We start from the raw sequence: 72089 nt of genomic DNA, 5'->3' as shown, positions 1-72089 counted from the left end.
CTTATTTGCTAATTCTTCACATAAATCATTAGATTTTAAATCGTATTTTAAATCGTATTGTTGGCGATTTCCATAATTTGGAAGGATAAAACATGTATTAGTAGCGCACGCCTATCAATTTATACATGTAACCCTCGAGCAGTCGCGTCTTCGACTACCTGCAGCGAAGTCACGCTCACGTTGTATACCACAAGCGTGTATTTTTCATGGCGCGTGTACTCAGTACACGACACGACCGCTCCCGGGTTAATAATGAGTTTCTGTCTGTCTATATTATCCTTATAGACTCGGAAATATCTGAAACGATTGACGTAAACATTTGCATGCTAGTTTTTTTTCGAGCCGGGGAAGATTCTAAACAACTTGACAAATTAACTGGCAAAAGAGGCCCCAATACACATAACGTGGGACTTCTCTATGGAGCTGTGTATCAAAAAGCCGCACAGCCGGTTTACTATAATTTTTAGCTTTTCAATATATCAGGTTTAAATGTATTTTTATTTACATTTAAAAATAAAATAAACTTACATTTTTGAAAATACTATGATGATTAAATTGTAGGTCCTTACTGACGTAACAATGATCCGACAAAATGGTCACTAAGGTTTTATGTTACGCTAGACGCATCACGATAGCGCAGTGTTCGTTCAGAAAGCCTGGGTCCCAACATCCCACTAGGGTTAAATTTTGGGCTTTTTCTTAATTTCTCAATACTTCATCTGATTTTTTAATTCAGAAAAGTAATAATTCTTCCACATCATCATGGTTGTTTGCATTATTCATTTAAAACGAAATTAGACGCTGTCTATAAACTACGTAGACTTGATTTTGGCAACCTTAGACCCTCCCCCCCCCCCCTCGTAGACTTTTGTTCATACAAAATTTTCGAAATTTGTAAGGACCGTACACTTCCACCAGACTTCCCCGTCCCCCTCAAAGTCTACGTAGTTTATGAACAGGCCCTTAAATATTTTAGGGACAATTTTATTCATAGTAATACTTGAGTCTACATGTAGAGTATATGGCCTATTGAGAACTTGTTTGGTGCCAAAGGGGTGTAAGTCAACAGTTTAGTGGTAAAGGGGTGTAAGTGACACTAACCCAAAAAATCAAATTTTCCTATCTGCAAAAAAACAGCGTATATAATGTCTGTTTCCATCTCACATGGTGGAGTTACTTGATAGTAGAGTGTTCGGAGCGAATCCAAATTTTTTCGAATATTGTTGATTTTTTATAAGATGTCAAAGTTTTCGTTCAATATCTCAAAATCGAGTTTTGGTCACTTACACCCCTCTGCTTCTGACCCCCTCAAGTGTCAGTAATTGACCACAATTGCTCCATTGGGAGAAAGTCAATTTGAACAACACAGCCCCTGACATGTTATCATCAATACGCATTTCTAATGAGCCCGATAATTGAATGCCCCGTGCATGCAAGAACCCACCCGATGCAGGATTGTACCGGATTTTCAAGTTCTAGCCACGTCCCTTATCAGTAGTAACCCGTCTCTCTAATGTCGGATTCTGATTGTGTCGAATGCGTGTGGTCAGGATCAGGAGCTGTCGAGTGCAGCAGCTCTTATAAATCATAGCAGAGCTTCAATCTCAATCTCTAATTGAATTCATACAAGGGGCAATCACGGCCCGATGAACCAAATCGTCATAAATCAGCACTTTTTGTGTGCAGCTCCGGTAACAAGACGACGGCTTTGAAAGACGAGAGTTTTGAGATTACAAATGCATGCAAAAAGCTGATAAAGTGTGGCGGTGTAGCTATAGCTATAGTGAGAACGCTCAACACTCCGAACAGCTGCTACTGGGAATGAAGGAGGCTATAATGTGTATGGGTATTACTGTAATACGTGCTTGCTGATTATTGACGAACGATGCGGAATCGTCTGTCTAGAAACAGAGTAGTGTCGGCTGCACTATGGGCAAGAGGCTGAAATATGGCGACATAATATTCATATAGCATATTTCGTACCGAGCTAAACACACTTTTCTCGATCAGTCTAGAAAGCCTAGAGCTAGGCCTCGATGGCCGTCTTGATGGGTACTGTCAGAATACCGTCCGCACCCGGAGCCTTGTTCAACTTGAACGACTTCGCTATGGCGGTGAGCTCGTCGTTCATCACTGGGGCGACCTCGCTATGACCGGTTTGGTCATAGGGGACGGGGAACCATAATCTTGTACCGTGGCCCCGGAACAGCGTTTCCACGATCTTCTGCAGCATCTTAGGGAAGCGTTCTGGGAGTGCTTTGTTTTGGCCATGACTACTCTGTAGGTATCACCCCAAGGGGTCGTGTTGGCTGCTTGGCAGAGATTTTCGAAGCACGCCTGATTACGTACCTTAATCTCTTTATTCAATGCCAGTTCAGTCGCCTGGTAGGCCTCACATCATTCCATTCTACCCTCATCGGTGCGAGCTTTTTGCATCCTCCTTCTGGCTCTTAGGCAGGATGCGCGGAGTTCTGCGATTTCTGGACACCACCTGTATACCGGTTTGCGTACATTTCTGGGTAGAGATCACTTTGGCATTGCGGCGTCACACGCACGGCTTAGGGTTCTGACTAGATCATCGCTGGATAGATCGTTGGTGTTATCCTCCATTAACAATCGCTTAACAAATGCCGGCTTATCCGAGCGCGAGGTCAGCCATCCCCGATCTATGATCTTTGGCTGTGGCCGTCTTCCTCCGTGCCCACCCTGTATCGAATCGCCAGATGGTCACTGTGCGTATATCCATCGTCGACCCTCCAGTTCGAGTTAGGGTTTAGACCCGGACTTCAGAAGATCATATCAATGATGGACTCTGCACTGTTCCTACTGTAGGTTTTTTGTCGCCTATATCGACGTTCAGTCTAACCATAGCTTCGAGTACTACTCGACGAGTAGAGCCCAGCCTCTCGCGTTATTAAACGGCTACCCCACTAAATCGCCCGGGCGTTGAAGTCTCCACCGATGACCATGGGACGATGGGACTCAATCCCACTAGTGCGCTTGATAGCGAATAGAGCATAGACGAGAACTGGTCTATCGGCCACATGGGGGGGTGCATAACAACTGCAGTAGTACACTCCGTTGATCTTCGTTATTGCGAAATTATTTCCTGGAGCGAAAAACGACCGGTTGCACAGATCGCCGCTAGCATGGCTTTATCCGCTACCTAGTTCCCGTTATCGGGAGGGATGCGGTACGGGTCCGATAGTAGGGCGATGTCTGTTTGACTCCGAGACTGACTACCACAGCAACTGCTGTGCGGCTTCAAAGTGGTTCAGTTTTAGTTGCGTAACCTGCATTATCGTCGGTTGGTTTGACCTCCTCGTGTGCACCTTTTCGCAGGCGGACCGATGCACTTGATGCATCCGTGCATCTACCTCGCACTGCTGCTTAAGTACGGCTGTGAGCTCCTCTGCGTCGGTGATCTCGTCCAGGTATTACACTGGAGAGTCCCCTCCGTCGTTAGGGTTCTAACCTGCACTTTTTCGCCCAGTACCTTCTGAGTTTGTGCCTAGTAAGACGTGCCTTCCTTGACCGCCTCCTTTTGCAGCACTGCTTTGTACATGCGCGCCCACAGCACCTCGGCGTATGTATCCGCCTCAGTTTTGAACATCAGCACGTCGCTCCGTTCGCGCTTGCGGGCTGCTTTCACTTTTCTCATCTTCTTTCAAATCGTAATCCGAGGGTTCTCCTTCCCTTGGTCCGGTTGGCCACCGTTCCTCTTAGGATTGGCCTTTTGGGGCTTGGTTTCCCTGCCCTTAGCGTGTTTCGTAACCGATTTGATAGCTTGGTTACTCATGCTGGCCGTCCCTTTTTTCTTCTTTGGTTTTTCGCCCACTTCAGCCGGACGCTTCTTGGGCCGCGTCTCCTCAGAAGGTTTCGACCATGCAGCTCGAGCCGTAGCCCGGTTTGACCTTTCTGCTGCGGCTTCGACGAGCTGCATGGTTTCGTGCTGCATCGTCGCGTTGCCAGCAAAGAGGAAGCTGTTCGTTTGGGTGGACCGCTCCATCTTGCTTGCATCAACCGCACTTCGTTCTTCGACCAGTAACATCATACTCCTTCTTGGCCAGAGTCAGCGATTTGCGGAGCTTCAGCAGGTTCTGTTTCAGGTCCTTGCTTATGGTAGTTCGCCCGCTCGTGTAACCGCTCAGCTCGTCCAGCTGGCAACTACCAAACATCTTTGGTAGACCGCTCCTGTTACGGTTCAGCGCCTGTGTGAGGTTCGCGCCTGTCATCTGCGCTTCCTCGGCCGATGCTGCTCCCGTTGAACCTCTTGTCGCCTGCTCTTTGGTGGGTACAACAGCTCTTCGTAATGGCGATCTCGCCAGTCCTCCTCTCGCGAACGGGTTCAACGCCGTTTCCTCTGCCTCTCTACTTTCGAACACATTGTTGTTGTTCATGGATTTTGTAGTCGTCATTTCTGCTGGGTCCCCTTAGAGCCGCTCACTGCAAATGAAGTAGTCGCCAATGATCCTGGGGGTTATCTATGCAAGCAGGAGGCCACCCGAGGGTTGGCCCAGTCCGTCATGGGGACTGATCTCAGATCTGGATCAGCATTAATCAGGAGTGTTCATATGAACCTACTTCCACCCTAAACCTAAGCTGGGCACAGGTCAGGAACGTACTTTAGGGAAACACCACGGTTTTGTGGAACGGAAGACAGCGCCGACATTAGCCCACCCGCCGTTTCAAGTCAGTGTCACCCGACCTTACTAAGAGGATAGAATGCAACTTCTAAAACCTTTTCCTCCAAGCTTCTTAGCAGATCGTTCATAACTAAGGACCACATTAGCGGTGAGAGAACTCCTTCTTGAGGGCAACCCTTCGTTATCCTTACTGTTACTTCCCAGCTCAGAAGTGATTTCTCTTTTTGCAAGCACAGTATAAATCCAATGTATGATCAATGGTCAAAATTGTTATTCTCCATGGCATGCTTCATAGAGCATAGAGCTTTTTCTTTTACTGAAAGCGTTTTTTCCACCATTGTTACTAGCGAATGAAGTGCCGTTACCGTTGACTTATTTACCATATTGATAAGCAAACTAGAAGTCAGATAGGGGATGCGCTTTTATGCAAGAAGAATTGATAATTGTCTTCAACAAAACTGAAGAAAGGCTAATTGGCCTAGGTTGCTTTCGGGTGTGTCTTTTTCTAGTATCTATCCCCTTTTTGGTATAAACTTTATGAGATTTTTATAAGTCTCCATTTTGATGAAGCCTAATTCAATCTCAAACTAGCCTTGAATATCTCAATTAGTGATGGGAACAACACGCTTCTCCGTTTTGAATCAGTGCTGGAAATATCCCATCAACTCCTGCAGATTTAAAAGGCTGAAAAGATCTATGTAGGATTGCATTTTCCACTCTGGCCTTCGAGAAGATTTCATCAGCTAAATCTGGGCGGTATTTACTGTATTATCGGACTCCGTATAGTTTATACTAGGACATCCTTCACCTTCCAGAGAAATAGTATTATTGGAATCCACACTTAAAACTGAACCTGGGAAATGAGTTTCCATCATTAAATTCAAAGTTTCACAAGGAGTTTTAGTAAAAACTCCATCGTCACGTTTCAGATTTCCTAATTCATTTGCATGATCTTTCGCAAGCGTTTTTTTTTTTGTAGTCTTACGACTACAGGAGTACTGTTTATGTTTTCACATGTCAGCACCTAAATTTTTCTTTAAAATTTTCGTATTTCGTTGCTGTATTCAGTCAGAGTTTTCTTTGAGTCCAATCTCCCATTTGTTTCGGCCTAATGAACATTTTACGAGAAAATTTTCAAAGGCGATCCAGTTTAGAGTTCAACCGTGGCACGTCTCTAGTCGATTGTACAGTGGAATATTTGCTGTTAAAGGAATTGATGATAGTTTCATTTAAACTTAGAGAAAACGATTCCAACTGCTGTGTTGAATCGATATTTTTCCCATCGTAAATGAATGTAAATTCAACAATTCTACATATTGATACCAGTTTGTCTTCCTGGGATTTCTAAATGGGGTGCTAGAATAATCTCCCCCGATCCAGTTGGCAGATTATGTGTTTATGATCAGATCAGGGATTGGCGGCATGCACCGTGCGGTGCTAAAAAAGCGTGTGTTTCACACAATCGCAAGTGCTCGTCTCCCGTTTTGCCGAGAGACAAGAGACGTATGAGTGAGAGCTTTCGTAATTGTGCGAGAGACAATCGCAGCACTAGCTCTACGGCGCAGGGAGTAATGCGCGGTGCTTGGGACTGTGCTTGTCTCCAAACAGAAAAAATCAATTAATAAATTAATTGAAGAGTTTGTGTTTTCGGCAAAGTTGTTAAGCTTGTCAAGGGCTGACAAGTGATGGGTCATTTGATTCGAAATTTTTCCAATCATGCGTAGTATCAAGCCAAGTGCAAAGCACGGAGACAAGCACCGAGAGAGTGCATACGACAGAGCGTGAGAGACAGGAGAGCTCCAGCGCGCGGCAAAGTAAGCGAGCAACACACAACCGATTGCGCGTACTCGTCTCCTTCTAGTTTGTTGTGCTGTCTCGTAGCAGAGTGTGCGGCACGCAAAGAGTTTTGAGTCGCACCCTATCCCTGGATCAGATAGAGAAGTCTCATCTGACGCGTGCCAGTCTGTGATCTTTTCAAAGATTTCAGCATTGCACAGCGTTAGATTCAAGACCTCTTGTCTGATTGCATTTGAAAAAGAAGGCTTCTCGCCATTATTGTAAATGTTATTGTTATTATTATTATATTATTGTTGGAAGACATACACTAATAGTGACTCACCTCGCCTCGACTGTTAATATTCGTACTACCCCAAACCGTGTGATGCGCATTGGCGTCACAGCCAATGATGAACGATTTGTTGTTTTCTTTACAGAATTGAACAAATGATGCGATCTCAGGAGGAGGTACCTCAGGAACATCACCAGGAAAGCAGTGGCGTCTCGTAACCCCACTTTTTACCTGTTCAACGACCCTAAAACTTGTAATTGCGGAGAGTTCAAGTTCTGAATCCAATTGAAAATGGATGGAAACGGCTATTCTCGTCGCTCTCTACAAATTGCATACCAATTTGTTGAGAAAATTCAAGAATTTACATTTGTTGAACAGGTAGATTTGAGGTTAGGGAATCGCCACTGCAGGAAAGTAAGCTGAAGCCACAGCGATCTCAGTTTTACCCCTAGTGGTTGGTACCTCTACGATGACTGCAACTCTGTCCCGTCTGATAAACTCTGTAACAGGGTAGTATTTTAACATTTTACGTACTAAGACAGCAGTTCTAGGAGAATTTGTTGCTGATCATTAAATAGTTTACTATTTTGTGTCAGAACCCCAAGAATCATTCGTTTATTGGACCATGAATCGTGCATAAGCGCCACTGCCAGTCCTTTTTAAACTTTGGACTGATCACTGCAGAAGCACCTTGAGAAGGACCTTTTGCGTGATGAAGGTTCACCTGTACAAATATAATTCCTTTCATGAAACTTTGCAAAATTTCACTTTTATCATGCCTCAAAATTGAGGCCCAATCTCAAAAGATATTTTAACTTGATTCCAAATAAAATTCATAAAGCTATGAAAGAATTTCTGCTGGAGGAATCTTGGAAGAAACTCATAGAGGAATTGCCTTTCGGAACTCTCAATTGAAATCTCCAAGGAACTCCTGCAGAATCTCCGGAATCATATCAGAAAGAACCCCCCGAAGGAACGTCTGGAGGTATTAGTAGAGCTTGCATAGAAGAACCTTCAGAAAGCTTTTTTTGTCTTATTTTTCTGTGAATCTAATACTATGCAATGTAAGAGAGAGTAACGAAAGTAGATAATTTCGATTTCTACAAAAATGCCAAAAGACGTTCCACTTTCAAAGGATTACTAAAAATCAGCAAACATTAGAAGTTTTTTTACTCAAGAGGACAGATCGGTGAAGTACTAGATTTGTAGTAATGAGCTGAATTTTTGTATGGTGAGAAGGTCAATTCTCCGTTTCTGCAATGAAATGGTGCAAAAATCGTGGGTATTATGATTCCTTGTCTAATTTTATGCTGTTTGAGCAAAACTTTGGGCAACAGTGTTGTTGTTTTCTCCATTTCTTGCAACATAAACAACATAGTTATCCAAAGTTTTGCTCAAACAGCATCAAATTAGGCAACGAATCATAATACCCACGCTTTTTGCACCATTTCATTGCAGAAACGGAGAATTGACCTTCTCACCATACAAAAATTCAGCTCATTACTACAAATCTAGTACTACACCGAACGTGCCCCAGTGCTGCGATATTCGCCCATAGTGCACTGTTGCATACAGCCGCATCGAATACCCGCACCCATATAAAGCCGAATAGACACGGCGACGGACGACCGATCGAATGAATCATGCATTATTTTCCCTACTCCTCGTACAAAGGCATGTTGCTGCCTGCCTGCGATTGCAAATGACAGACAAAAAAGTCCCCTTGACACAATGCCTCACATTCCGAGAACTACGAAATTTGCGAACCGGATCACGTTATCTTACCAGTGGAACTGCTCGCTGGCTGCTGCTGTCCGGCAGCCCAGGAAATCGCCACCACGGCAAACGCTAGCAACACGTAGCGTATCTGCGCCATTCTACCTTATTCCTTCGAGAATCGGCTTTCCGATTGCGTTGTTTCCGCTCGTTTCCTTCTTCTTTCTCCGATGGGTAGGAAATCGATCGATCGATTGACTGACTGCCTTCCTGTAGATAATCCTTCGCCGGGGGAAACACGCAAAAACTACCGTCCGATCGACACAGCACTCCGCTGCTTTTTCCGAATCGCGAAACCCACGCGGAAAACCCAAAAAATCACACCGGACTGGAATAGCGTAATTAACACCGCAAGAGATTCTTCGTTACTGTGCACTGTTGTTTTTTTTTTCGCCGTTCGACTCTCCTCGATGTATCGACGGAGGCAGCTTTTTCTTCGACTCGAGTTTTGGATTTACGACAACGACGATGATTCTTTTCTTCTGACACTGCTGCTGAGTTGACTGCAATCACACAACAGAACACAACTACTCACCCATCAGTTGGATTTACGAGAAGTACGGTTTCTCACGATTCACTCTGACTAAGCGGTGGAGTGTATGCTCTCTTTTACGCGCTGCTGTGCTGTAACTGCGGTGTGTTGTCGCTTCTCCCTCACTCTGATTGCTTTGTTGTTTTCATGCTGGTTCGGCTGACGGCTGAAGATAGCGGTACTTTTTCGGTGGTGAGATGTAAGGTTGAGCAGATGAGAAGATGAGAAGGAGAATCACTGGAAATTTTTGTGAACTAATCGATAAAGAAGATCAAACGTGGTTGATGACAGGGTTGAACCCAGTGCGATATTCTCCAACATGGGTCCATTTGATTTCCAGGAAGTTTTCCCGAAAATTTCTCCTGCATGTTCAGGACTGTGGGATGTAGAAATTCAGAAATTTTGTCAAGAAATAGGAAGCAATCAGTGAAGTACTAGATTGAAAGTAGTGAGCTGGATTTTTGTATGGTGAGATGATCAATGGGGCACGTTCGGTGTAGTACTAGATTTGTAGTAATGAGCTGAATTTTAGTATGGTGAGAAGGTCAGTTCTCTGTTTCTGCAATGAAATGGTACAAAAAGCGTGAGTATTATGATTCGTTGCCTAATTTGATGCTGTTTGAGCAAAACTTTGGATAACTATGTTGTTTATGTTGCAAGAAATGGAGGAAACAACAACACTGTTGCCCAAAGTTTTGCTCAAACAGCATCAAATTAGACAAGGAATCATAATACCCACGCTTTTTGCACCATTTCAGTGCATAAACGAAGAATTGACCTTCTCACCATAATAAAATTCAGCTCATTACTACAAATCTAGTACTTCACCGATCCGTCCTATTCTCCGTTTCTGCAAAGAAATGCTGCAAACAGCGTGGGTTATATGATTTCTTGCCTAATTTGATGCTGTTTGAGCAAAAGTTTGGGTAACTGTGTCGTTGTATTATTTATTTCTTGCAACTTTAACAACACAGTTACCCAAAGTTTTGCTCAAACAGCATCAAATTAGGCAAGAAATCATATAACCCACGCTGTTTGCAGCATTTCTTTGCAAAAACGGAGAATAGGAAGCAATCAGTGAAGTACTAGATTGAAAGTAGTGAGCTGGATTTTTGTATGGTGAGATGATCAATTCTCCGTTTCTGCAATGAAATGGTGCAAACAGCGTGGGTTATATGATTTCTTGCCTAATTTGATGCTGTTTGAGCAAAAGTTTGGTTAACTGTGTTGTTGTATTATTTATTTCTTACAACTTCAACAACACAGTTACCCAAACTTTTGCTCAAACAACATCAAATTAGGCAAGAAATCATATAACCCACGCTGTTTGCACCATTTCATTGCAGAAACGGAGAATTGATCATCTCACCATACAAAAATCCAGCTCACTACTTTCAATCTAGTACTTCACTGATTGCTTCCTATTGATCATCTCACCATACAAAAATCCAGCTCACTACTTTCAATCTAGTACTTCACTGATTGCTTCCTATGGGGCACGTTCGATGTAGTACTAGATTTGTAGTAATGAGCTGAATTTTAGTATGGTGAGAAGGTCAATGGGGCACGTTCGGTGTAGTACTAGATTTGTAGTAATGAGCTGAATTTTAGTATGGTGAGAAGGTCAATTCTCCGTTTCTGCAATAAAATGGTGCAAAAAGCGTAGGTATTATGATTCCTTGCTTAATTTGATGCTGTTTGAGCAAAACTTTGGATATCTATGTTGCTTATGTTACAAGAAATCGAGAAAACAACACAACACTTGCCAAAAGTTTTGCTCAAACAGCATCAAATTAGGCAAGGAATCAAAATACCCACGCTTTTTGCACCATTTCATTGCAGAAACGGAAAATTGACCTTCTCACCATACTATAATTCAGCTCATTACTACAAATCTAGTACTTCGCCGATCTGTCCTATTCTGCGTTTCTGCAATGAAATGGTCAAAAAAGAGTGGGTATAGGACAAATCGGTGAAGTACTAGATTTGTAGTAATGAGCTGAATTTTAGTATGGTGAGAAGGTCAATTCTCCGTTTCTGCAATGAAATGGTGCAAAAAGCGTGGGTATTATGATTCCTTGCCTAATTTGATGCTGTTTGAGCAAAACTTTGGGCAACAGTGTAGTTGTTTTCTTCATTTCTGGCAACATAAACAACATAGTTATCCAAAGTTTTGCTCAACCAGCATAAAATTAGGCAAGGAATCATAATACCCACGCTTTTTGCACCATTTCATTGCAGAAACGGAGAATGGGGCACGTTCGGTGTAGTACTAGATTTGTAGTAATGAGCTGAATTTTAGTATGGTGAGAAGGTCAATTCTCCGTTTCTGCAATTAAATGGTGCAAAAAGCGTGGGTATTATGATTCCTTACCTAATTTGAAGCTGTTTGAGCAAAACTTTGGGCAAGAGTGTTGTTGTTTTCTCCATTTCTTTCTACATAAACAAAATAGTTATCCAAAGTTTTGCTCAAACAGCATCAAATTAGGCAAGAAATCATTATACCCACGCTTTTTGCACCATTTCATTGCAGGAACGGAGAATTGACCTTCTCACCATACTAAAATTTAGCTCATTACTACAAATCTAATACTACACCGAACGTGCCCCATTCGGGTGCAAGTTTGTGCACGTTTGGTTGGTGGGTGAGAATAGATGAGAAAAGGAAAGTAAATTGGGATCTGATGATTTTAGGGTTGCGCTGCCAAAAGACAGCGACTTTGATTGCGTTAAAACGGTTACGGAACCGATGTCCACAACACATGAATTTGACATACAGTGACCCCACACCGATGAATCACCTTAATTTTATACACTATTTATGAATCACCATGTTGATCAAATGAGTGATCCATAAACTGTGGTCATTTTTGCCGATTCATAAATTGTGGGGTCACTGTATTGGACTAGTTTCGTTGTCATCACACAAGGTTAATAAAAGGAGGAATTCAGTCAAATGTCAAACTTGGGTACCGGGGACCAAATGTAGTACTAGAGTTGGTACCCAGTCTGAGCCCGAGTGCTACGACTTAATTTGGACTTTGTCCCGGGACTCGATCAGGAATGGACAGATCGGCGAAGTACTAGATTTGTAGTAATGAGCTGAGGACAGATTGGTGAAGTACTAGAATTGTAGTAGTGAGCTGGATTTTTGTATGGTGAGATGATCAATGGGGCACGTTCGGTGTAGTACTAGATTTGTAGTAATGAGCTGAATTTTTGTATGGTGAGAAGGACAGTTCTCTGTTTCTGCAATGAAATAGTACAAAAAGCGTGGGTATTATGATTCCTTGCCTAATTTGATGATGTTTGAGCAAAACTTTGAATAACTATGTTGTTTATGTTGCAAGAAATGAAGAAAACAACAACACTGTTGCACGAAGTTTTGCTCAAACAGCATCAAATTAGGCAAATAATCATAATACCCACGCTTTTTGCACCATTTCACTGCAGAATCGGAGAATTGACCTCAGCTCATTACTACAAATCAAGTACTTCACCGATCTGTCCTATAGGAGGCAATCAGTGAAGTACTAGATTGAAAGTAGTGAGCTGGATTTTTGTATGGTGAGATGATCAATTCTCCATTTCTGCAATGAAATGGTGCAAACAGCGTGGGTTATATGATTTCATGTCCAATTTTATGCTGTTTGAGCAAAAGTTTGGGTAACTGTGTTGTTGAAGTTGCAAGAAATAAGTAATACAACATCACAGTTACCCAAACTTTTGCTCAAATAGCATCAAATTAGTCAAGAAATCATATAACCCACGTTGTTTGCTCCATTTCATTGAAGAAATAGAGAATTGATCATCTCACCATACAAAAATCCAGCTCACTACTTTCAATCTAGTACTTCACTGATTGCCTCCTATTCTCCGTTTTGGCAATGAAATGCTGCAAACAGCGTGGGTTATATGATTTCTTGCCTAATTTGATGCTGTTTGAGCAAAACTTTGGGTAACTGTGTTGTTGAAGTTGCAAGAAATAAATAATACAACAACACAGTTACCCAAGCTTTTGTTCAAACAGTATAAAATTAGGCAAGAAATCATATAACCCAAGCTGTTTGCACGATTTCATTGCAGAAACGGAGAATGGGGCACGTTCGGTGAAGTACTAGATTTGTAGTAATGAGCTGAATTTTTGTATGGTGAGAAGGTCAATTCTCCGTTTCTGCAATGAAATGGTCCAAAAAGCGTGGGTATTATGATTCCTTGCCTAATTTGATGTTGTTTGAGCAAAACTTTGGATAACTATGTTGTTTATGTTGCAAGAAATGGAGAAAACAACAACACTGTTGCCCAAAGTTTTGCTCAAACGGCATCAAATTAGGCAAGGAATCATAATACCCACGCTTTTTGTACCATTTCATTGCAGAAACGGAGAAATACCTTCTCACCATACTAAAATTTAGCTCATTACTACAAATCTAGTACTTCACCGATCTGTCCTATTGATCATCTCACCATACAAAAATCCAGCTCACTACTTTCAATCTAGTACTTCACTAATTGCTTCCTATAGGACAGATCGGTGAAGTACTAGATTTGTAGTAATGAGCTGAATTTTAGTATGGTGAGAAGGTAAATTCTCCGTTTCTGCAACAAAATGGTGCAAAAAGCGTGGGTATTATGATTCCTTGCCTAATTTGATGCTGTTTGAGCAAAACTTTGGGCAACAGTTTTGTTGTTTTCTCCATTTCTTGCAACATAAACATCATTGTTATCCAAAGTTTTGCTCAAACAGCATCAAATTAGGCAAGGAATCATAATACCCACGCTTTTTACACCATTTCATTGCAGAAACGGGGAATAGGAGGCAATCAGTGAAGTACTAGATTGAAAGTAGTGAGCTGGATTTTTGTATGGTGAGATGATCGATTCTCCATTTCTGCAATGAAAAGGTGCAAACAGCGTGGGTATTATGATTTCTTGACTAATTTGATGCTGGTTGAGCAAAAGTTTGGGTAACTGTGTTGTTGTATTATTTATTTCTTGCAACTTCAACAACACAGTTACCCAAACTTTTGCTCAAACAGCATCAAATTAGGCAAGAAATCATATAACCCACGCTGTTTGCACCATTTCATTGCAGAAATGGAGAATCGATCATCTCACCATACAAAAATCCAGCTCACTACTTTCAATCTAGTACTTCACTGATTGCCTCCTATTGACCTTCTCACCATACAAAAATTCAGCTCATTACTACAAATCTAGTACTACACCGAACGTGCCTCATTCTCCGTTTCTGCAATGAAATAGTGCAAAAAGCGTGGGTATTATGATTCCTTGCCCAATTTGATGCTGTTTGAGCAAAACTATGGATAACTATGTTGTTTATATGGCAAGAGATGGAGAAAACAACAACACTATTGCCCAAAGTATTGCTCAAACAGCATCAAATTAGGCAAGGAATCATAATACCTACACTTTTTGCACCATTTCATTGCAGAAACGAAGGATTGACCTTCTCACCATACTAAAACTTAGCTCATTATTACAAATCTAGTACTTCACTGATCTGTCCTATGGGGCACGTTCGGTGTAGTACTAGATTTGTAGTAATGAGCTGAATTTTTGTATGGTGAGAAGGTCAGTTCTCTGTTTCTGCAATGAAATGGTACAAAAAGCGTGGGTATTATGATTCCTTGCCTAATTTGATGCTGTTTGAGCAAAACTTTGGATAACTATGTTGTTTATGTTGCAATAAATGAAGAAAACAACAACACAGTTACCCAAACTTTTGCTCAAACAGCATCAAATTAGGCAAGAAATCATATAACCCAAGCTGTTTGCACCATTTCATTGCAGAAACGGAGAACTGATCATCTCACCATACAAAAATCCAGCTCACTACTTTCAATCTAGTACTTCACTGATTGCTTCCTATTCTCCGTTTCTGCAGCAGTTCAGATGTAATATTACACAACAGTTATTTCTGTGTATTATTAATATTTCCGGGTTTCCCTTCAGAGATTCCTACAGTTTCCTTCAAATTTGTTTCAGAAATTTGGAGGTTTTCCTCTGGAATAAGACAGATCGGTGAAGTACTAGATTTGTAGTAATGAGCTGAATTTTAGTATGGTGAGAAGGTCAATAGGGCACCATCGGTGAAGTACTAGAATTGTAGTAATGAGCTGAATTTTTGTATGGTGAGAAGGTCAATTCTCCGTTTCTGCAATGAAATGGTGGAAAAAGTGTGGGTATTATGATTCCATGCCTAAATTGATGCTGTTTGAGCAAAACTTTGGATAACTATGTTGTTTAAGTTGCAAGAAATGGAGAAAACAACAACACATTTACCCAAAGTTTTGCTCAAACAGCATCAAATTAGGCAAGGAATCATAATACCCACGCTTTTTGCACCATTTCATTGCAGAAACGGAGAATTGACCTTCTCACCACACTAAAATTCAGCTCATTACTACAAATCTAGTACTTCACCGATCTGTTCTATTAACCTTCTCATCATACCAAAATTCAACTCATTACTACACCGAACGTGCCTCATTGCCGTAAAATACCACCTTGTGCATTTCACCCCTACTTCCCCTGTCTTTAGTCCATTCCGTTTTGAGTCCTTGCCACGCTAATCCAGCTCTCGAAGAACGATCTTCGGTGCGCCCATCACAGCAATTTCCAATTTGCACTTATCTCTGCGCACCAATGGTCCTAAATTTACAACTCTCGTATGCTGCTGATAACGAAAGGCTCTCCACATGCACGCGTGCAGGCCACTTCCCGCCGAACAAGAAGCCAAACATAAAAAGGGTCTCATCTCCTATGCTGATTCATGCCTTTCCATATCTATCTAGGCGTTCGTCACCCGCTTGGCTTGTCCGATCTCAGCGAGGTGTTCGCAAGGTTCGCATTCTGTCTGAGCGAATCGTCGGTCGAGTCACCTCCATCGTCCGTCCATCGGACGGAGATTGTCTCGGTTTTGGTCTCGTCTCGTCCGTCGCTTGATATATTGAGGGCGACCAATCCAAGTCCAAGTGAAGGAGTTTCGTCCGACCACAACAATCCAATATCGCAGCCAGCCAGCGCAGGTCGATCGCAGTTGGGTTTAAAAGTTCGAACCGATCGGAGTTCTTCTCTGCTTCCTCTCTGATCGGTGGGAGACGGAGCGGCTGTTGGACTAGTTTCTCAAGCTTAGTAGTTAGGCGCAGCAGGCTTATGGGAAACGCACGTGTGCCACTTGGGTTTAGTCTGCGGGAAGAAATATGGCAATTTTTGTTTGATTAAGTGCGGAACGTAAACACAGGAAAAGGGCGCAAGTGTGGTGAATTGTCGGGGTGTAGTGTGAAATTTTTGGTTAATTCCTTTGGACGCGGTTTATTGGTGTTGTGCAAAGCGTGGGTTGTGGCAGTTTTCCACGTGAGTGATCAACAGGTGGCGGCTGCGGCAACGGCAGTATAGGTGACTGAACGGTTTGTGCGAGTGCTACAAGAAGTGTTGACCTGCTGTACCCACTACTGGTTGGCCTGCGGCGATTTAGTACGGTGTCGTGACCGGAACGTTTTTAACGGTTTTTGCCTTCGATTGACGATTGAAGGGCATCTTTCAGCTTGCGGTAGGTTATTGCTAGGGTTAGCGTAATTAAATCAATTGTCGATGCGAATGTAGGCAATAGGAGCGAGCATAGTGAACAATGGTGGTGATTTTAGAAACAGTTTTTTCGAGTGATCTATGGAAAATTACAGCACGTAAATCAACTATTACTTAGCTGCATGCAATCAACTATGGTCCAAGGTCTAAGCGGATTTTGTCGTGGAAGTTCTAGTCTATTAATTATGGTTTTGTACCCGAGCAGGGGAAAATAGCTGTAGAATACCAAACTCAGGTAGGGAATCGCGCTACTTGGGCGGTGGCTTCTATATTCGTCTGTTTTCCACTATAACTCATTCAAATTTGAACCAATTGACACAACTTTTGGAATGTGGTGAGATAGGTATAGTATCTACCCGTGTACAACATTTCAAGTCAATTGGTTCAAAATTGACTGAGTTATAGTGGAAAACAGACGAATATAGAAGCCACCGCCCAAGTGGCGCGATACCCTATACAAAACCCAATATCTATAACTTGAATAACGTATAAAAAAGCCCTGCATAAGAGGTGAAATACTTAAACTAATAATTCGATAGTGATTTTTCATAAGGGTCTAACTGACTTTAAAAGACACTACACCGTCTTCAACCAGAGGTTGTACAGACTGAACAAGCACTAACATATGACAACGGACAACACACATAACACCCAGTGGCCCAGTGGAGAATTTTCCGTTTGACGAAAAGTTTTCCCCGACTGGAGCGGGAATCGAACCCACACTCCGAGGCTTACGAAACGTCCAGATGACTGACGCCTCTAGCCGCACGGCCACGAAGCCCATTTCAATCCAAAAATTTTGGTAAAACTCAATACACATTCTGTAATATGTAACACTAAGAGAGGATCGATGAAGAGAAATCGAAAATGTCAGTTAGGCCCTAATGAAGAATCAGTGTCGAATCGGTGTTAATTCTACACAGGGCCGGATTTTCAAAATTTTGGGCCCGCGGGATCAAATGTAGCTGTGGTCTTTTTCAAAAGGATATATTTTTGCTCATTCGAAATGGATTATAAATCGAGAAAAAAGAATTTATAAAACTTACAAAAAGTATAAAAGTTGGTATGGAATAGTTTGAATCTAGCACAATTAGCGAACGTAAAAAAAATGATTCATTTGTAAGAAAGATCTTGATTTGATATTCTAGTGTGAAAACGATGCGAAAAGTGAGTGTACTTTTCACAAGTGTGCTCGTTGCTCATCATTTCATGTATGTATTTAATCGGCATACATGACAAACTCCCAAAAGAGATTTCTATAAAAGTTTGTACAGAGTTCATAGTAGATATATTCGAGAAATTTTAGGTGGAACCTAACCATACCTTGGATTAATCTGCCAGCCGCCTATGACAATTTTGACCATAACTCGTGAAATATGGCACTAGAAATGATATTTGTGGTCATTCTGCGAATAGAGTGACGTGACAAAAGTCGGATTCGTACATCGAGGTGACAAATCTCGACTCTACTGCCCATATTCGCATAGTCGATGTAAGCGCCAGTGTACCTTTCAACATACTTTTGGAATTTTAACAATGAATAAATATAAAGTTCAAGATTTTTTTCGCGTTGGCATCTAACTAAGGGTTAGATCTTGTGATCTTTTTGATAAAACTGGTCACAAATATTCACACGCGTTAGATATTAGCTTTTGTACGGTGGCATTGCCAATGGTGGTTACATCGACTATGCGAATATGGGCAGTCTAATGAAGTGACTCGCTGTGTAAATCAAATGGAGAGTCACTTCATTCGAGTCGCGATTCCTCACCTCGGTATACGACTCCGACTTATGTCACGTCACTCCATTCGCAGAATGAGCACAATTGTGATCCTGTCACGCGTACTAGGCAGTGCATGTTCAAACAATTGATAGTAGCCTAACGTAAATATCAAAGAAATTCTAAATTACGTTGAAAAGATTTCAACTTATGCCGTTTCTTTAATCTGGGTTGGAAAATGCGTAAACAAGCAAACGTAAAACAAATTGCAGTGCAAGCGAACCCATGTTGGGTAGGAGTTGAAACTGTGATCTGATCCAGCTCCAACCCAGGTTGGAACTGGATAATAAAGAAAAACGGAAAAAGAAAAATCCAAATTTTCAACTGAATGGGGCACGTTCGGTGTAGTACTAGATTTGTAGTAATGAACTGAATTTTAGTATGGTGAGAAGGTCAATTCTCCGTTTCTGCAATGAAATGGTGCAAAAAGCGTGGGTATTATGATTTCTTGCCTAGTTTGATGCTGTTTGAGCAAAACTTTGGATAACTATGTTGTTTATGTCGCAAGAAACGGAGAAAATAACAACACTGTTGCCAAAACTTTTGCTCAAACAGCATCAAATTAGGCAAGAAATCATAATACCCACGCGTTTTTCACCATTTCATTGCAGAAACGGAGAATTGACCTTCTCACCATACTAAAATTCAGCTCATTACTACAAATCTAGTACATCACCGATCTGTCCTATTGAATAAAAATAGGGTGCCGAATGATTTGTTTTAATCACCTTTATTTCAAACCATAATTTCAAAAGCGCAGTGTATACCAGAGATGCCAGAATATTTTATTAAAAATCTGTATCAATACAGAGCATTTTATCATGGTTTCTGGAGAAATCTGCATCACATCTCCAAAATCTGTATTTTTCTTTACTCTGTATCTTGTCTATATAGAAGGTCAAAAATCTGTATAATACAGATTAATCCGTATATCTGGCATCTCTGGTGTATACCATACAGCTGATATTGAAATCTAGAAATTTTGTTGCTTTTTTTTTGGGATACTTGTTACTTTGGCATTACAACATTCAATCGTAATTTTTGCTAACAGTTGTTGTATTGTTAGATCATTCAAAAATGTCCCCAATCTTGTCTCGTTTTTGGGGATGTATGTCACTGTCTGCACAAAACTGCGGTAAGAACGAAAAAATGGGTTAAAAAAAAGAATGGAGACACATGGTTGCGGAATGATTGAACATTTTTGAATTTTTTATTTCTTAACGTAAGCATATAGCCCATATAGCCGAGGCGGTAAACGCGCGGGTATTCAGCATGACCATGCTGAGGGTGACGGGTTCGATTCCCGGTCGGTCCAGGATCTTTTCGTAAAGGAAATTTCCTTGACTTCCTTGGGCATAGAGTATATTCGTGCCTGCCACACGATATACACATGCAAAATGGTCATTGGCAGAGGAAGCTCTCAGTTAATAACTGTGGAAGTGCTCTTAGAACACTAAGCTGAGAAGCAGGCTTTGTCCCAGTGAGGATGTTACGCCAAGAAGAAGAAGAAGAAGAAGCATATGAAATATCTTTTATAATTCATGTCTAGAATACAAAACTCATTTTGGTTTATCAATATATTGCATTGCCACTAAGGTAGAATGGCTCGGGGAGGGTTTTCAATCTGTTGACTGTTGCTCAACCAATCCCTTGAGGCGACATCACGTTGGGACTGTGTTCAACAAGTGCATTTGTTTGAGCAAATACAACAGAGCGGCCATTGAATGGTTAACTTATGCGAAAGACTTATTTTTTTTGGGTTATCTATATATATAAAAATGAGTTTGAAGTTCCTTTGAGGCAACAAAACTCAAGAACGGATGAACCGATCAGCATGACTCTTGCACGGCTCGATTCGTATTCATGGTGGCTGTGTTTATATGCAGAAAAAGTTACGAAAATTATTTAAAAAAGTATAAAAATTGTGAAATTACTGATTTTTCATGAGCCGGGGAGAAATTCAGCGTGATCGAAATGAAATCAATCTAGAGTGCGATGACCTCAACAATTGTCAAACCACCACAGCTTGGCAAGACGAAGTTTGCCGGGACAGCTAGTATTCAATACAAATAGATATTAACCCGGGAGCGGTCGCGTCGTGTACTGAGTACACGCACCATGAAAAATGCACGCTTGTGGTACACAGCGTGAGTGCGGTGTCGCTGCAGGTAGTGAAGAAAGCGACTGCTCGAGGGTTAAATCTGTATTTTACCTTTTGGGATAGGTATGATGAAATAACGGATTTCTTGTAAATTCGAAAGAGAATTTTCCTTGTATATGCATTGATATGATTTTATTTTCTAATCATCCTCGGTTTCATTTGCTTATAGATCTTTTCGGCAATTCGGCGATATTAAACGTCGACAATGGTTTACTAAAATACCAAATGGTGAACACAGACAAACAGACGTATCACTTGGAACAAATTGCGATTTTTTTTTATCTGTATTAACGAGATTTTTAGCCCTAGGCTAGTTCATCTCGGGACCCACGCTTTACTTCCCTTCCGAAGGAAGAACTCACATTTTGTGAGTATGTCGGGAGTGGGATTCGATCCCAGCTCCTCGGCTTGATAGTCAAGTGTTCTAACCATCACACCAGGTCCGCTCCACAAATCACGATTGAAATAAGCGTTACGAGAACATATGTTCTACTGTACTGTATTCCAATGAACACTTCTCAAGAACTCTTTCAATGATTAGGAGTTCCTTCAGAGAATTGTTTAGAAATCCATTCAGAATTCCTTTGAGAATTTCTTTAGAAATTCTACTTATGATTATCGGTCGAATGCCTTCCAGATTTCCTTTTTGGATTTATACCGCCATTAAATTTTTAAATTCTTACGCAGTTTTACACAGAATTTGTCCCGCGACTTCCGAGATAATTTCGGTATTTCTGAGATTTGTTCCTGAGATTTCTTCCAGAATTCCTCCCAAGATTGCTACATTAAATTTCTACCAGGTCTCTGATGGTGTACCTCCTGGGATTTCTGCCAAAGATATTCTCGATGTGTTTCCAGTGTTTCTCGCTGGATTCTCCCGGAGATTCTTCCAAAATTGATCGAAAGTTCCTTCATGAATTTCTTTTAGTGGTTTTCCGAGATAGCTTCCCAACAGTATCTCTCGGATATTTTTCTAAAATTCCTTTCGAGATTTCTTCAATAGGTCTTGGCAGAGTTTCTCATGTTTCTCAGTTTCAGATTTCACATGGATTCCTTCCGATTGTACTCTGGGAACAAGGAATTTTGTATTTAGGTTATCCCCGAAGACATTCCGAGGAAAACTCCTGGAAGAATCCCTGTAAGAACTCCGGGAGCAACTATCAAAAAATTCCCAAAGGAGCACCCCGAATCTCGGGACAATTTCCAGCAAAAGTGCTGGGAGGAGCTCTGGAAATAATCCTGAGAAAATCTGTTAAAAACTCAGTAGGATCATTGCAAGAAATCCATAAAACTATCAGGAGGAAAATCTGAAAAAAAAGTGCTGAAAGATATCACGGGAAGAACTCCATTAGAAAATTTAGGAATCGCTCTTACAGAAATCCCAAAAGGCACTTCTGAAAAAAGTTCCGTGAGAAACTCCGAGAAAAATCTCATGTAAAACTTTAAAAGAAATATCGCGAGAACCTTTAGGAAATACCCAGGCTGAAGCTCCTGTAGTAATCCAGGGACCAACTATAGAAGAAAGCTCACGGAAATATCTCGGAAGAAATTGCAGGAGAAACTTTGGAAGTAATCCCGGATGGAGCTCTTGCAGAAAACTCGAGAAAAACTCCTAGAGAAATCCTCGGAAGAGCTCTAGTATAAATCCCAGAAATTACTCTGGTAGAAACTCTGGGAAAAATCTCGGTGAGATTTCTTGAAGAAGTTCCAAGAGAAACACCGAAAGCAATTGCGGAGTCCCGACAGAAACTCTAATCGATAAAATCTGATATATATCCTGAGAGAAATTCTTGTGGACATCTCGAGATATATCAAAAAAAAAAAACAATGTACATTTTTTTTTTTGCAAAACGCAGGAGGCTCCGGGAAAAACTCCACGAGCGACTTTGAGAGCAATACCGGGAAAACCTCACGAAAAAAGGTAGAAATCTGGAAGAATCTCCTGAAGGAATTCAAAAAAGAATGCCAAGAAGAATTGCGTGAAAATAAACCGATGCGAGAAATCCTGAAAGACACCGCAAAAGGTATTTCCAAACAAGTTCAAGAAAAACAATGACGGATTTTCTGGAAGAAATCCTTGTGGAGGAATTTTTTAGACGAATTTAAACTTCCAAATTAATCCGCGTACGCATGGAACTCTCCCCCTGTTCCTCTAACATGGTTATCTAGATTAGGGTAAGAAATCAAACTTTGAACTAGTCAAATTGTAATTTTAATTTAAATATTGTCCCGAAAAAGATGTTTAACAGCTTTCGATAATATAACCTGATAACATGGATTTGAAAAGCATTGAAAAAAGCGTTTTTGTCAAGGAAAAGAGGCATTTGTAAAATCACTGTGATTTCACCCATTTCCCCTAAGAGAAAGCACATTTTCGGTGCACTCGTACAGCTCATTCATTGTATTACACGCAATATGTGAACACGTCAAATGAAAGCTTATTTATCGTAGAATCGACCAACCGAATAATATTCCGCATTATTTGACATAAAATTATCAAATTTAACTAATTCTTACTTGGAGAATGTTATCTTAAGTTGAACCATTTGTAATCTAAATTTGAACTAGTAAACGGGGGTGAGCTTCTAGTGTTGGCCTGTAGATTGCGCTAGTGGTTGCTTTGTTTACTCTTGGGGGATGAAAAAATCCAAATTTAGTTTCCAAATTCCTAAAGAATTTCGAACATTCTGAGTTGAGATTCCACTACCTAATGAAAAATAGGTATGAGAATTAGCAAATTCATGTGATTTTTCATTGTTAAGCATGGAATTGGCTGTTTTGTGAGTTACTCGAGCTGCTGTCGCCAGTAGCTCAAATTAAGATTGAAATTGGTTCAAATTATGATTACGATGGTTCAAATTAAGATTAAAATCATTGTTGATGAAAAATCAAATATTTCAATGAAATTCGGTGCAAATACAAACTTTTTACCATTTAACAGAAAGTTTATACCCGTGGCTTTCATGTACATACGATTTTGCCGTAGTAAATTATTTCCATGTGGGAGAAAAAATCACTTAAAATTTGCACTACTTCAGAAAGCCGCAATTTGGTTCAAATTTTGATTACCTACCCTACTTCTTGCTATAAGCTGCTTTTCGAATCTGCAACTTATTCACGGAACCATAAGCTTCCAGCAAGAATCAAACATGTACCGTGTCGAAGCTCATGTTCGAAAGAAGTAAACATTATATATTCGAAAACTTTTTTGATCATACCAACAATGGACTTTACTTCTTTGTGTAGATCCAGATGGCTTTCTATATAAAACTGAGTGGTTTGTACGAGATGTCTCGGCTTAATGGTTTTATTGTTGAATCAATAACTATGCACAGCTCACAGTAGGCCTGGTCGCTTTAATGCTTGTAATGCATTTTCGATGTACTGCAAGCATTAAGAATGACAAGATAAATGGTAGAGGTAGTCGATTCTATCATTTTCCAGGATTCTTTAAATGTATGATTGTGTATGTGTAGACTAGAGTAGATCCACAAGAGGTGAAGTTCGTAACTTTTTACTCATACGACCCAATGATTTATTTTTCATCGGTGAAAAATTTCCCTAGGTATTCGAGATATTCCCTAAGTTTTCCAGGTTTTCCCTGTTAAATAAAATTGTACGAATTTCAGGTTTTTTTTCACGTAGTAGAAACTATGCTGTGAGTTTTATTGCCATTAGTACACTTGCTGAAGGATTTTCGTAAGGATTATAAATAAGGTACACGGGGGCAAGTTAAAATGGGTGGGGCAAGATGAAACAGCAGGATAAGGTGATTATACTCATAATTTCTGAATCAATCAATTTTCTGGTAATGATAAATTTTGCAAATTGTATTGAAATCCTTTTCAAAACTTCGCGTTTCATCTTGCCCCACCCGTTTCAACTTTCTCCAGTGTACCTTATTTTTTCTCGGTTGCTTTTTAATTCTATATTACAGAACATCCATAAATGTAGCATATTTTGGCTATTTTTTGCTCTCCCTAGTAGCTTGTCGACCCACACCTAATATATAATTCATCCTGTAGACTTTCCCTCCTCCTACAATTCAACGTCATTTATGGATGTTTCCTTAGCAAAAGTATATCCTTCAGAAAGGGGGTCCAGGTCGAGTAACGAGATCTGTGGTTCTATTTGTCGTCGTCGCTATGCTTAGGTGTTGTCGAAATAGTCAACAACGCTGATGCTTGTGGTACGAGCTCAAACACCCCTAAGTTCCCTCTGAAGTCCCTGAAACACCCTGAAACAGCTTGAAACGTCTGGAAACGCCTCTGCAAACCCCTTGAAATCTCCATGAAGTTTATCTGCGTGGAGCCTCCTACGATCCTCGGGAAGTTTCCTGAAACTTCGTGAAACGCCTCGAAACTCACCCCGAAGCACACCTAAAGTCCTGTTTAGTCCCTTAAAATTTCCGGGAACCTCTGCAAATCACCGGTAATTCCATAAACGCATTTAAACGTATTGAATCGCCTCTGATTCCCTCTAAAACTCCTTCGATAGCCAGTGAATTCCCTCTGAAACCTTCTGAGATGTTTTGTAACTAACTTGAAACCTCCCGGAAACGACCCTGAAGGTCCCTGGAAGCCTTTGAACTCCCAGAAAATCTTTCTCAAATCTCCTGAAGCCCTCTGAAACGCCTTGAAGCGCCTGAAATCCTCTTGAAACCTCCTTGAAAGCCCCCTGATGCTCCTTATGACCTTCAAGTATCAGTAGGTCGCCTCCAAAGGCACGTTTTTCTTTGTTTGGGAAATTTGTGCCAATTTCCTCATGACCTTACTTTAAGGACAAGGTATTTGGAGTACATTGCTCCATTTTTTTCACATATCTGGCTGAAAATATAACTTGATGCTTGCTTCCGCACAGTAAACATTGAGTTACATTTTCAGCCAGATTCGTTTGACGGTTCTCTAGATTTGTGCTCAAGAAAAGTTTGAACTGCGTACTCTAAATATCTCGCCCTCCTTACACTTTTTGCAACCTTGAAACCCATTTAAGTAAAACTTGATTCCATTAAAATAAAAAAAAATCGATTTGTTTACTTATTACCTCAATGTGTGCCCCATTTTTAAGTGGATGTTCATGGAAAAGTTTGGTCGTTGGTAGCGTTCCTCTTATTTTCCAAACATGTGTAACCAATACCCAGTAGTATGGGACACGCTTGTATGGAAAAAATAAATCCTCGCTCCAGTCGACTTTTTAGATCCCATTTAGGTCCCATATGAACTGTACAAAATTTCAGCGCAATCGGTGAAACTATAATTTAGCGCAAGCGGTTCAAAGTTTGCATAGGATTTACTATGGGAAAAGTTACACTTTCGAACAAAAAATCCCAGAGGTCGCCCCTTGTCTCCTTAATTCAAATCGATCAACGCTTCTTGTAGAAACATCATTTATGAAACTTTTCTTCGAAGACCGCAAAACGATTGGATGCTTGTGGAAAAAGTTATTGATTTATTACCGATTAGTGATCCAACAAATCGTTCGTGTTTTGTTTTACCAGCAGCACTGCTGCTGCCATTGTTGGGAGGCATCTCCACAATAGAGTTAATAAACTATAGAGGAAGAATGTCGCTGGCGTCGCTGCCGAAACATCTCTTGCTGGCGGAGATAGGCCGGGCTATAAGTGTCAAAGCGAAAAAGTATGCAGTTTGACAGATAGATACCCGACATGTTTGCGAGCGAGAACAAAGGGAACAGCAGCGACATTCATTCTCTATAGTTTATAAACTCTATTATCTCCACCCCCAGAAACAGCAACAGCCAAGGCAGCAGCTACAGTGCTGCTAATAAAACAAAACAAAAAGCCGTTCGTTGGATCACTAATCGGTAATAAATCAATAACTTTTTCCACAAGCATCCAATCGTTTTGCGGTCTTCGAAGAAAAGTTTCATAAAGGATTTTTCTACAAGAAGCGTTGATCGATTTTAATTAAGGAGACAAGGGGCTACCTCTGGAATTTTTTGTTCGAAAGTGTAGCTTTTCCCATAGTAAATCCTATGAAAACTTTGAACCGCTTGCGCTAAATTATAGTTTCACCGATTGCGCTGAAATTTTGTACAGTTCATATGGGACCTAAATGGGATCTAAAAAGTCGACTGGAGCTAGATTTTGATGTTTGTCCCATACTAATACCCAGTCAACCTGTGATCGTATAAGATGTTGAATAAGATGTTAAAGGCGTGGTGATAACTGTCGAAAGTTTTGAGCGCATGCATACAGCGACTAAGTAGTGATCCGAATCTATATTCGCACTGCGGTATGTGCGGACGTTGGTTATATCTGAGAAGAATTTACCGTCGATTAGAACGTGGTCGATTTGGTTTTCTGTTTGATGGTCGGGTGATCTCCAGGTCGCTTTGTGGATATCTTTGCAGGGGAAGAAGGTGCTTCGGACTACCATACCACGGGAGGCTGCAAAGTTAACGCATAGCTGGCCGTTGTCATTCGATACGGTCATTCGATGCAGGCTGTTTCGCCCGATTACCGGTCTGTACATTTCCTCCCTTCCTACCTGCGCGTTCATGTCGCCGACAACGATTTTCACGTCACGCGGCGAGCAACCATCGTATGATTGCTCTAACTGCGCGTAGAACGCTTCTTTCTCGTCATCGGGTCTCCCTTCGTGTGGGCAGTGGACGTTGATGATGCTGTAGTTGAAGAAACGGCCCTTAACTCTCAACATGCACATCCTTGCGTTGATCGGCTGCCCACTCGATCACACGTTGCCGCATCTTGCCCAACACTATAAATCCTGTTCCCAGTTCATTGGTGGTGCCACAGCTTTGGTAGAAGGTAGCTGCTCGATGCCCGCTTTTCCACACTTTCTGTCCAGTCCAACAAAGTTCCTGCAACGCCACGATGTCGAAGTTGCGGGGATGTAGTTCGTCGTAAATTATCCTGTCACATCCTGCGAAACCTAGTGACTTGCAATTCCATGTTCCAAGTTTCCAATCGTAGTCCTTATTTCGTCGCGTGGGTCTTTGCCGATTGTATCGAGTCGTATTTTCTCCTATGTTATTCGCAATGGGGATTTTTACGGGTGGCTTATTGGGCCTACGCCAACACTCCTGTCTCGCCGGAGGGCCATCGTGCCAGTTCTGTTTAACGTCCCAACCAACACTGGGACGACCACGCTGATGGGGCTACCACCTTGGATCTAGCTGGGCGTGGTGCAGCGTTTCTTACTCAGCCGCTGGATGCCAGAACAGACGCTGTTTGAGCCGCACCTCCTTGGTGAACAGACGCTCGGGTCGTACCTCCTCAATCTAGCTGAAGTCAGAAGGACAACAGTGCTCAGGCTGCACTACCAGTTAAGCACACAACTCTTAGCTGGCGGTCTTTGTCATCGCTTGACCCGTGGAAGCATGAGGTAGGAACTTGTGAGGACCAGAGCTATATTGGACGCTCTCCTTATCGACTCACCGTTTTGCAGCCCGCATGCACGCATATGGTCTCCACTTTATCATCTTATGCAACATCTTATACGATTACTGGTTGTCTGGGTATAAATTGAAATCCATGGAAGTTCCAACGACTTTGCGAAACATCTTCGAGATAACGACCGACCAATTCTTGTGTTCAGAATCAGATATCTACAGTAGAAATGTTTAGGGAAGATTGAAAAATTACGTCCATCGTTTTTCGGGATTTCTAGACCCCCCCCCCTCTGTCACGCTATTTTCCTATATCCAATACACATATTGTCACACTTTTCTAGACCCCCCCAAATGTTGGACGTAATTTTTGAACGTTCCCTTATCACCTTTATCTTTATCAATTTGGGTTGTTGAAATCGAAAACTATTGCCTTTAACAATATATTGAAATTGACAACTTAGAAACAACAACTAGCTGTCAAATTTGAACCATTTATAGACATCTAGTTGACCAACTTTCATTGCCATTAGCATTAAGCAAGTCGCAACAAATTCGTAGGTGGTACAGTCCTAGACCGCGGTTATAGGGGTTGCCTCCTTCCCGTTCGAACAAAAGCGCAAAGATTTGGGATTATTCTCTGACTCTTAGACAAGACTAACGCAATCCTCCAATGGACGAGAACTGACCTGGCCACGTCCTTACGACAACCGAGGGGTGGGTAAGGAAGATTAGTTGAGCAACTCAGGTATTGTTAGAGGAAGGGAAAACTCCAAACGATACGTTTGGTAAACGTTGAGGCGCACAAAATATCATTTTTGGTTATATTAAGACAGCTGCCGGTATAATTAATCTGGTTTTTATTTTTCCATCTTGATCGATGCAGGACTGGGTGACTGAAAATCTGGAATAGAAAATGGTGTTAACATATTTTATTGAATAAGCTGTTCGTGATACGCTTGGAACGGTTATATACCTTATGATCAGTCCGGCATCATATGATGAACTCATCTGAATATTTCCGAAACAAAAAGTTCATTATCAGTAATCACTTTAAAAAAACAAATAGATACACAGAAAAAAAAAACTACATCAAATGTATATCCTGGAATTTTCCTACAGGAGCCTAGCTCGTGTATTTAATGTGGTAGATCTTACGCCGTAACGCACCATTCCAATGGGAAAAACTAGTTGACCAACTTTCAGTGGAAATTAGAGAATTTTTGGTGCACTTTTCGAAAAATTACGGTTAGTTGACCATTTTTTGAAACAAGATAGTTTTTTGCATGAGTGTAATCAGCTTTGTACCTAAAATCCGCCCTCTAAACGCATCCGAAGAGGATGTTCTGCTTAGAACCTGTAAATTACACTCATCTCGTGGAGAGTCGCTTTCACAGCTCTGTCACGACTATACATGTGCGATTCATACTCTATTCGGCAAACTTTTAGACAAAACCAAAAGGCAAAACTTGTCCATACATCGTTTCTTGATAGGATGCTTCTGAGCTGAGAAAATAGCAAGTGAATGTAACTCTTTGCAAGTGAGTGTTCCCATCCCTGCTTAGAGGGTTCAAAAATCGGTACAACAACGCATTTCGCATAAATAAGACTAATTGCTATTGCTTTCGTGTTACATATTTGAGTTGGTTTCATCATATGTTTGTATTGAAAATGTTCGAACATGTACTTACATTTTTACTATTGATAATGCACATAATACAATGCTGAGTTTAACGGCCTCGATTCCCAGTCGATACAGCAACTGTTCATAAAGGAAATTCTTGAATGTCAGATTGTCCTCTCGAGGATTACGTACATAGCTCCAAAACCTATGTTTTACTAAATACTACCGAAACAAGATCTGACTATTTGGATAGGAAGGCCTATTTTTGGCACTTGCTGCTATAACCAAGTCAATTATTATTCAATTAACTTGATTTTTGCCACACGATAAGATACGTACAGTATCTAACCATGTACAAAAACTCAAATCCATTGGTTTAAAATGACTCAGTAAGTGCCCAACATAGGCCCCTGACCAAATGGTCCCAGACCCTATCCTAGTTTTAGCGGTTAACGAACTGTTCATGATCCTATATGAAACAAACAAAGAAACAAAGCAAACAGCACCATTAAGATCAAATGTCACCTAGATGTAGAACAACTTTTTCTTCTGTTCTCCGATGATGTACGGAAATGAGAGTAGAATAACAACTATATGCGACCATATGTTTACTACATATTCGGTTCCGCTTCAAGTATAGGTATAGAGCTTCCTGTCTTGTAATGACGTCGTTTCAAACTTGCTTGCAGTGGATCAATCTGGATTGAGTAGGTTTAGCTGCATCGAAGATAACTGGAAAGTAGTAGATAGACATTCGAAATATGAAATCCGAGCCGATCGCGGATTGTCCTCTGTACGAGAGGTTTCATCCCATCAACTGTGAGCTAATGAGAATTAATGTATGGAGTACAAAAAAGTATCCTGCGACGGTGGAAACTTAAATCGACTTATTGACGTCATGTTTTGCTGGTATTGATTGACTTCATTGAGTAGGAATATTAAATTAATAAGTCTCACGTGACTGACTTGCATGTGACTGCGTCGTATCCTTTTTCTTCGCAAGGCGAACGACAGTGCGTGGTGATTGTCATTGCGATCGTAAAACTACGATCGCTGATCGATAGCTATGGAGATCGTGTTGTTAACACCTTCATCTTCGAATATTACTTTATGTTCAGATGAATGGTAACTTTGCGCTGTATATAACATTGATAACAAATTTAAAGGTAAATTTAAAGGTAATTTAAAGGCACTTCGGGTTTTATAGCGGTTACATTAACTGCTTTTAAGTCCTGGAAAACACAAGTGCATGGGGTCTCCAGTTAGCCTACTGGTTAAGGCTATGGATCGCCAATCCGGAGACGGCGGGTTCGATTCCCATTCCGGTCGGGAAAATTTTCTCTATTCCCTGGGCATAGTGTATTATTGTACTTGCCACACAATATACAAATTCATGCAATGGCAGGCAAAGGAAGCCCTTCAATTAATAACTGTGAAAGTGCTCCAAGAACACTAAGTTGAAGAGAGGCAGGCCAAGCTCCAATGCGAACGCCGAGCCATAAAGAAGAAGAAGAAGAAGAAGATGGGGCTGCCGTTTCCACTTCTAGTACTGTGCTTCCACCATAATGTGACCCCCCGCAATAGGAATGTTTTCGTTGGATTTTGTCACAAAAACAATTTATTGACGAAATTTTGAAAATTTTAGCAATCTGAGTCACCTAGAAAGTTACTGCTATTTGCTATGTTTCTGTTTTTTTAATTATTTTGTTTGAAGTGAGCACTTTTGATAACAAAATGAATGGACGTAATTGGTGTCGTGTCTGTTTTCAAATAGGATGAAATCAACTTCAATAAACCCAAACATTCGGCATAAACTTAAAAAAAAATAAAATGTTTGGTTTTGTGATGGTTCTCAGAATCTCCTCAAAACTAGTCTGACTTGAAAATATTGCGTTGGAATGCCAGTCAGGCCAATCTTTATCCTTTGTTTTGCCACAATAAAAGAAATCGTCGATAATATATGATTTTGTTATTGTAAAAAGCATCCACACTTCCACGCAGGGGGTTATCCCGTTCCGGAGGACCAAACCAGTTTTTTTCTCGCCACTCCGGCGCCGTCTCCAGAGACTATACGCTGCAATCGTAAACAAATGAAATGCAAAATCCTTTATCTGCGCATCCATTCACGCAAAACACTGCGCGCGGTCACGAGACACGAGCTTGAGTGTGGAATAAAATGGAGTTTTTTTTCTCAGAGTGGACCCTTATCGGTTGGACACATTCCGTAAATTAATTAAAATGTTTTTTTTATATATCGGCACCAACATTTCAAAAGGGCGTAACTGCATTTTGAAATAAACCCCTCTTTCACATCTGTGGATCGTATTTCAATGCCGCCATGCTAATCACCGCCAGTATAGGAAAGAAGAGCAATTTCTCTGTCTAGTAATGTTTGTGAATTTCGTGGGAAACTTAAAATATGACCCACAGATGTGAAAGAGTGGTTTGTTTAAAAATGCAGTTACGCCCTTTTGAAATGTTGGTGCCGATATTCGGGGAGAATGCGAATCCGATGTTACGAGAAAATGTGTTTGTTTCGATTAGGTCACAGGCAAGCAGACAGTGAAGCTTTGCTGTATTAAAATTAGATACATGAAGTAAATCTAATAAAATCCAAAGGCACTCGGGGAACTCCTGGAGGAATTCTCGGGGGAACTCCTGGAGGAATTCTCGGGAAACTCCTGGAGGAATTCCCGGGAAACTTCTGGAGGAATTCCCGGAAAACTCCTGGAGGAATTCCCGGGAAATTCCTGGAGAAATTCCCGGGAAACTCCTGGAGGAATTCCCGAGAAACTCCTGGAGGGATTCCCGGAAAACTCCTGGAGGGATTCCCGGGGAACTTCTGGAGGAATTCCCGGGAAACTCCTGGAGGAGTTCTCGGGGAACTCGTGAAGGAATTCCCGGAGAACTCCTAATGAAATTCCCGAGGAACTTCTGGAGGAATTCTCGGGGAACTCGTGAAGGAATTCCCGGGGAATTTCTGGAGGAATTTCCAATGGCGTCTGGGAGGAATTCCCGAGGAACTTCTGGAGGAATTCCCGGGGAGCTCTTGGAGGAATTCCCGGGGAACACCTGGCGGAATTCCCAGGGAACTCTTGGAGGAATTCCCGGGAAACTCCTGGAGGAATTCCCCGGGGAACTTCTGGAGGAATTCCCAAGGGAACTTCTGGGGGAACAAATTTCTGAAGGAAATGCCTGAGAACGCCTGTTGGAATCCCCGGTGAACTCCTGGAGGAATTCCCTGGGAACTCCAGGAGGAATTCCCGAAGAACTTCTGGAAGAATTCCCGGGGAGCTCTTGGAGGAATTCCCGGGGAACTCCTGGCGGAATTCCCAGGGATCTCTTGGAGGAATTCCCGGGGAACACCTGATGGAATTTTCGGGGAACTTCTGGAGGATTTCCCGGGGAACTCCTGGGGAACTGTTGAAGGATTTCCCTGGAAATTGCTGAGGATCTTCCCAAGGAACTCCTGCTGGAAATCTCGAGAAACTTCTGGAGGAATTCCCGAGGAACTTGGAGAAAATCCAGGAGGTACTCTTGGATGAATTCTCGGGAAACTTCTGGAGGAATAAATTCCTGGAGGAAATGCCTGAGAACGCCTGATGGAGTCCCCGTTGAATTCCTGGAGGAATTCCCGGGGAACTTCTGGAGGAATTCCCGGGAAACTTCTGGAGAAATTCCCAAAGACCTCTTGGAGGGATTCCCGGGGAACTCCTTGAGGAATTCCCGGGAAACTTGTGGAGGAATTCCCGGGAAACTTCTGGAATAATTCCCAAGGAACTCCTTCAGGAATTACCGGAAACTCCTGAAATAACTTCTGGGAACTCGTGAAGGAATGCCCTGGAAGAATTCCCGGGGCACTCCTGGATGAATTTCCGGGGAACTTCTGAAGGAATTCTCGAGGAACTTCTGGAGGAATTCCCGAGGAGCTTGTGGAAGAATTCGTAGGGAACTCCTAGAGGAATTCCTGAGTAGCTCCTGGATGAATTTTCGGAAAACATCTCGGGAATTCCGGGAATTTCCTGGAGGAAATACCAGAGAACGCCTGGAGAAATTCCTGGGGAACTTCTGTAGGAATTCCCGAGGATCTTTTGGAGGAATTCCTGAGGAGCTCTTGGAAAAACTCCCGAGGAGCTCTTGGAGGAATTCCCGGGGAACTTCGGGAGAAATTCCCGGGGAACTCCTGGAGGAATTCCTGAGGAACTCGTGGAGAAATTCCCGAGGAACTTCTGGAGAAATTCCCGAGAAACTTCTGGAGGAATCCCCGAGGAACTTCTGGAGGAATTCCCAAGGAACTTCTGGAGGAATTCCCGGGAAACTCGTGGAGAAATTCCCGGGGTACTCGTGAAGGAATTCAAGGGGAACTCACAATGGAATTCCCGTGGAACTCCTAATGGAATTCCCGGGGAACTTCTGGAGGAATTTTCAATGGCGTCTGGGAGGAATTCCCTAGGAACTTCTGGAGGAATTCCCGGGGAGCTCTTGGAAGAATTCCCGGGGAACTCCTGGAGGAATTCCCGGGGAACACCTGATGGAATTTTCGGGGAACTTCTGGATGAATTCCCGGGGAACTCCTGGGAACTCGTGAAGGAATTTCTGGAAAGGAATCCCTGGGGAACTCATGAAGGAATTCCCTGGAAATTCCTGGAGAACTTGCCAAGGAACTTCTGCTGGAAATCTCGAGAAACTTCTGGAGGAATTCCCGAGGAACTTATGGAGAAAATCCAGGAGTTACTCTTGGATGAATTCTCGGGAAACTTCTGGAGGAATGAATTCCTGGAGGAAATGCCTGAGAACGCCTGATGGAATCCCCGGTGAACTCCTGGAGGAATTCGCGGGGAATTTCTGAAGGAATTCCCGGGGAACTCGTGAAGGAATTCCCGGGGAACATCTGGAGGAATTCCCAAAGACCTCTTGGAGGGATTCCAGGGGAACTCCTTGAGGAATTTCCGGGGAGCTCTTGGAGATATTCCCGGGGAACTTCTTGAGGAATTCCCGGGAAACTTCTAGAGGAATTCCCGGGGAACTTCTGGCGGAATCCCCGAGGAACTCATGAAAGAATTCCTGGGGAACACGTGAAGGAATTCCATGGAACTCCTGGAGGAATACCCGGGAAACTTCTGGAATAGTTCCCAAGGAAATCCTTCAGGAATTCCCGGGAAACTCTTGGAGAAATCTCCGGGAATTGCTGGAGGAATTCCCGGGAACTCCTTGAATAACTTTTCGTGAAGGAATTCTCTGGAGGGATTTCCGGGGAACTCCTGGAGGAATTTCCGGGGAACTCCTGGAGGAATTTCTGGGGAACTCCTGGAGGAATTCCCGGGGAATTCCTGGCGAAATTTACGAGGAACTTCTGGAGGAATTCCCGAGAAGCTTATGGTAGAATTCCTAGAGAACTCCTAGAGGAATTCCTGAGTAACTTCTGGATGAATTCTCGGGAAGCTTCTTGGGACTGCTGGAAATTTTCTGAAAGAGATACCAGAGAACGCCTGAAGAAATTCCCGGGGAACTTCTGGAGGAATTCCTGAGGAACTTCTGGAGGAATTCTCGATTAGATCTTGGAAGAATTCCCGTGGAACTGTTGGGAGAATTCCCGGAGAACTTTTGGATGAATTCCCGAGGAACTCCTGGAGGAATTCCCTAGGAACTTCTTGAGGAATTCCTAGGAATCCCAAGGAACTTCTGGAGGATTTGCCGAGGAACTTCTGGAGAAATTCCCGGGGAACTTCTGTCTTAAATCAAGAAAGGTTGTACCCTGTACTAAACTGCGCATTGTTGTGCTGACTGAAGCCACCTACTGGAACAAATATGTACTAAACGAACTACTGTCCGAGAGTCTCTGAACTCCTGAACAACTTCTTTGAAAACATAATCCTTCTACGACATATTTTAACAGACATCTCTGAAGAAATCTCAGCATGCATTCTTGGAAAGGTAGCTCTGTTTTTTTCTTCTGTAAAACATATTTAATGTTACGTCAATTTGTCTGTGACAAGCACTGATTATGTTTTCGCCAGTCATGAAATACGAGACGCCACAGAATAACGCGTAGTATTCAGATAGACCTTTCTTTGGAACCTAAAAAAACAAGTTCCCATCCATTAACACAATCGCTAATCGTCGATCAGCTCGATACTCTTCACCTCCATCCCCGTCTTGCATCATTTAGAGTTTCGGAGGTGATCACTTGGCTGGCCCTTTCTGTTCAGCTTCCTCCATATGCATGTGACCGGTCGCAAACAAAAAGGCACCTAAAAACGAATGTTGTCTGTCCCGTGGCATCTATGGATCGGATCAAACCAGATCCAAGTCGGACCGGTTTTCGGATCTTGCCAATTTGGGGTTGCTTTGCCTCCTGCTTCCTGCCCTTGTCCCTCTGTCGTCGTCTGTTCGCGTTCGTTGTTGTGTTGCGGAAGAAGGAACATTCAGTGGATGGAGGCTCGACTCGATCCGGTCGTATAAATATGCACATTCAAATTCGGTTTGATTCGATTTTAGATCGCCATCAGCAATGGACCAGGGCCAAGGATTCTTGGCGGTTGACCCGACGACGTCGACGCTGCGATTGTAGGTCGCGATCAATGCGAAATGTGCGGTTTTTAGGTCTTGTCATGGTGGTTTTAGATTGACTGACGCTGGTTGTAATTAACTGAATGCCTAGATATTTGGGAATTGGAGAATGATTTGCGTTTGTATGTCCTTTCATGGATAAGCTTAAAGCGGATGAGATTTTGCATATTTCTATGTGGCAGCATGGAACGAGCTCACCACATTTGAGATCTGCTCCAATGCATATTTCCTCTTTGTGATCAACCAAGAGTACTATAATACCGGCCTGAACACCTGTTGTTATATTGAAAATACTCAACGAAATGTTCCAACGAACATTGGTTAAGCATTTGCTCAACCGGGTTGAAGGCCCAATGTGACTATTTTTACATTTACTTCCACATTGTCATCATTGTTGTCATATGTCGCTTAGCTACACTCCGCACAAAAAATAACTGTTCCAATAAAAGCACATCTCGCTTTCATGTTTGTAGGATTTCAGCATCCTCATCATCACCATCACCGTTGCTACTACCGATGCCATATCTTAATGTCAACAAGTTACAGCAACGAGCCGCGCCAAGTTACAATACCTAACAGACGGCACGGGAATTCCGTTGTTGCTCAATGTCAGTAGTTGCTTACATTTGGATACTTATCTTCACGTGCAATAAATTTTACTCGTCTTCTCTGGATGTGCCTTCGTCGGACTATTTTTAATCCGGCACTCTGGAAACGATGCACTACGTCGCGACATGTGCCGTTTCTTTGGGAAAACCCAAAGACATGCGAGTGATAGAGTTACTTTTTATAGTCATCTGTTGATGCCATTTGAAGAGTTTTGGTACTACTCAGCAAAACCTGATGGAAACATTTACCTATCCCGGGCAACCTGCCTTACATACTTTACCGAGCAAACTAAGGCCTGAGTGGCCTTTGCTGTACATAGTAGCCGTCTCCATTCTACTCGGTCCATGGCTGTGTGTCTCCAGTTCCGCACTCTGCGAAGGGTCCGCAGATCGTCCTCCTCTTGATCGACCCGCCTAGCTCGCTGCGCACCACGTCTTCTTGTACCGGAGGATGACTCTCGAGAACAATTTTAGCCGGGTTGCTATCCGACATCCTGATGATGTGACCCGCGCTCCCTAGCCTCCCGATTTTCGCGGTGTGGACGATGGTTGGTTCTCTCAGCAGCTGATGCAGCTCGTGGTTCATTCGCCTTCTGTAAGTCCCGTCTTCCATCTGCACTCCGCCGTAGATGGTACGCAACACCTTCAGTTCGGAAACTTCAAGGACGCGTTGATCCTGCTGCACGTAGGGTCCATGTTTCGTGCCCATAGGGTCTAATCACCGGTCTAATCAGCGTTTTGTTGATAGTTAACTTCGTGTGACGGCGAACTTTATTCGATCGTAGAGTTCTGCGGAGTCCAAAGTAAGCACGATTTCCTGCCACAATGCGCCTCTGAATTTCTCTGTTGGTGTCGTTGTCGGCGGTCACCAGTGAGCCCAAGTACACGAATTCTTCAACCGCCTCGATTTCATCGAGGTGGCGGGCACGGTGATTCCTATCTGGAGCCCTTTGCCATCATGTACTTTGTCTTCGACACATTAATGACTAGTCCCATTCGCCTGGCTCCACTCTTTAGTCGGATGTACGTTTCCGCCATCGTCTCAAATATCCGAGCAAAAATATCAATATCATCAGTGAAACCAAGCAGCTGAACGGACTTTGTGAAAATCCACTCGTGTTAATCCCCGCTCTCCTTATTACACCTTCTAACGCAATGTTGAACAGCAAGCACGAAAGACAGCAAGCAGTAACCCTCTGCGAGATTCGAAGGGACTCGAGAGTGTCCCTGATACTCGAACTACGCACATCACTCGATCCATCGTCGCCTTGATCAACCGTGTCAGTTTATCCGGAAATCCGTATTCGTGCATAATCTGCCATAGCTGTTCTCGATCGATTGTATCATACGCCGATTTGAAATCGATGAACAAGTGATGTGCGGGCACGTTGTATTCGCGGCATTTCTGCAACACCTGGCGGATGGTGAACATCTGGTCCGTTGTAGCGCGTTCACCCATAAATCCAGCCTGATATTGCCCCACGAACTGAGAATGGTGGCTCCAAAGAGGATTACGTGCTTGCGAAACCAAGCGAAAGCAACCAACGAATGCAGGGGAGGTTGTACCGTGCAATTACCTCGGTTTAAGAGCCAAACCTATGTCCCTATCTGTCCAAGCAAATGTCAAAAAGATAAGGGAGATTAAGGTTAATATTACAACATTGTATGCCATTTAGAACCCAAGAACTGAGAACTAGAAGTAGAGCTAGACGCTATATTTTTTTGTAAAAAACTATTTATCTAATTTGGAAAGTTGCAAATAGTATGCTTATTCTTATTTGTATTCATTACTGTCCTTACTACTAGGACATTTCATTTTAGATCATCTGTATCATTATTGTACATATTTGTTCGTCGCCTAAACTGTTTGGACATTAAATCGAACGATCCGCTATATTTGAAGTGAGTTAAAATTAATCAATAAAATTCTAGCTTGAGCTGTCCTGAATTTTAAAACTGACTTTGCTTCAAGATTGCCGAATGACACGAACATTTGGCCTAAGATCTTTCTGATGTTCATGACACTGCTGCACAATGGTTTATTTTCCCATTTTCACGCTCTTAATTAATAGCTCGAAGGATTGACGAGATAGAGCAATGGTGTCTTCGGCAAAGTTGACGGGAATAACCAGCGCCATCTTTTGACAGTTAGAGTTTTTGGATCAATCCCCCTAGAAGTGAGATACAATTTTTTTTTAAATTGTTGAGATAGAGGGTTGACGTCTTCGGCAAAGTTGTAGCATTTTTGATTCCAAACAACTTTCCTGAAGACGTCAATGTTGTAATTTTTACTCCAATGGAGATAGAGGCCTGTGTTTGAAAGTTAACCCCAAAAACACGTTTTTTAAGTAAAACATACATTTGTTGAATTTTTAGACCCGTACAATGTTCTGCAAAGTTGTATGAATCAATAAAATACGCAACTTTGCCGAAGACATCAAAGCTGTAAGAAATAAATGAGACGAGTTATAGATGAATTTATGATGTTTTTCATCCACTTTTAGGGATAAATATCTTTCTTAGGGGCAAAAAGGTGCAGCTGAGGATACCCTTATCAGAAAGTACATCTATAGAGCTTTCAAATAAGGGTCAGTTTGTTCGTCCACGATCGTCTACTGAGGAGATATGGCCATAATAAAAAATCTCCTTACTACGATTTAATTGCAATCAAATCTACTTTGACAGAAAAATTCATGGCTACTATGATGAAATAAAAATTACACCAACTTTCGTCTTATCTTAGTAAAAGTTCATTGTGTTGACTTTCTTCATATAAAATTTCAAATTGCTTTACAGAAGAACTCTGTTGGCTCTGTGAGAGCGTATTAAACCCCGGTAAATCCTAATATTTTATTCAGTGAATGGGATTTGTACTAAATAGTGGACATCTTATAAAAAGGCAGTGGAAAACGTTTTTAGAACAATTTTGGTATTTAAAACATTCAGGACTGTTGTGGAAATTCGCTTAGAGAAGGCTATATATTATTTGATCATAGTAGCCATGAATTTTTCTGTCAACGTAGATTTGAATGCAGTTAAATCGTAGTAAGGAAATTTTTTATTATGGTCATATCTCCTCAGTAGACGATCGTGGACGGACAAACTAACCCTTATTTGAAAGCTCTATAGATGTACTTTCTGATAAGGGTATCCTCAGCTGCACCTTTTTGCCCCTAAGAAAGATATTTATCCCTAAAAGTGGATGAAAAAATCATAAATTCATCTATAACTCGACTCATTTATTTCTTACAGCTTTGATGTCTTCGGCAAAGTTGCGTATTTTATTGATTCATACAACTTTGCAGAACATTATATGTGTCTAAAAATTCAACAAATGTATGTTTTACTTAAAAAACGTGTTTTTGGGGTTAACTTTCAAACACAGGCCTCTATCTCCATTGGAGTAAAAAATACAACATTGACGTCTTCAGGAAAGTTGTTTGGAATCAAAAATGCTACAACTTTACTGAAGACGTCAACCCTCTATCTCAACAATTTAAAAAAATTAATTTTGTATCTCACTTTTAGGGGGATTGATCCAAAAACTCTAACTGTCAAAAGATGGCGCTGGTCATTCCCGTCAACTTTGCCGAAGACATCATTGCTCTATCTCGTCAATCCTTCGAGCTATTAATTAAGAGCGTGAAAATGGGAAAATAAACCATTGTGTGCTGCAGAGATTACTGAAACACCCTTAGCAAATTTGTACCTACTAGCTTTTATAACTAAACGCAGCACGATGAAATTGAGTATATTAACATTATATTCTTAAAGCATTATTTAATCCTTCAGCTCTCACGCTGTTGTATTTTGTTCCATACGTTAAAAAAGCTCGCCTGATGTACACAAATCAACGTGATGCTGGTAGCGTTGACCAATTTCTGGAAGATCAAGGATTTTTATTCACTCGTGCATTATTTTGCTCTGATTTTTATATTGTTAAAGTCTACAAAATATTCATAAGAAATTATAGCTGAAATCTTTTGAAAATTACAAACTTTTTTGAAGACTAACCTAGAATTTCCTGGTTCCTCTATGCATCCCTTTTTAATTATCTTCCAATATTATTCGCTGGAGGTATTCCTTCACAAATTCTTGATAAAATAAAAAAAAAACATCTCGTAATCCTGAAAAAGTTCTTGGGTGCATTCCTGAAAAGATGTTTGAAGGATTTCTGAAATTTTTGAAGAGAACTTGAGAGGAATTTTTGGAGAAATCACTTGAGGAATTCCCGGAGAAATTCCTGGAAGACTTCCTGGATAAATCCTTGAAGAAAAACCTGGATGAGTCGCTGTTGCAATTCCTACAGGAATGCTTGGAAGAAGCCCCGTAGAATCCCTGGAGGAATTCCCGGCGAAATTCCTGGAGGAATCCCTGGAAGAATTTTTGAAAGTATACCTGATGAAATTCCTATATAAATTATGGGTGGAATACCCAGAGAAATTTCTGAAGAGATCTAATGAGAAAATCCTAGAAGAAATCCTACATAAACTTCTGGCGGAATCCTTGGAACAAATCCTGGGACAATCTCTAACGAGAATCTTAGAGGAATGCCTGGAGAAACTTCTGAACCAACTCCAGGCGTAATTCCTGGAGGAATACTTGGATAAGACCCAGCCGGAATTCTTGGAGCAATCCCTGGAAGAATTCTTGAAAAAATCTCCAGAGAAATTCTGGGAGGAATTGTTGAAGAAATTTATGAAAAAATCCATTGAGAAATTCCAGGGGGACTTTCTGGAAGAACCCCGTGGAGGAATTTCTGGAGGAATCCCTGAAGGAATATCTGGGAATGTCTCTGGAGATTTATATACGTGGGGAACCCCTGGAGGAATCTCTGAAGAAAACCCTGGAGGAATGTCTGGAGGAATACCTGAAAAAATCCTGAAAGTGTTCCTGGAGCATTTTCTAGAAGAATTTTCTAAGAAATCCCTAGAGGATTCCCTGGCGAAATTCCTGAAGGAATTGCTGATATACTTTCTGAAAGATGTCCTGAAGCAATTCCTGGAGGAAATCCTGAAGAAATTCCTGGGGTATTTTTTGGAGGAACTCCGGGAGAGGTTCCTGGAGAAGTTCCTGGAAAAATTCCTGGATGAAATCCTGGAGGAATGCCTGGAGGGATTCCTAGAGGTATTCCTGTGGGAATTGCTTGAGGAATCTCTAGAAATCTTGAAAGAATGACTGGATTATTTTTTTTAAGAAATCTCCAGAGGAATTCTGGGAGATTGCTATTTCTATTATTTTTATATTTCTGAAAAAAAAATCCCTTGAGAAATCCCCAAAGGAATTCCTGAAAGAATCCCTGGGGAAATCCTTGAAGAAATTTGTGGAGAAATCCCTGGAGGAATCTCTAGAGAAATTTCTGGAGGAATATTTGGAGACATCCCTGAAAAAAATCCTGAAAGTATTCCTGGTGAATTTCCTGGAAGAATCTCTGAAGGTATTCCTAGAGGATTTTCTGGAAGAATCCTTGGAAGAACTTCTGGGGGATTTCCTGGAGGAATCTTCGAAGGATTTCTTGGAGAAATCCTTAGAAAAATCCTTCTAGAAATTTCTGGAGGAATCCCTGAAGCTATTCCTGATGGAATCTCAGGAGAAATTCCTGGAGAAATACCTGGAGGAATCCCTAGAGGAATTGCTGATATAATTTCTGAAGGATGCCCAGGATCAATTCCTGGAGAATTATTTAAAGAAATTCCTGAAAAAAATCTTGGGGTAATTCCTGGAGGAGTTTCTGAAATTTCTGATAAAATTCTGGAGGAATTCCTGTGGATATTGCTGGAGGAATCCATGAGGTAATTGCTGGTGGAATCTCTAGAGGAATTTTTGGAAGAACTACTGGATGAATTTCTAGAGGAATGTCCAGGGGAATTTTCTTAAACAAATCCTGAAGGTATTCCTGGAGTATTTCCTGAAATATTTTCTGAAGAAATCCCTAGAGGATTTCCTGGAGGAATCTTCACAGGATTTCCTGGAGGAATCCCTGGGAAAATTCCTGAAAAAGTTCGTGAAGCAATCCCTGGATGAATACCGGAAGCAATTAATGAACAAATCTCAGGAGAAATTCCTGGAGAAATGCCAGGAAAAATCCATAAAAAAATCCTCAGGATATTCTTGTAGAATTTCCTGGAAGAATTTCTGGAAAAATCCCCAGAAAATTTTCTGAAGGAAATCCTGGATTTGCTTTCATATTTTCTGAAGGATGTCCAGGAGCAATTCCTAGAGAAACTCCTGGAGGAATTCCTGAAGAAATTCTTGTTGTAATTCCTCGAGAATTTCCCCTGGAGAAATTCCTGAATGAAATCTTGGGAGAATGCCTTTGGGAATTGCTGGAGGAATCCTTGAAGGAATTCCTGGAGGAATATCTGGTGTAATCCTTGGAGGAATTGCTGAAAAAAAAAACGTAGAGAAATCTCTGCAAGAATCCAAGGAGGAATCCATGGAAGAATGCCTGGAAAATTTTTCGGAAGAAAGCTCAGGGGAATTCCTGATGGAATTCTTGGATGATTCTCTGAAGTAATTCCTGGAGAAATCTTTCCAGGTAGAATTCTAGGAACAATCCCAGAAGCAATGTCTGGAGAAATCGCTGAAAAAAATGTAGGAATTCTTGGAGGGGTCCATGGAGAATATCCTAGAGGAATGCCTGTAGGAATTCCTGAAGGAGTCTCCAGAGGAACTCCTGGAGGAATCTCTAGAGGAATTTCTGGCGGAATTTCTGGAAGAATGTCTAGATAAATTTCTGGAGGTATTTTTGAAGAAATCCGTGCAGGAATTCCCAGAGGAATCCCTGGAAAACTCCTAAAGGAATACCTAAAAAAAAATCGTGGATTTATTTCTTCTGAAGAAACTCCAGAAGAAACCCCGGAAGCAATTTCAAGAGGAATTAGTAAGGGAACCTCTAAACAGTTCCTAGAGGAAGTACTGCATTAACTCCTAGAGGAAATCTTTAAGGAATACAAGAAGGAATTCCTGAAGAAATCTTAAGAAAAGTTCCTAAGAAAATCTTTAGAGGAATTTTAAAATAAGTTGTTCCAGAAAGAATAACAGAAGCAATTCCCGAGTTAAGCCCTTCAGAAATTCTTGCAGGAATCCCTGGAGCATATCCTAGAGGAATGCCTGTAGGGATTTACGAAGGAGTCTCTGAAAATACTCCTGGAGAAATATCTAGAAGAATTCCTGGAGGAATCTCTAGAGGCATTTCTGAATGAAATCCTGGATGTATTTTTAGGGAATCCCTGCAGCAATTCCCAGAGGAATCTCTGCAAAAATTCGTGGAAGAATCCCTTGAGAAATTCCTGGAGGAATCCCAGAAAGAATACCTGAAGAAATTACAGATGGAATCCTTAGAGAAATCCTGAAGGAATTTAAAGAAGAAGAGTTTGCGGAGGAACTCCTTGAGGAATCGCTGTAGCAGTTCCTGAGGGAAGCAGTTCCTGCAAGAGTTCCTGAATGCCGGAAGCATGCCCATGAAGAAATCCTTAGGAAATCCCAGGAAAGATTACTTAACAAATTCCTGGAAAAATTTCTGTAGAAAATAAAAATATGAAGGAATCCAGATCTGTAATAATTTTTGGACAAAATATTGTTGGAATCTTTGGAAGGACTCCCAAAACAATATTTAATACAACGTTTCAAGGAATTCCTGGATTATTTTTAAGCCAATCTCTGGTAAAATTTCCTGAAAGGGTTTCTAGAAGACATTGCAACTGAAACACTTAGAATTTTCCAGATTAAATTATTGAATCATTCTCTAGTGGAATTCTTAAAGGAATATATGGAGAAATCGCTGAAGAAAAATCTCTGAAAGAATACTAGCATAAATACCTAAAATAGTTTCTGTTGACATTCCTTTGGGAATCCCTGGGAAATTCCTGGAGGAATCCTCGAAAAAAGCACTGGAACAATCACTGGAGGAACCTCTAAAGTTATCCCAGGAGAAATTTCTGGAGGAATGACTGGTGGAACCCATGCATAGAGGAATTCTTGAAAAATTCTCTGGAGCAATCCATGATGGAATCACTAAAGGAAACTATGAAAAATATCCTGGAGGAATTCATCGATGCATTCTTGCAGAAGTATCTGTAAAAATTTCCGAAGGAATCGTGGGAGGAATTTTTAAAGCATTTCTTGGAACAAACCCTAAAACAATCACTATCGGAACCCTGCAAGATACCCATGGAAGAATTCACGAAAAAGAAACTTCTGGAGAAGTCCTTTGAGGAATTTCTGAAACATTTCCTGGAGAAGTTGTTTAATAAATGCCCAAAGGAATTTTTGAAGGTGTTCTTGAAAAAATTCGTAAAAAAAACCCAGGTTTTTTGCTCTTAGCGTGATGTTTGTTTGAATAGAATACTAGTGAAGTTCGTGTAGCAGTAGCAACTGCACTCTATCTGTAATATAAAACCTTATAACCATAGATACATCGGAACTCTCTTCTTCCTCTATTCTTGTCGTATCGTGCCAAATGGCATAAAAATGCTGCTGAGCTTAGTGTTCTATGAGTATTTCCATAGTTATTAACCGAGAGCTTTCTTCGGCAGACCTAGGTCTATTTGAATACCCATACGCTAACCGCATCGGCTGGGCCCTCAATCAAAATGTGCATATTTCTAATTTCACCAGGGGTCAGGGAAACCTCTAAATCCCATCAACGGAAGGACCTTGTGAACCCCTGCCCGAGATAAGGAAGATTGTTCGAAACAGCACATGCTTCCTCACTCCTAACGGAACTGCAGCGCGTATCTAAGCAGCGATAATCATGCTATTAGTTACACCTTGTTTTCTTCCACTTACAGACTCCCATAAATGTGGCGATAGCATCATCATCCAAACCCGCGCGGTATCTTAATTACTCTTCCTTCTGGTTCTGGTGACGACGGAGGTGGCACTGCCCGACCGACAAAACCACCCCCAGCGGATGCGAGCGCAGTCAGTCGCGTGTGAACCGGCGCGCAGAAAGGATCTCCCGATCAACGATCGAACACACGAACAGCGTAGGTAGGAACCCACCACAGCAGCATGCCAGCAAGTGGGGTGGGAAGCGATGACCCATCGCAACAGTACAGCAATGGGACCGCTGATCTGGAGGACACGGTCCAGGGCATGACCAACCATGGATTCTATCGGGATCTGGTCGACGAGGGCATCAAGTCGGAGAAGGAGAAGATCTCGACGGCGTTGCCGCCGGTGGCCGTGGCGAGGCCGCTCTACCAGCAGGAGGATCTCAATCAGGAGATGCGATACAGTGTCCCTCAGAGGCAGGTGGTTCGAGAAACGCTGGACACTGTCAAGGGATGGAGTGCGAAACGGTGTGCCCGGAGTGTGTTCCCGATTGTGGGGTGGCTGTCGGAGTACTCTCTGAAGAGGGACTTGGTGTCGGATTTGATCAGTGGATGTACGGTGGCCGTGATGCACATTCCGCAGGGCATGGGGTACGCGTTGTTGGCCAATGTGCCGCCCATAGTGGGGATCTATATGGCGTTCTTTCCGGTGTTGGTGTACTTTGTTCTGGGCACCTCGAGGCACAATTCGATGGGGACGTTCGCGGTGGTATCGATTATGGTGGGAAAACTAGTGCTCAAGTATTCCAGTGAGGGTGATGTGACAGGGAGTGGATCGAAGGTGGTGAACGATACCATACTTGGGGTTGTGAAGGAAAGTAGTGAAGGTGCTGCGGTGAGTCCGATAGTTGTCGCGTCGACGGTATGCTTCATCGTTGGGATTATGCAGGTGAGTAAAATTTGGCGAATGTTGATTTTGTGTCGTAGGAGTTTGAAGAACAATTTGTTGCATTGCTAGAGAGAGGCATATTCACAAAGACATTCAAATAATCGTACTAAGGGGAGCAAGGGAGTGTTAAAATTATGCCAGCGTTATTTATTTCATAACTGTTAATTTATGTAGGCATAGAAAAGTGTTTATTGTCCGCCAGTTCGATAGAAGTCAGAAATGATATTCTCATTTTGTTGTGATTGGGACTCATTAGCATTGGCTTAGCTAGGAGTTTTTTTTTTCTGGAGGGAGTCCCTGGGATTTGTCCTGGGGTATCTTTAGAGGTTCCTTCAGTAATTCAACTGCTGTTTTCGGGGTTTCCTCCAGGAATTTCTCCAGAGATTCTTTAAGGTATGTCTGCTGGTATACTTTCACAGATTTCTTCAGGGATTTCTCCATATATTTCTTCCAGAATTCCGCTTGAGATTATTCCAATTTCTGCAGGAATGTCTTCCAGAAATTGTTTTAGAAAATTTTACTAGAGATTTTTTTAAATTAATCCAGAAATTTCTTAAGAAATTTGCACAAAAAAATCCTTTAGGAGTTCATCCAAGTATTCCTTCAATAATTCATCCAGAAATTACTGCAGACATGAATTTCTTGAGGTTTTCATCCAGGGATTCCTACAGAAATTGTGGTTTCTTCACACATTCCTCCAAGAGTTCCTCCAGGGATTCATCCGGGAATTCCTTCTGTGATACTTTCAGGAACAACTTCCAGGATAATTTTGGAAACGCCTCCAAGAACTCTTCTTGGGATTCCTTCATGGCATTCCTCCTTGGAATTCATCCTGGATGTCTTTCAGAAACTCCTCCGGAAATTAATACTAGACTTACTCCAGGAACTGCTTAAAGATTCCCTTAAGAATTCATCTTGGAATTGCTTCCGAGATTTCTCCTGGGGTTTCTTCAGGAACTGCTACAAGGATTCCTCCACGAGTTCCTCTACGTACTCTTTTTAGGATTACTTTAGGATTTCCTAAGGAATTTCGACGCTTTCTTCAGTACTTCCTTGTGGGATTCTTCCAGAAACTCCACTTAGGATTCCCTCAAAAATTGATCCTAGCTTTTCTTCAGAAATTCGTCCTAGGATTCGTGCAAGAATTCTTCCTGGGATTCTTCCTGAAATTCCTCCTGGTATTCTTCCAGGATTTCTTGGGAATTCCTGTATGGATTCCTCTAAAAAAAAACTAACAGGGATTCGTCCAGATATTCCTTTAGGAGTTCCTCTAGGAATTCCTCCAGAGATTCCTACAAGGAGGAGATACCTAAAGGAATTCATTCCGGGGTTCCTCCACTTCCTGAAAGTGCTCCATTGGTTCTTCATGGAAATTCTGTAGGAATTCCTCCGGGGACTTCTCTAGGGATTCCTCCAGGGATTTCTCATGGAATTTACACAGGGATTGCTCCAGGAATCCCTCTAGAGATTGCTCAAGGATTCCTCTAGGAATTCCTACAGGCATGACTCCAGGAATTTCTCCAGGCATTCCACCAGGGATTTTATAGGGATGCCTCCAGGGATTCATTCAGGGACCTTCAAGAATTTCACCAGGAATCCCTTCAGATATTCCTCCAGGAATTGATCCAGGAATTCCTCCAGGAATTCCTTCAGAAATTATCACAGCAATTTCACCAGAAATTTCTCCAAGCAATCCTTCTAGGGATTCCTTCAAAAATTTCCCCAGGGATTTCTCCTGGAGTTTATCCAAGAATTATTCCAAAAATTCTTCCATGGATTCCTGCATCAACTCTTCTCGAGATTACTCTAGGAATTTCTTCAGCAATCCTCCTGGAAATCCTCCTGGATTTCCTCAGAAACTCCCCCCAGAAATTTCTCCCGGAATTTATACAGGTATTGCTCCAGGAATTCTCCCAGGAATTCATTCAGGAATTTCTCTAAGGACTCCTCCAGGAATTCTACCAAGAATTCCGCCAGAAAATACCCCCGGTGTTTTTTCAGGGATTCCTCCAGAAATTTATCCAGCAACTGCTCCAGGAATTTCCTACAGAAATTTCTTCACGAATTCCTCCATAGATTCCTTCAGAAATTATTTCAGGATTTTTTTCTCCTGGAACTCTTCCTGGATTTCCTCCAGGAGTTTATCCAGGAGATTTTCCTCAAGAGATTCCTTCAGAAATTTCTACAGGGATTCCTCCAAGGATTCTTCCAGATATTTCTCCAGGAATTCCTCCGTTTATTTCTCCAGAATTTCCTCCAAGAATTCCTTTTGGAATTCCTCCAGAAATTTCTGTGGGCATTCCTCTAGGAATTTCTCTAGCAATTTCTTCAGAAACTTCTCCAGGGATTTCTCTTAGAATGCCTCTAGAGATACCTTCTGGAATTCATTCAGGGATTCCTCCAGAATTTCTCCAAGAATTCCTCTAGGGATTTCTCTAGGAATTCTTCCTAGGATTCCGTCAGGAATTTGTCCAGAAGTTCCTCCAGGCATTTTAACTGAGATTCCTCCAGAAATTTCTTCACGGGTTCCTCCAGGAATTCGTCCAGGGATATTTATATGGATTATTCCTTCTCCAAATTATTCCTCCAGGAATTCCTCTAGCGATTTCTTCGGGTATTCCTCCAGGTATACTTTCAGAAATCCCTCCAAGGTTTCCGCCATGAATTTGTCCAAAAGTTCCTCCATGCATTCATTCCGAAATTTCTCCCGAAATTGCTTTAGAGATTCCTCCAGGGATTTTTTAATAGTTTCCACAGGAATTCTTCCAGAAGTTTCTCCAGAAATTTCTCTAAGGATTCCTCCAGGAATACCTCAAGAAGTTTTTTTCAGAAATTTCTCCAGGGATTCCTCCGAGATTTCCTCTATGGAATCCTCCAAGAATTAATCCAGGGATTCCTTCAGGTTTGCTACAGGAATTTCTTCAGGGAGTCCTCCCGGAATTTCTCTTGGAATTCCTCCAGGGATTCTTCCAGGGTTTCTTTCAAGTATTCATTCGGAAATTCCCTCCACGAGTTTATCTAGGAATTCATCTAGGGATTGTTCTGGAATTCTACCAGAGGTCCCTCCCAGAATTTCTCTAGAGATTCCACTAGGACTTCATCTTGGAATTTCTCTAAGAATACCTCCATGAAATCCTCAAAATATTATTTCAGAAATCCCTCCAGGAATTTCTCCAAGAATTCCCTCTAGCGATTTCTCCAAGAGAACTCCTCCAGGTATACTTTCAGAAATTGCTCCAAGAATTTCTCCAGGGATTACGTCAGGAATTTGTCCAGACTTTCCACCACGATTTCCTCCAGGGATTCCTCAAGGAGCTGCTTCAGGGATTTCTCCAGGAATTCCTCCAGGGATTTCTCCAAGAATTCCTAGCTCCAGGAATTCGTTCAGAAGCTCCTCCAACGATTCGCCCAGAAATTTATCCTGAAACTTATTCAGGGATTCCTCAAGCGATTTCTTCAGAAATTTCTCCAGGGATTGCATCCATAATTGCTTTAGAATGTCTCCAGAGTTTATGGGTAGTACGCTGATCGCAAGAAATTTCTTGGCCTATCTCGATGCGTGGAAAATTCAGGCAAAGAATCGCTCAAGAAATAATAAAGCGTCGCTTTATTCCGGATCCTAGTACGGAGCTGAAAACGGAAAAATAATGCACTGAACGTAAATTACTTGAACGATTCCGTTTGAAGTGCATACCTCGCATTACTCCAGGCATACCTGCAGGAATTCGTCCAGGAATGTCTCCTGGAATTCCTTCAGGGATTGCTCCAGGAGTTCTTTCAGATATTGCTCCAGGAATTCCTGTAGTTATTCATTCAGAAATCCCTCGGGATCTTTTCAAAAATTTAATCATAAATATAGTCCATCATCTTTTCTACGGATTTTTGATTATTTGATTATTTGATGGATTTCTTGAGGAATTCCTCCAGCGATTTGTATTGGATTTTTTTTAAATATTCTTTTTTTTATTTTTCAACCACTTAACTTAATTTACAGCTCTTTGTCCACTAGGGCACTGCGTGAGCGATTCCAATTAAAAGCTGCACTTACAGTTTGTACAGCGCCTAAATGCTTTCTATTATATTCTTATCCGAATTGGTTTACCTTTGTACTGCAGTCACTTTTTCTACCCTGTCCTTGGTAGGATGAATAGCACGATTATGTTGATGTGTGGCTATTGTTCCTTCTCCAATCCGATTGGGGGTCGTCCATTATGGGTTGCCGTTCACCGATATCCAAGATTCCGGATTCGTTAGAGTTATATATGCTCAGAAGAGGGTCAGGTGTCAGCCACTCTCGTGGGGAAGAGCAGCTGACGAAAAATTGCAAGTGCCGGGGCTGGGATCGGACCCATGACCATCCGCTTATGAAGCGAACGTGTAGCCACTGCGCCACGGGCCCCGGCTGTATTGGAATTCTTTAAAATAATATTAGAGGGATTCAGGAAATTTTCCAAGGAGTCATCGAAGAATTCTTTCATAATTATCTCCGAGAAATCTTTAAGGAGTCCATCCACAGATTTATTCTGGGATCCATCCATGAATTCCTTCCCTGCAGCTCTTGCAAAGTAGTTTTTTTTTAGAAATCTGTTCTACGATTCTTTCAGGAATATACCATGTGATTTTTTCACAGTCACTGTGACTTACTTTAAACTTATAAGTACATAATTGCATGCTAGAAGTGCTTTCAGACATTTCACCAGGAAATCCTTCAGGAATTCACCCAGGGTTTCCTCCTGAAATTCCTCCGGTTGTATCAAATTTCCAAAGAAAACCAACAGTCTGTTTTGGACAATTATCTTGTAAATTGTGACAAGTTGAGATAAGTCTCCAGTGTTTGTCATTGAGACAGTGGTTTTCAGTTTGTTTGTTTTTTCTAATTTCCATATATACATAAAGTCATGAAAAGTTGCTGAAGGAGGGTCTGGTGGAGCTACGCCAATGCTCAGAAGCAACTTTGGGAGGAATTTCAATAGGATATCTTGGCTAAAATTCGGAATGATCTTGGGAAGGATTTTTTTTAATAAATTTTTATTTCTGGTTTATGAAGCTTACGAGTTTACGAATATGATGTTTGAGCGGTGATGTGTGTACAGAAATCTAACTTATTTCCATGGCCACCTAGATAACTCGACACCGCTCAAAAGTCAAACGGCTGAACACGTGCATTGGTCTATCCATAGAAAAAATTTAAAAAGGGACATCTGGGTTGATCCGAGAAGCAATTCCTGAAGAAAATCCATGGGTCAGAAACTCTTCCTTCGAAAAATTCTCATCGAATTCCAAGAGATAACCGAGCTGAATAATACGAGATAAACTAGAGGATTCCCAGAATGAACTTCTTGGGGAAGGCTAGGAAAAATGATTGAGAAGTTCAGAATTTTTTTTTACTTATTTGTTTATTTGGAAGGCTCGGGCGCCACATAAGCGTATCTGAGCCGAAATCATTTGTACATTTTTTTTACAATAATTTTAAATTTAACATTTTTTTACTACCTTAAATACTATGTTAGTTTGGGAAGCCGAAGTACTCGCGGCTGTTTTGTGGGTAGGGATTACAAAAAAATTAAATTACGAAGGAGGGATTTGGGGGACTTGAACTAATTTATTTGCTAACTTATACTAAAAAACATTGATGGGACAAAATGTCCTGATTTGTAACGGAACCAAAAAAAAATGGATTTACGGTAGACAACGAGAAGAAAAGGACAAACGAAAGGAGACGGCAACAGACAGGGGCGAACAACAAAACCAAATGGTGGACAACGAAAACAAACAACGTACTACATCAAACTCTGAGATCAACATGTTTCAAAAACCGATGTATCAGATTCATATATTCCAAATCAAGGCCAGCCAACACTTCTCTAACGGGTTTCTGTTGATGTCAATTTCTTGATTTTGCTTTGGCTGACCAAGCCATATGGGAAATTACAGTGTTGAAAATGCTTTGACATCCATGTGCACAACAGAACATGTGCTCGATCAACAAATTGAGATTTGAATTATGAAAAGAAATCCACGTACTCCGGTGAGACTCACGACTCCCAATTCGCTAGACGGGCGCTTCTATTCCTTCAAGCTACGGAGATAACCATGTGCGACTGTGGAATCGAGTTCAGTTCTAGGCCTACTGGCGACGGAGATAGTCGAGTGACTCCGTATCTTGAAGGAATAGCAGCGCCCGTCTAGCGAATTGAGAGTTGTGAGTTCGAGTCTCACCGGACTACGTGGATTTCTTTTCATAATTCAAATCTCAATTTGTTCATCGAGCACATGTTCTGTTGTGCACATGGATGTCAAAGCATTTTCAACAGGGTTTCTGTTGTTTTCCTCGGACCCGGAGAATTTCATGCAGCTCAGATCTGAGCTCACGATACTCATCGCATCCCCACACGACATGTTCGATATCCTGGTAAGCCACGCCACAGACACAGAGATTGCTTTCCGAGAGCCCAATACGGAAGGTATGTGCGTTCAACAAATAGTGGTTGGACATCAGCCAACAGATTACACGAATGAAATCGCGACCTAAATCCAACCCTTTGAACCATGGCTTCTTCGACACCTGTGGGATGATGGAGTGCAACCATCTACCCATCTCTCCATCTCTCCATTTGTGTTGCCAGCTGATCAAGGTCTCCTGACGGGCCAATGCAAAAAAAATCGTCGAAGGCGATTTGACGCTCGTAAATATCGCCTTCGCTAGCGCCCACCTTAGCCAGAGAGTCCACCTTCTCATTTCCCGGAATCGAGTAATGTAAAGGGACCCAAGCTATGGTGATGGTGTGTGAGCGTTTGGACAAAGCACTCAAGACTTGGCGTATTCCATTCAGGAAGTAAGCTGAGTAACAGCCTCCAGAGTGCTTGGATTGTCGGTAAAAATGAAGTAGTGCTCAGGTGGAAGAGTGCTAACGTACTCTAAGGTGTAGTATATAGCCACTAGCTCAGCAACGTATACTGAACAGGGCTTTTGAAGCATGAAGGTGGTGCAGACACCAAAACCAGTCGAGTAATTTGTCTTTCAACCATCTGTGAAGAACTGTCTGTCCCCGCTAATATGTCCGAACTTGCTTGCAAAGATTTGCGGAATACACATGGAACGAAACGATTCTGGTATTTCATGGACCTCATCCTTCATGGACAGATCAAAATCCACAGAAGAACTGTTGAAGTCTGAGAAGTTGGTGTTAACCGAAGATGGGCTTACCTCCAGCGTCCTGTATCAGTAGTACACATTCATAAAACGAGTTTGAGGGTTCTGTTCGAGCAGCTTTTCGAAGTTTTCTATGACCCATGGATTCACAACCTCGCATCGGATGAGGGACCGGAAGGACAGCTTCGCAAAGCGGTCTGTCAGAGGCTGTATACCAGCAAGTACCTCTAAACTCATTGTGTGAGTCGAGTTCATGCAACCTAACGTGATCCGAAGGCAACGGTACTGAACCCGTTGAAGCTTCAGCAAATGTGTTTTCGCTGCTGATTGAAAACAAAACTACTGTATTATAGAACTGACAGAATGGTAGTTTGATACAGCCTGATCAGATCTCCCGGGTGCGCTCCCCACCATGTTCCGGTAATAGTTCGCCGAGATATTGAGAAGACATGCTATGAGTGATGGTCTTACCCATAAAATGGAACAAAAAAGTAAAAAATCCTTCCTTTTGGACAGTTAGAATCTAAAAAAATAGTTATTAAATAAATATGAAAGAAAGAATATGATAATATACTAGTATGGCAAGTCAGATCCATAAATTATGATTACTATCAATTCAGGGATCTTTTTGGATCACATTGGGTGCAATGAATAAGTCCTACTTGTTCAATTAAGTTTGAGACCTTCAAAATGCTTATCATTCTAATAAACTTTCTAGATGTCTCAATCCTAGGTCATCACTATCTTGTCCGCGCCAACCTAATCGAAGATCATAAATTCATTCCGTTTAGCTTTTGTCACTGTCCGGCCATCCACGTTGCATCTATAAACCGGTAAATCGAATTATCAAATCAAATGTCCGTGTTCATTTCCACCTCTTGCAGCTGATAATGTACGTAGGTCGTCTCGGAGTGATTTCGTTCCTGCTATCGGATACATTGGTGTCCGGCTTCACCACCGGCGCGGCCATTCACGTGCTCACCTCGCAGATCAAAGATCTCCTCGGGCTGTCCCTGCCTCCCCAGAGTGGAAATTTCGAAGTCATAAATGTAAGTTATTCAGAGAGAGTGTAATGTGCACCAAATGCATCCGTCGTTGTCTAATCCTTAACTTATTGTCGCAGACTTACGTCGCCATTTTTACGGACATTGCCAGCGCCAACTGGGCGGCCATCGTGATATCTGCCGTGACGATAGTGGTCGTGGTGGCCAACAACGAATACCTAAAGGTGAGGGACTTTCTAGATAGATTAGTGAAAAGGCTGTTGCTCCGTGGCCCCACGTTTGGGATGATGCATCTCGTGGGTGTACCTAGCCAAGTTGTTTTTGTCATGCTTTTGCGCACTGAAAGACGCTTGATCCAGTCGCAAATGTTTGGTTAATTATTGCTCACCACTTCTGTTATTCTTCTTATTGTACGAGATTAGCCTATTGTCGCCAAGCGAAGTAGCATCCCGGTTCCGATCGAGCTCATTGCGGTTATTAGCGGTACCCTGATTTCGAGATATGTGGATCTGCATGGAGAATATAGGATCAAAACTATTGGACACATTCCAACAGGATTTCCAGGTGAGTTAAACTGTTGTTCTGTTTATTTAGTTTATTTAGTACAGCCCAATTATATTCTATATTCTAAATCAATCAATCGATTCAACCCAAGCAACCAAAAGTTCGGATTCCACTTGAAGAACGAACTCAGAAGTTCAAGTTCGGTTCAATTCCAGGTTTCGTTGAACTTAATTCTCCAAAAAGTTACTCTTGTATTGTTTATGAACTTGGAAGTACATGTACAAGCTTTTGACTTCTCTTCAAAACGACATTAAAGTCGAAAAAAGGTTCAAAAAGAACTTATGTTGAACTTTAAAACAGAGTTCAATCAAATATTAACCGAACTCATGTTGAACTTTTGCGTGCCTTCAAAATTCAAATATAGTTCATTTGAACATATTCCAACAACTTGAAATCATCCGTTCCGAACTTGTTTCGAACTTGTTTTGAACTTACTACTGAAAGTTCGGATAAATATTAACCGTACCAAAAGTGAACTTCACTTGAACTTCGGCGACAGCGGGGCCGGGGAGAAGTTCTCATTCAATTAAATCACTCGGAAATCGAGTCCAGCAGCCACAGCTTGTGTTAATTTCACAAATACACTTTGTTCCACTATAATATTTGAACGTACTTACTTGTAATCAACGCAAAGGATCCGTATTGTGTGGCTCAAAGGCTGCCCCCGCAGCGGAAAACTGTTCCCCCCAGGATGCCGCCGGGGGTTTTTCGGCTGCGCACAAAAATTTTCCAGCTTTGCTGGATGTTTACACACCCGTCTCACTTGTCACTGCAGCGCACCGGTAATCGACGCAATCGTATTCACTGAAAACCAAGCTGAAAACTTATAATCTTTTCTTGAAGTCGATACACTGGCCTTAATTTATTGCTTTGCACTGCGAACCACAACAAACTGAAAATGTCAAACTGCGTAAGTTCACAAGAAGTTCCACGTGAACTTCTTTCGAACTTTCGACTTCAAAAACTATTCCAAGTTCAGGGAAAGTTCACACGCGAACCTGATTGAGCTCTACTATATGATATCAGCACATTGAGTAAAATCCTACAGTGCATAACAACACATACATGGAGTAGTGGTTAGGCACCGACTTTCAACGAGGAGATCCCGAGTTCAAATCTCAGTAAGTAAAAAACATCAAACATTATTTCAAGGTATTAGTCAATTTGGATTCCACATGAACTAATGGTTCTTAATAATAAATTACTTTTGAGGACTAAACAATTTTTTTTTTCATTTTTTCGAAGTTTATTTTTAAGCTGAATAGCGTTCCTTTCAGCGACACAAGTGTACTTTTTGTGAACTGAAGTTCGGTTAATTACTTAAAAAGTGAGCTGAATAGAATGCTATTCATATACCTTCGAATAGCTGATTAAGCCCAAACATGCTATTTTATCCGAACTTTTGGTTGCTTGGGAATGGTTTTAAGAAAAATGCAAATACGCTTCAAAAGACACCAAAAATCTTTACGAGATATACAGAACAGTCCTAAAGGTTTTGATTGCCCAAGAAGAAAAAAATATAAAAATGCTCAAACTATACCCCATAGAAAGGCGGGGTTGGGTATTTATTAGGGGGTTAGGTATACACGAATGATAGAGATTATAACCACTTAAAAAGTATTGAAAAATGACTGTAAGATTACTCTTCGGCTTACCACTGAAATATCTTTGAAACTCAAAAATTTCTCCTATTTTTCTCACATTCTTTCACTTTTATTTGATCTATTTTGATGGAATTCATGCAGTAAGACCATGCTGATAGTGAGTGGGTTAGATTTCTAGTCGGTCCAGAATCTTTTCGTAAGGGAAAATCCATACATGGTGTTGCTTTTTTCATTATTTTTACATTCTTGCCCCTTGTAGCACGTTTTCATACATGCACCCGCTACCCTCTGCTCTCCCCACGTGGAGTAGTCCTCAAAAGAATCCCGGGAAAATTATCTCGATGAAGCTGGCATCTGGAAAAAAATCCCAAATATCCTAGGATGAATAACGTTAGAAATCGCTCAAAGAATTCCGGGACAAATTTCTGAAGGAATCCCCGAAGAAATATCTGAAGTAACCCCGGAACGATTACTGGAATTGATCCCTGGATTTCCTGGAAATTCTTGAAAGAATCCAGGAGGAATAAATCTCAAGAGCAATCCATAAAATAATAGGTACTAAGGAAAGTACCTGAAAGAAATTCAAGTGGAGTTCTTGAATGAATCCTGGAAGAATCTTGTAAGTAATTCCGGAAAGGATCCGGAGAGAATATTTTGAAGGATTTCTGGAGAAATCAGTAGGGGAATCTCGGAAACATTCCCCAAAAAATCTAGGTGAAAATTTCTAAAGAAAATACGAAAAAACTGACAGAATGTAGCAGAAATTCCAGAAGTAATCCCCAAATCAATCTTGGGAGGAATACCTTTAGACCAAGGTATTTGGAGTACACAGCTCAAATTTTCTCAAGCACAAATCTAGAGAACCGTCAAACGAATCTGATTGAGAATGTAACTCAATGTTTACTGTGCGGAAGCAAGCATCATGTTACATTTTCAGTCAGGTTCGTTTGACGGTTCTCTAGATTTGTGCTCGAGAAAATTGGAGCTTCTTCTTTTTCTTTTGTATGGCACTACACTTCCACTGGAACTTGGCCTGCTTCTCTTCAAATTAGTGTTCTTTGAGCACTTCCACAGTTATTAATTGAAGGGCTGTCTTTGCCTGCCATTGCATGAAGTTGTACAGGGGATGGCCAAAATGTTTGGGATAGGCAACTTTTTTTCTCCCACAAAAAAATTCAACATGCTGTAACTTTTCATAGAGTGCATCAAAAAATCTCAAATTTTGACTGTTTGTCAATCTATTATGTGTGCATCATTGGTACAAATTTGGGCTCGATTGATTCATTTTTCACGAAGTTAGAACCGTTCGCGTAAAACACTATTTTTTAGACAACTCATTTTTGAGCTGTCACAACTCGGAAACCAGTGAACCAAATTGAATGAATTTTTTAACGTTTATCAACAATATATTGATACTTTATACGACGTTATAAAATGTAATATTTTCTCACGGCGAATTAAGTTATATCGGGTTGAAATTTTTACCCATATAGAGGAAAATAAGTAAAATTAACAATACCACACAAAAATTATTAAATGTGTTTTTCCTTCAATCTAAATAGGCTCTAATATATCTGATTAGAGATAATTTGAGAACAGAAGTGGAAAATCTTTGGATATCAACACTAAATTTTATTCACATTAATGTAAAAAAATTACATTTTTTCGAGAAAAGTCCAAAAAGTGTCAATCCATGATAACTTTTTTCAACGTTTAAAAAGTATCTATGTTTCAATAGTTTTTGAAGCATTTACATATTGTTAGTGTACGTTCAAAATTTCATTCAATTCGGTTTACTGGTTTCCGAGATATGACAGCTCAAAAATGCGTTGTCTAAAAAAAGGTGTTTTACCCGAACGGTTCTAACTTTGCGAAATATTAATCAATCAAGCCCAAATTTGTACCAATGATGCACATATAATAGGTTGACAAACAGTCAAAATTTGAGATTTTTTGATGCGCTCTATGAAAAGTTATAGCATGCTGAACTTTTTTGTGAGAGAAAAAAAAGTTGCCTATCCCAAACATTTTGGCCATCCCCTGTATATTGTGAGGCAAGTACAATGATACACTATGCTCAGGGAGTCGAGAAAATTTTCTCGACTGGAACGGGAATCGAACCCGCCGTCTCCGGATTGGCGATCCATAGCCTTAACCACTAGGGTAACTGGAGAAAATGGGAGCTATGTGCTCCACATACCTTGTTCTTAAAAAGTTTTGGAAGGAATCCCGGAAGAAATCCCTAACGAAATTCTAGGGAAAATTTTGAAAGAATAACTGATTTAATCTTGGGACGAACCAATTGAAGGTATTCTGTGACGAATTACTGAAAATTAAAAAAAAATCGAAAGGGTTCCATGAAAGAGGCAAGGAATTCCAAAAAGTCTTTGAGTGAGTCCTGAAAATTCCTAAGTAATCCCTTCGAATATCTTGGAGTGATATCAAAAATATCCTGAGAGAATCCCTGAAGAAGAACCCCAGAATAAACTCTTGAAAAAAAAACCTGGAAGAATCCGGTAATATTTCGTGAAAGATTCCCGTCGGGGAATCTCGGTAGGAATCCCTGAAATGGCCATGAAGAAACCTCGAAAGAAGTCTAATTCGTAACGTGATTCCAGAATTCCAGAAATACTTAGAAGTACCTTGGACATATTTTTGGAGGTATGTATTCCTGAATCTCAGGAGAATTAAAAAAAAAGAAGTATCAATGAAGGAAAGTTGGGGAAAATGCCGAGAGGAACCCGGGGAAAACTGCTGTCGAAATACCGGCAAAAGCCGGGATCAGGAGAAATGAATAAAGAAACCCCGGTAGAACTTTCCAAGGAATCCACAATGGAGTTCCTGATGAAATCTTTAGAGGAATCGCTAAAACAACCCTGGGGGAATCCCCAAAGGAATCTCTTAATAATTTCCGAGAGAAACTCCTAAAAGAATGTTGTGTAAAGTGTCCTGGGAGAAATCCCCGGAGGAATTTCAGGAGAAATCAAGTTAGAAACAAGTTATGTCAGAAGCAATCCCGATAGATATCTTTAAAGAAAAAAAAACCCTGAGTGTATCTTGGGAGGAATCGCAGGAAAAATCAATGAAGGAACTCCTGAAGCAATGCTGGAAAATATTCCTGAATCCCGGGGGAAATCCCGGATAGAATACATGAGGGATTCTCCAGAATAATCCTGAGGATTTAACCAAAGATTCTTAGGATAAATTCCTAATGGAATTTCAAGAAAAACTTCTGGATGAATCCTTGACAGAAACCTGACAGAATTGCTGAATGAATCCTGGAAAGAATCCAAGGGTAAATGGTTAACGCAATTGTTACCCCGGGGTAACAATCGAATATACCCGGGGGGAAATCCTTGATGAAAACTCAGAAGATATGTAGTTTTTATGAAATTCAGAAACCCATGAAGAAATCACGCGAGAAATTAGTGAAAGAAAAAACCCCGGGTGGATTCCCTAGGAGAATCCCGTTAGAGATATCGAAAGTAAACCTTGGTAGCTTTCTGGAGAAACTTTGTGTTTTTTCGGCTTTCAGTCACAGAAAAAGCGTTGATTGTTTCAAATCATTGCCATGCCATGGAGAAATATTTGATAGAATTTCGGAAGCAATATATTTTGGACATTTCCTCTACGAAAAGTTCTTAAATCGACCGGTAGTAGAGCCCATCACCCTGAGCATGGTCACGCTGAATTCCCCTGCGCTTACTACATCGGCTTTATGGGCCCAAGGGCCAAGAGTACCTCCATAGGTAGTACCTCGGCTACAGCACTAGGCTTCGCGACTCCGAATCACAGAAACGACTGGTACGACGGCGAATGTGAACAGTTGACAAACGAGAAGAATGCAGCATGGGCAAGAATGCTGCAACACCGTACGAGAGCGAATGAGGCACGCTACAGACAGGCGTGGAACAGACAGAACTCAGTCTTCCAGATGAAGAAGCGCCAGCAGGAAGAACGAGATCGCGAAGCGATGGAAGAGCTGTACCGCGCTAAGGATACCCGAAAGTTCTACGAGAAGTTGAACCGCTCGCGCAGAGGCTTTGTGCCACAAGCCGACATGTGCCGAGATAATCACGGGAATATTCTCACGAGCGAGCGTGAGGTGGTCGAGAGGTGGCGGCAGCATTACGATGAGCACCTCAATGGCGACGTTGCAAGTACCGAAGGTGGCGTGGTAACAGATCTAGGAGTACGTGCACAGGACGAAAGACTTCCGCCCCCTGACCTCCAAGAGATTGAGGAGGAGGTTGGCCGGTTGAAAAACAACAAAGCCGCTGGAGCAGATCAACTACCAAGCGAGTTGTTAAAACACGGTGGAGAAGAACTGGTGAGAGCACTACACTGAGTCATTACCAAGATTTGGGAGGAGGAAGTATTACCGGAGGAGCGGATGGAAGGTATAGTGTGTCCCAGCTACAAAAAGGGCGACAAGTTGGATTGCGAGAACTACCGCGCGATCACACTACTGAGCGCTGCCTACAAGATACTCTCTCAAATTTTATACCGCCGTCTATAACCGATTGCAAGAAGAGAGTTCGTGGGGCTATATCAGGCTGGATTCATGGGTGAACGCGCTACAACGGACCAGATGATCACCATCCGTCAGGTGTCGCAGAAATGCCACGAACACAACGTGCCCACACATCACTTGTTTATCGATTTCAAATCGGCGTATGATACAATCGACCGAGAAGAGCTACACAGATTAAAATTATGATATATACATGTCATGTATACTTAATTTTAGTCATGTAAACATGGTGTTATGATGGTTTACATGATATATCATGTAAATTTGTGTTATATGTCATGTAAATACTCAGAATCATGCTGAATTACATGACATATAATGGAAGTTTACATGATATTTTATGACTTTTACATGATATGTCATGTAAACTTCTGTGATATCCCACGCTCCAATCATGTGCATCATATGTCACAGAATTTTACACTCTTTTTTCGATCTGTGTATGGCAGATTATGCACGAATACGGATTCCCGGATAAACTGATACGATTAATCAAGGCGACGATGGATCGAGCGATGTGCGTAGTTCGAGTATCAGGGACACTCTCGAGTCTTGCTGTGCCTGAGTCGACCAGTATCTTGGTCGCCGATGCTCGACTCAGGGATTGAATCAGGGAAGTGGATCTTTAACAATTCGCTCAGTGTATCGCTATGCTCTACAGCAATGTTTCCCAAACTTTAAGGAGGTATCGCCCCCTTACAGCTTCAAAAAAATATTTTCGCCCCCCTAGGTGAGATTTTATTTTTCTATAGTAGAATGATAGAACTGTGCTTAGCTGAAGCCTTCAAAAGCGCTACTTTGGCAAATCTAGTAATGCCTTTTAATGTATCTAAATCTGTGTCACTCTCATCTATATATATAAAAATGCAGTGGCATACGTGGGACCGCGCATAACTTGCGAACGGATGGTCCAATTTGGGTCGTCTAAATTTTGTTCTGTTAGTTTTCACCCAAGGAAGGTTTATGAGGCAAAAAACATGGGAAAATTGAGAGTTTTTGAACATCGGGTTTTCATACATTTTGAACGGGGACTTGGGCTTGGCTAGGAATTTGAAGACAAGACAAAGTTTGCCGGGGACACTTAGTTTTCATTAAATTGTTTGGTAAATGCGTTGATGTTTCACATTTGAAAAAAAGATACTAAATTTAAATCGTGCTTACATAAATATTGATATCGAATTTGTGCCTTTTAATCGAAATAAAATGGACTGTGAACACCTATGAACACTCGATATTTCCAACCAGATGTTTTACCATTGTTCTTAAAGGGAGTTTTTCAACAAACGAGAGAATGCTTGGTCCCAAGTAGTCAGACAGACTGGTGGAGAATTTGAAAACAATTACAAAAATATGTTATGTGAAAAATGTGTAACTCATAAAAATATCGGTGTATTTGTAATTACTTTTCTCCAAATTCAAATCCAGATTCAAATCAACGAGCTTCGTATAAATTTGAATGCTTCCTGTGTTTTTTTAATAAATTGTCAAACAAGTAAATATGTAGCATTCGTAACTAGATTTGAACAGAATTTTACGGATATTTTTTTGAATGTTTTCACTTAAATTCCAGTAAAATTTGGATTTCCTCCGAGAAGTTCTCTGAAATATTTTCAAACACTGTGCGTGAAGTTGTTTGTAAACACTGTGTTACAAATGTCATCAGAAAAGTGTTCTGAAATTCAACTAAACTAAGTGTTCTGAAATTCAACTGAAATTCGCCTGTGAGTTGAAACCCAATTTTGCTCATCAATTCGCGAAAAACAAAATCTGTTCTCTGTTCATAATTCTGACAAAAGTTAATCACGATTCACGATTGTCCGTTATAGGAGTGCCCAAATATATTTTTTTAGATTTTCAGAATTTCAGAAACCTTTCCGTAATACGTATAGAATTTTTTTCTAGCAATTTTGCCAGAAAGTCCACATAAATACCCAATAACTATGTAAAATTAAGTCGATTTTTATGCCTCGTGCGTTCGCTGTTGTATTTTGTACAACGCGTTGAAAACATCTCGTTTTATTTATGTACTCAGCGTTAACGGTTGTCAACCGCGCGAGTTACGGAAGGTTAATAGTGACAGCATTTTTCCTATGAACCTAGACAAAACTTGAACTGTAAGCTTGAATATCAGGGGGTTTTTTTGATTCAGTTGATATTCTCGACTTATAATTCAATAATACTGTTGTTTTCCAATCACTGAAAAAATCGCCCCCTTTTTAGTATTTTCGCCCCCCAATTTTGATTTTTCTAATTTTCGCCCCCCTGGGGCTGATTTTCGCCCCCAGGGGGGCGATTTCGCCCACTTTGGGAATCACTGCTCTACAGTGAGCGAACCATCCGTCTTTCGGAGGCTACCCACACCATTGCACAATGGGTCCAGAGCCGTATTTACGAAGACAAAAATGTTTGTGCCTAAACCATAACTTTTAGATATATGGTGTCTTTGGGAAACTTTCTTCTTATTTTTCGACCTTTTTTCTTATTATTGTGAAATTAGGGTGGTCCCTCTAGTTTCGCTGATCCAAACATCTGCTTTTTAATAGTTTTATGTACGTTCACAAAATGTTCTACAAAGTTGTAAAAGAACTTATTTGGAGCAAGTTTGCCGAAGAAACCATTATTCTATCTCTTATGGTTCCTAACTTATAATTTTTTTAAAGATTCATGTTAGGGTGATCCATGAATTTCAGTTTTCCTGAAAAAACTTTTAATTTGTTCGTTTCTCGTAAATACTTTGTTCCGAGCACTTTTAGAACTATCGACGACGCATATTTTTTCCAAAGAGCTCAAAGTTCTAACTCTCATAGTTAAAAAGATATTGGCATTTTTCTTCGAAAAATCACTTTTTTTTAAAATGTCATATCTCAAAAAGGAGCAAATGGATTTTCAATCTACCGGTTGCATTGGAAAGATCGTACTCTGTTCTATTTATGGTGAAAAAACTGTAGGTACCTTTTTTGTTTAAAGCTTTTTATTGAATTTTGAAAATACGATTTTTTTCATGGAAAAGCAGTTGTAACTTTGAAAATCGATGAGATACAAACTTGGTGTCTTCGACAAAATTGTGAGTTTTCAGCTGCTATAAAAGTGCTCAGAACAAAGTATTGCGAAAAAATCAACACATAAAATTATATTGAGTAAAAACAGATTTTCATATGGAAAGCGGAACAATTTCAGCAAACTCGACTAATCTTTGTTAGATAGATCGAAGTAACCATGTCGAAAATGTTTAAATTTGCTTATAATCGATAATTCGTCAATGAACTCAACTTAAAATGTGATTTTGAGTTGATTTCCATCAATTTAATTTCAATTTCATCACTTCAATGTATGGATAGTGAAAATGTCAATCACTAGCATATGTTTAGGTTAACGTAAAAGCTTATCAAAGTTACATGAGTTACAATATCTTATCAACATTGTACCTAAATGGTGATGACAGTATAAATAAACATTGGTTCTACAATGAAATAGATGACCATTTACCAAGCTACTTTGATCTATCTAACAAAGACGAGTTGAATTTGCTTGAAATGTGTCATTTTTCATATGAAAATCTGTTTTTACTCAATATAATTTTTTGTGTTGATTTTTTCGCAATACTTTGTTCTGAGCACTTTTAAAGCAGCTGAAAACTCACAATTTTGTCGAAGACACCAAGTTTGTATCTCATCGATTTTCAAAGTTACAACTGCTTTTCCATGAAAAAAATCGTATTTTCAAAATTCAATAAAAAGCTTTAAACAAAAAAGGTACCTACAGTTTTTTCACCAAAAATAGAACAGAGTACGATCTTTCCAATGCAACCGATAGATTGAAAATCCATTTGCTCCTTTTTGAGATATGACATTTTGAAAAAAAGTGATTTTTCGAAGAAAAATTCCAATATCTTTTTAACTATGAGAGTTAGAACTTTGAGCTCTTTGGAAAAAATATGCGTCGTTGATAATTATAAAAGTGCTCGGAACAAAATATTTACGAGAAACGAACGCTTTAAAAGTTATTTCAGGAAAACTGAAATTCATGGATCACCCTAACATGAATCTGTTAAAAAATTATAAGATAGGAACCATAAGAGATAGAATAATGGTTTCTTCGGCAAACTTGCTCTAAATAAGTTCTTTTACAACTTTGTAGAACATTTTGTGAACGTACATAAAACTATTAAAAAGCAGATGTTTGGATCAGCGAAACTAGAGGGACCACCCTAATTTCACAATAATGAGAAAAAAGGTCAAAAAATAAGAAGAAAGTTTCCCAAAGACACCATGTATCCAAAACTTATGGTTTAGGCACAAACATTTTTGTCTTCGTAAATACGGCTCTGGACCCATTGTGCATTGGAGTGGTCTTTTGAAAGAGTTTTTTGGAGTCTGGCCACTACGGGTGTATTCTCTATGCTTTCACACATTAGAATCCACGATTTCCGTTTGGCTGACCTTATTTCTTTGTTGTAGTTCGTCAGGGCCTTTCTGTATAGGCTCCAATCGCCGGTTCGCTTGGCACGATTGAATTCCCTACGCGCAGTTTTCCTAAGCTTCTCAAGAGTTTTATTCCACCATGGAACGTCTCTGCTCGCACTAATTGATTTAGTTGGACAGCTCTCTTGGTAGGCATTAAGGATTTTGTTTTTAATAGATTTGGACGCATCTTCCAATTGTGTAATGGACTTGATGTGACTTTCTATGATGTACTCTTCAGATTGTAGGATAGCTGAGTAGGATTCCCAATCAGTTTTCTTAGGATCTTTAAACGTTTTTTTCTATCGTTAGACCCCCTTCCCATTCGAAGATGATGTGTTTGTGGTCTGACATTGATATTTCTTCAGAAACATGCCAGTTTTTTATTTTATCAGAGATAGACCGACTACATAGAGTCAAGTCCAAAACTTCCTGACGAATGAGGTTTTCAAACGTGGGCTTGTCACCAACATTACAAATGTCAATGTTCTTGGAAGAGAGAAACTGTAACAGGTACTCACCTCTGGTGTTTATATTTGTACTTCCCCATACGGTGTGATGTGCATTTGCGTCAAACCCTATGACGAAGGGGATGTTGTGTCGGTGGCTGTAGGCTACGAGCGCAGCTATTTCTGGAGGAGGGATTTCGTCCACGTCACCTGGGAAGTATGCCGAGACCATCAAGATCTCTCTACTCCCTCTAGCGGAAGGTACCTCCATCCTGACAGCTACGATGTCCCTTTTTATGAATTCTGAAATTGGAAAGTATTTACAGTTGTTATGTAATAAAATAGCCGCTCTAGGAGAAAGTTGGCTGTCATCATATACCAACTTACATGAGTGTTGTGGAATACCTTGTATTCTGGATTTATTGACCCATGGCTCTTGAATGAGGACCACGGTTAGATTCTCTTTGGTGAACCTCCGACAGAGCACACCCGTGGCGCTCTCAGCATGGTGGAGGTTCACTTGCAGAACTTTAGTCGCCATTTCCGGGGTTCCCGCTTTTTTCCGGACGACGACTATCCGGCTTTGGATGTTGCGGATCATCAGGGTGTCGTTTGGTGTTACAGTTTGGGTTGTTTCTCTTCCCTGTAGCGACCTGGCCCGCCAGTTTCGCCTCTGTGGTCAAACTGTCGCTTTTTGCACTCCCTTTGCCCTGTTTAGATACCTTTGGTTTGCTACCACTAGAGCAGGGAGTCGCATGTAAGCTTCGAGCTTTTCCTTTAGAGGCGGACTGACTACCCGAGCAAAGTCTGATAGCAAATTGAAAACTAATTTTGATGTTGTGATATTGCAAATTTTGATAACTCAAGTTGTTGTCGTTTTGGTCGTTTTAACGGTTAAAATATCAAAAATAAGAGCAGAAAAATGTTCCTGTGATAGCAAATTGAAAACAATTCCTGCTATCGATGATAGCAAATTGATAACTGTTTTTGTTATCAGCGCAAGAAAAACGAAAAATCGTAAAATGTAGAGTTTTTCGGTTGATATCAAATCATAAATGCAATAGTACAATTGCACTAATGATATATCCCTAGAATTACTTTACATAGTTTACTTAAAAGAGTTAAAACTATTCTAGCACTTAACACTTGCATTAATGTAAAATGACAGCAAACAGAAAACAAAATTTGAAATCAAATCGAGTAAAGATAAACTGATATCAAAATGTGATATCAATTTGTTGCTGAATACAAAACATGTTTTCGGTTTGCTGTAATTTTGTTGTTGGACTTTGCTCGGGTAGCCTTTATGGTGCTTTTGGGGTGAGATTTACTAACCTCGCCCGAACCGGAGGCTTCCTCAGATTTCTCTTGGGTCGGCCTTCCAGTTAGCCGAACCTTGCCCGAACAGGAGGCCTCCTCAGATTGCTCTTGGGTCGGCCTTCCAGTCGGATTGGCGGTATCGGCAGTCGGTTGATCTGTAATCTTCCTTAGTTGGATTTCACCAAATCGGTAGTTGAGGGTGTATTTGGACTTCTTCAACTTTTCCATCGACGCACCCTCTACTGTGAAGATCCATTCGACATGAATGTCTTTCAGAATGGATCGTTTCACAATACGCCAATTAGTTGTTGTGATGTCATTTTGGCTTTCTATGAGAGCCTTTATTCGGTCGTCGTCATAGCTGGAGCTTTGTGGGAAGAATGCTCGGATCATCTCTGGACGTGGAATCGCCACTTCGTCCATTGCCATCAGCTCTGCACCTTCCCAGGGTTTCATGGATGGGGATATTCTCTTTAACCACTCAGCAGTCTCTTGATCCTTACAGATTAGAACCATGTAACCGGACTTGTAGATGAGGTTGTTGAATTTGGGTTTTATTAGCTCGTTTCGTTGTTGAACTACTCTGAGCAGGAGTGCTTCTTGTAGAAGGTCTAGCTGGGCTGTAGTGAGTTGGACGGTGGGAAAGTCTTTGGGTATTATCCCGACCTTCACGCTTTTGGCCATATCACTGTAGCTGATACCAGCTGTTTTCCTCATGGGTGGGTTTTGTTGTCCAGACACGTTTTTCTGAGGCGCGCTGTTTGTGGACTGTTGGGCGCGCTCTCTCGGATCCAGATGGTGCTTCACCCTTTTTTGTTTGGGGTCCTCTGTGGCGGATTTGTCTAGGTCGTTTCTCGAGCGTTTTGAGGAAGTGGGCTCGCTCTCCTTATTCAGGATTATGGACAAGGCCTCATTCCGGTCTTTTCCCTTCTCCCGGAGAGTTCTAAGCTGCTTCCTCTGCGAGCGTGTGAGTGTGGGGAATTTCTTACTCGGAGCCCCCTTGGCTTCCGTAGAGCCCTTGTTATCTTCGGATCCTTTGCTACTTGCTAAAGATTCTTGGGGGTTGATGACGATCCGTATACCATCATCTTCGTTATCTTCCATGTCCAGCAGGTTGGAGTTGGTCGATGAGGGGTGTTGTAGATCTGGATCAGCTTTGTCGAAACATGTGCTGCTCCGGGAGGTAGGCGTTGAGGGGCAGGATATTTCCATCTTCTCCTGCGAACTACTGAGTAGCTGGTCTTCGGTAAGGCCAAGCTGACTCAGAGTATTCTCCACTTCGCTCTCACACGACTGAGAGAGGCAGTCGTCACCTTGAAGGTTGTTTGTAGAATTTGTACTCATTTTTGGTCCCACGAGTAGCTAAGGAAATAAATGTCCGCTGGACCAGTGCCCCGCCGTAGTGCAGTAAGGGCTGCTTACTGGGGTGTTCGCCCTGGTGCACCCAAGACTCCGTTCGCGGTTGAGCATGTTTAGAACCCCCTCAACCATTCAGCCCTCGGCACGGGTCGCATGACACCTTGGCATTGGGGTTTATCCATTTTTTCTTTACACGATGGCCATGAATAACAGCCATCGCAACCTTCCTCCTTTACCAGGGCTTAGGACCTGTAGCTCAAGTTCTCAATAGTTTCACGATCTTTCGGACATGCAACTACGGAGAACCATCATTGCTAGTGGAGTTAACGGTACCTAAGAACTTCCTTAAGTGTAAGGCATCGGATCTACAAGAGTAACTAATGATCACTTGGAGCACCATTCAAAATATCGTATGTTCACTCATCCTTACATGCAACTATGCTTGGTGATGGTGGGTTCAATGACTATTTAAGATCACCAAGTACTCCCTTGGAGTATGAGCCGTCGAATCTGAAAGCATAATTAGTAAAATTTGGCTGTATTACAGACCCTGAATCCTCCCGTAAAACCCCCGGATATCTCTCTGAAACACCCACTTAACGCACTGAAATGCCTTTAATTCTCCAGAAAAGTCGAGAAACGGCTTGAAACTTCTGAAAGTCCACTAAGACCCTCAGAAACTACGACTATAGCGCGTATAGCAAACGTTTCCAAGATCTGCAAGGTTGTGGCATCTGTGGCGAAACAATTCGTCTCAAAAAGGTTAGACCACCCTAAAACGATTTAAAACTCCCTTAAACGCTTTGAAATCTCCATTTAAAATTCCTCCTAAACATCTCTGACACTCTCCTAAAAGATCCTGAAGGCCCCGGGAACCTATCCGAAAACTCTGAAACCCACCGGAGAACCCTGAAATCACTGAAATCTTCCAGAGCATCAGAAAACTCCCCTGAAATTCCTCTAAAATCCCGTCGAATTTATCAACTTACCTGAAGAAACTCAGTCGATCTTCCATTAATCCCATGTAGCCAACGTTTAGCTTGCCCTTGCATCTCTAAAATATCCTGAATCATTCCATCAACCCCTCCTTCACTTAAACTCTTCCCTTGAAACGTCATGATAAATTCTGTAATCTTCTCTGCGAGTCCTCCCCAGTAAATCTTACTGTAAACATCATTAATCCTTTGAAAACCCCATTATTTGATTATTAAGGCAATCCAATTTATACACCCTCAGTTATCATCATCATAAATTAAGCTTAACTCTTTTCAGAACCGATTTTGCCCCCCTTTCATGCCCTATCCACAATATCCATCTGACTTTGGTCATCTTATGCATAGTAGGTTAACCGTAGAGCGCAGCAAGTTCGTAATTCTAGTTCGTTTTCCTGAACAACGCCAAAGTTTGTTCTCATCACTAGTTGTTCAAATACTCCAAGGGCCAGCAGGTCTTCTTCTAGTATGGTCCAGATGAGGATCAACAGTCCGATAAGTGTTCTGTATTTACATGGTACATTTGGTGCGGGGGGCGAAACATCGTCCGTCGAAACTAATCAGCAGTTGTGAAACTGACAAGAAACATAGCGTTGAACAGTCTATAATGTAGAAAACATTCGCTTACATTACAGATCCCGCCCTGCCGGACACCAACCTGATGCGGTCGCTGCTGCTGGAAAGCTTCCCGATCGCCATGGTCGCCTACGCCGTGTCCGTATCGATGGCCCTCATCTTCGCCCAGAAGCACAACTACGAAATCGACTTCAACCAGGAACTGCTGGCGATGGGCACCAGCAACGTGTTCGGTTCGTTCTTCAGCTGTTTGCCGTTTTCGGCTTCGCTGTCGCGATCGATGATCCAGTTCACCACGGGCGGGAAAACGCAGATCGCTTCGGTGATTTCCTGTGGAATACTGGCGATTGTTCTTCTGTGGGTAGGGCCGTTTTTCGAGCCGCTCCCGCGGTGTGTCCTGGCGGGTGTTATTGTGGTTTCGCTGAAGGGACTGCTCATGCAGGTCACGCAGTTCCGACAGTTTTGGAAACTCAGCACTGTGGATGCGATCGTTTGGATGGCGACGTTTCTTACGGTTGTGCTAGTGGCGATCGACATTGGGCTACTGGTCGGCATGGTACTAAGCATTTGCACGATCTTCTTCCGCGGTATGAAACCGTACACGTGTATCATGGAGAACGTCCCCAATACGGATCTGTACCTGGATGTGAATCGTTACAAGGGGGTAAGTCAGAAACGAATCGTGTTTTAACCCTGTATTCACCATCATTTTCCATCATTTCAGACGATCGACATCGCCGGAATCAAGATCTTCCACTTTTGCGGTAGCCTGAACTTTGCCACACGGGCTGGTTTCAAAACAAGTCTGTGCGAATCCCTCAACCTGAATCTCACCAAGGAGATCAAAGACTCCAACCGGAAGGACTACAAGAAGAAGTACAGCCTGCGATTCCTGGTGTTGGACTTCACCGCGCTGAGTAATATTGATCCGTCGGCAATCGCTGCCCTGAAGGGACTGATCACCGAGTTTGAGAAACTCTCGGTTAAGGTCCTGGTGGCTGGGTCGTCCTGTCCCGTGTATGAAATGATGGTCCGGTGTAAGCTGGTAGGATCGGAAGATCGGGAGTACTGTAAGGTCTTCCCAACCATTCACGATGCTGTATTGTGGGCGCAGGATGCCACGGCGAACGATTCCGGTCAGGTCAGTATCATGGAGTCGGAGAGTGCGTGATGGAAATGGATGGGAGATGAGCGAATAGCAGTAGATGTTAACATAATTTATCGGGTAGCAACACGGATAACAGTTTTAATGTTATCCCTCGAAATGTGCCTTTCTTAGTGTGTAAGGTCGTTACGACGAAGTTGACTGAAATTGAAGCATTTCCGGTCGAACGGCGGCGGAGTACTCAGTATTTATAGATTTTTAATATTAAAAAAATTTTGTTGTGAAGTTTGTTTGTACGACCTTATTCTTTCGAAATCCTTTTTCCTTATTCTCTTGGATAATATGGTATCATCGATAATAGAGTTTTAGAGGGGCATTTGTAGAGTGATGCTCATGGAGGGGAACACCCGACGACCTAGTTGGAACCCTTAGTCGCCGTAATGTCAAGACGATCTCTACACAAGGAGGGGCGTCGACCAGCGTACTAGTGGTGCC

At 41.4% G+C, this 72089-nt stretch overlaps 2 protein-coding genes across 2 annotated transcripts in view; one reads left to right on the top strand and one right to left on the bottom strand.

The window, feature by feature from the left end:
• Nucleotides 1–9014, bottom strand: part of LOC109622212 (integumentary mucin C.1) — a 22612-nt gene extending 13598 nt beyond the window's left edge. The window contains exon 1 of the mRNA XM_020076444.3: nt 8500–9014. Within this exon, the coding sequence (XP_019932003.3) occupies nt 8500–8590 (91 nt within the window). The 5' untranslated portion in view covers nt 8591–9014. The remainder of the gene's footprint in view (nt 1–8499) is intronic.
• Nucleotides 9015–15880: 6866 nt separating this feature from the next.
• On the top strand, nt 15881–71879 carry LOC109622213 (solute carrier family 26 member 10). Its single transcript, XM_062856314.1, has 7 exons — nt 15881–16598; nt 45541–46474; nt 54512–54676; nt 54751–54855; nt 55054–55195; nt 70549–71153; nt 71214–71879. Exons 2-7 carry the CDS (start codon nt 45764–45766, stop codon nt 71658–71660), a joined length of 2175 nt encoding a protein of 724 aa, XP_062712298.1. The 5' UTR covers nt 15881–16598; nt 45541–45763; the 3' UTR covers nt 71661–71879.
• The last annotated feature ends 210 nt before the right edge of the window (nt 71880–72089 follow it).

The sequence above is a fragment of the Aedes albopictus genome, chromosome 3 (genome assembly GCF_035046485.1).
Source record: "Aedes albopictus strain Foshan chromosome 3, AalbF5, whole genome shotgun sequence".
Lineage (NCBI taxonomy): Eukaryota > Metazoa > Arthropoda > Insecta > Diptera > Culicidae > Aedes > Aedes albopictus.
This window is presented reverse-complemented; position numbering and strand designations above follow the sequence as displayed.

Coding starts and splice junctions, on each gene's coding strand:
- LOC109622213 (XM_062856314.1), top strand. CDS start 45,764: ATGCCAGCAAGTGGGGTGGGAAGCGATGACCCATCGCAACAGTACAGC. Junction 46,475..54,511: donor TCATCGTTGGGATTATGCAG/GTGAGTAAAATT, acceptor CACCTCTTGCAG/CTGATAATGTACGTAGGTCG. Junction 55,196..70,548: donor CATTCCAACAGGATTTCCAG/GTGAGTTAAACT, acceptor CTTACATTACAG/ATCCCGCCCTGCCGGACACC.